This window comes from Poecilia formosa, unplaced genomic scaffold (assembly GCF_000485575.1).
Source record: "Poecilia formosa unplaced genomic scaffold, Poecilia_formosa-5.1.2 Scaffold114, whole genome shotgun sequence".
Classification (NCBI taxonomy): Eukaryota; Metazoa; Chordata; class Actinopteri; order Cyprinodontiformes; family Poeciliidae; genus Poecilia; species Poecilia formosa.
The window spans coordinates 1,557,979-1,611,948 of NW_006800053.1; the positions used below are offsets into that span (position 1 = coordinate 1,557,979).

A 53,970-nucleotide genomic window follows, 5' to 3' on the forward strand; every position below is an offset into this window, starting at 1 on the left:
TATATATATATATATATATATATATATAGTACATGTTCAATGAATTAACATTTGCCTATATGTATATCAGTTTGTGCCGTGATAAAACATAAAACTACATTTTAAGCTCCTAACCACAGATAAGATTTAACATTATTTCAGTTTTAATCTGCTGTAGTTCTCCAGTGTTGTCCTGATGACCACATAGTCTGACTTAGCCGTCACGGGAATTTTGAAAAGTATAGTGTTGCTATTGTTTACAGGAGCTTCATAGCTAAACTTTTAACAAAACTCTTTTACTTTATGTTGCTCAGCACAAATATCCATAATGGGCAGTGGACACTCTTCTCACTCTTCTTCTCTCTGTTAGGCACTAATCACAGTTTAACTATCACTACAGATCTCCAGTGGTGATTTTATTACCCTTCACTTGTCAATTAACTTCACAAGACATGGCCTAACAGCAAAGGGAGTCCATCAAAATGTAAAAGATTTATTCAACATGTCATAGAGCGTACCTGGAGTGTTGAATAAAATCTGGAAGGACAGTATTTTTATATAACTCCAACTTGCTTGTTACATGTCACATACTTTGTATAAAGGGTCTCTTTAAGTGAATATGAAATATGACTCGCGCTCCACTGTTTTCTATGGTATTTCTCTGACCACGCCCCCTTCAGCAGGCAGCTCTCATTGGTTTTCTCCGGTTTTCATGGCCCCGCGTGGAAGACGGCTGCTGGTGGAAATTTACCGAGGACTGGACTCTCTGCGCGCTTGAAAAGGCCTTATGATAGCAAACATGCTGCCGTTTCAACATATCTGATGTGGCGAGAGAGGCGCCGACTCATGTAGAAGGTGACGCTCTTTTCGTTAATCCTCCATCTTTGATTGATATGTCGCGCTAACAGCGGCGTTGCAGCAGCCTCCACATCCCCAGTTGAGGGACATAGCATCGGCTACGGGAGTGTTTCCCAACCCTGGTCCTCAAGGCACACTGCCCTGCTTGTTTTAGGCTTTCCCCTGCTTCAGCACACATTCATTAAACTGTTGGCTGATTAACAGGGTTTTGTTGAATTGAAAACATCTGAATGCGGTGTGTTGGAGCAGGGAACCATCTGAAAGATGCAGGTCAGTGTGCCTTGAGGACCAGGGTTGGGGGAAACAAGGAGTTCATGGGGAGCTGGGGGATCTTGTCCACAGAAAGCTGCCGTTTATTGAGCACTAAAAATATCACAGAAAACAAAACAAAACCAGCCCCACTTGTATGAAAGGGGTTTTCTATTGTCTGACTGTTTAGCCAGTGTCTAAAAAATACCCCACAAAATATGTCTAACATTTTAAAACATGTTAAGTATCAGCCTATACAGTCATATTGAATAAATCAGAATATTATTGAAAAGTTAAAAAAGTTCAATTTAGTTTAATTACATAGTTCCCTAATCGCATACTTTATAGATGAATTATCCACATCACTCATGTTTTCAAGTTTCATTATTTTTTGTGCATTCAGCTAGTAAAGATGATGAAATCTCTATTTCAAATCTGTGCACAACAAATGTCAGCAAACAAACAAAGAAAAATAAAGACAGGAATAGTATTATTCCTGTTTATTATTGATTATTTAATCAAATGTATGAAAACATGTGATTTAAGATTGGAATATTACATCATACTAATAAAACACGTTTTAAAAAATGTGAGCTTAATAAAAAAGCAGAGGCTCCCAAACTGTGGGGCGCGCCCACTAGGGGGGGCGCAGTGTCATTGCAGGGGGGACGTGCGAAGCCGTCTGGATGAAAAAACAAAACAAAACATGAACACTGTATGCGCTGGGTGTTTACCTTAGAATGGCCAACTCTCTGTTATCCCTCTGTCAATTTGATACAGTAGAGGCTTCCACACTTCCCATATTTGTGTCCTCTGTCACTTTTATCAGCAGTTAAAACTGTTTAATCCGTTGTTAACATGTTGTAACCTGTTTTTCCGAGCCGCCTGTAAACGCAACATGAGCGCAGAAGAAAAAGTTTGGGAACCACTGGTTTAAAGGTTGATATTTTTAAAAGGTGCTATTAATCCGACCGGATTTAGCATTTCTGTTCATTTTCTGGTTAGCATTTTTGCTAATTTTGAAAACATTTAGCTTCTCCTGAATTAATGTTTATGGACACATTTTTCTTTTATTTACCTGGCTGTTTTTGTTAACTCTCAATTGAATCAAGTCAAACGTGTGTTTTGAAGTTTTATCGACTGATTTCTTCAAGTAGCTACATGTTTATATTCATGCTCTTATTTTGAAGTGAAGAGCATTTACTCAGCATTTCCGTTTCCTCTTATGTTTGCTCTCTTTTCTTTTCTCATTGTCTTAAAACAAGAAGCATACAGGAACAAAATAAACACCTGACAGTAGTGAAAAATATATAAAATATAAAAGGGCAGAGTAGAATATGTAAATTATAATATCAAAGTTAAAATTGACGCTGAAGGGTTGTAGTCTTTCAAGGCCAGATATAATTTGAATTGAAGTTAGCGCCTTAGCATTAGCTTCCGCTTAATACGGTGTTGGTGTATTACTTTAGTGATAGCAGAACTAATGTTTATGATTAGTGCTTTAAGGTTAGCAGCATAGCTAACTTTTTAGTTAGGGTTAGGGTTCACAAATTAGTTTTTTGTATTTACTGCAGTTAAATGGAATTGCATTCAAGCCTTATCCTTTATCATAACCCACCCGCATCACACGTTTTCTCAATGCCACTGTTCTTTCTGTCCTATCAGGTTATGGAGGCAAACCTTCTGCGTTTCATCCTTTTTACCCTGGTTGGCCTTGTCCTAACCTCCTTCAACGATCATCTCCACAATGCCTCCAGCCACTACCAGTACTGTGTGCTCGGAGCCGGACCTGCTGGCCTGCAGATGGGGTTCTTCCTCTCCAAGGCAAAACGGGACTACATCATCCTGGAGAGGAACTCCGGTCCGGGCAGCTTCTTCAACAAGTGGGAAACCTTACGAGAACTCTTACTTTGAACCAATCCATGAGAACATGTCATATTCTAAAGCAAATCATTGTTTTTTAAAAAATTCTCTTTCTCTCTCTTGTTTTCTGTGTTTAAAGATATCCCAGGCACAGGAAGCTGATTAGCATTAACAAAATTCACACAGGAAGACACAACGCAGAGTTCAACCTGCGGCACGACTGGAACTCTCTGCTGAGCGACAAGCCGGACCTGCTGTTCAAAAGGGTGAGCGGGGAGTTCTACCCGCCGGCCGACGCCTTCCCTCTCTACCTGTCGGCGTTTGAGAGGGAGTTGGGGTTGAAGGTGAAATATGGTGTGGACGTCGGACGGATCAGGTTGGTGCGGTCAGCCACAGGAAGGAGCTACGTCCTCACCGATCAACATGCAGCGGATTACTCCTGCAGGTAACTTATAAGAAAAAGAGAAATTGAACTTTCTCGCATGTTGTCTCGCTAAAGCCAAGATGTAGGGAATGTATTTTCTAAAAAATGTTGATACTGGAACTCAGTTTTCTTCTCACATGAAAATCTTAAAGCCGTTCATTTCTGCTGCAGCATCCTCCTGGTGGCCACGGGCCTGTGGGTTCCTCAGGAGGTAGAGTTTGCCGGGTCGCACCTGGCCGAGGGCTATGAGTCCATCTCCACCAACCCTGACGACTACAAGGACCAGGCCGTGCTGATCCTGGGGAAAGGAAACTCCGCCTTCGAAACTGCCCAGAGCATCTTGGGGAGAGCGAGCCGGGTGCACATGCTCAGCTCCAGCACCGTCCGGCTGGCCTGGCAGACACATTACGTTGGAGATCTCAGGTAAAGAAAGGTGTAAACACAGGAAAGGAGGGCTGCACCGATAGATCTGCTCAGATTTACGGCGGGGGCGATGTGGCGCTAAAGTTTTATTGCAATACTTTGTGGTATTGTGGTGGCATCGATAAAAGTGACGACAAGCACTATTTACTATTGTGGTTGTTACATGACTGGGAAAAAACATACTTTTGCTTTGTTTAATCTTTCCAGGGCTGTAAATAACGAGGTATTAGACACATACCAGTTGAAATCCCTTGACGGTCTGGCAGAGGCTCGCTTGGAGGACGTGGTCATCACCAAACAGGAGGAAAGGGGCAGGAAGCGGTCAGCATTAAAGAATCCAGAGTCGAGGGACAAGCTCTATCTAAACTTAAGGCAGTTCAAGCAGAACGGTGATGAGGGGAAAGGATCCGACGAACCTTGGGTCGAGCTTCCGGACTACATTGACAACTTTTCCCTGCGCAAACCCTACGACCGGGTGATCCGCTGCCTCGGCTTCAGGTTCAACTTCAGCATTTTCGACAGGTATGGATCCGGAGAACCGAGCTTCTTGGAGTACCCGTCGATTTATTCCTAAACACCATCTTTTTTTCTTCTTTTTCTTCTCGTCAATCCCCTCAGCTCTGCACGGCTGCCGCCCAGCGAAAATGCGAAAGGGAGACTGCCGGGCGTGACGGCGTGGTACGAGGGGAAGAACACCCCCGGTTTGTTCCTGTTGGGAACTGCCTCTCACTCCAGAGACTACCGATCCTCCGCTGGGGGCTTCGTCCATGGATTCCGTTACACAGGTCAGAAAAAAGTTCAGAAACATTTTATCACAACCATTTGTGGTACTGTTGTTATAAGAAATTTCTTGGAATAAATGATAAACGATACAATAAAAGCCCAGTTCGGAACTTTTATTCCATTTTGTCGATGCGAGCGGTTGTGATTGGTAGCGCCCAGCTGCAACACTTCTGTCCCTTCACAACATTTAAATGTTCAAAGAAGGCTCTTGACCTCTCTGTCTCAGCCCGAGCCGTTCACCGTGTGCTGGAATACCGTCACCATGGCAACAAGTGGCCGTCGACCAGACTTATGACGACGCAGCTGATGTCCTGGATCCTGAAGCGGGTCGGGGAGGCCTCCGGACCGTACCAGATGTTCGAGACACTCGGGGATGTTATTCTTCTCCGAGGGTGAGGAGATGATTCCCTGATCGTTGTTTACTCGGCGGCCATTTTGCAGGTTAACCATGGAGCGGTTAACCTGCAAACATGGAAGAAGATGTCAGAATTGGCCAGAATAGACCAGTGAATTGTACAGTTTATGAGTTTATAGATACTTTTGCTTGTGTCTTGCTATTTGTGCTACTGGGGTTTGAAACGATTAATCTGATTAATCCTGATTAGTCGACTACAGAAATAATCGCTAACTAATTTAGTAACCGATCTATCGCTAACTGGAGTATACAGAGTCTAAAAAAGGCCATTTGCTGAAAGCAGAACCAAACTCAGGAAAGTAATTAAGCCAAAACTGTACAATGAATTTATATATTTTGCATTTAAGATTAAAAAAAAACATAATTGTCTGTAAATATGTTTCACCCAGAATTCCTCAAGTGGCAGTTTTAGTTCCACCAGGTTTGAAAATCTGTAAAAAATAAAAATAAATAAAGTAAAATAAAATTCTCCTACTAAGGATCTTTTGCTACCTAATTATTAATCAGTTAATCCAAAAATTAATCAGCTCCAAACTTTCTGCTTGTCACATGTTCACTTATGGAAAACTGCTATTGCATTTTAGGCAGCAAAATGTTTATTTGCTTATTTAAAAAAGGAATTGAGTTATTTATTTACACATTTTAATGTATTTCTAACATTAAAAAAGGTTCAATGAAAAATCAGCCAAATGTGGCAATTTTTTATCTGATTAATCGATTAATCTTCAGAAAAATTTACAGAATAATGTCACCTTCCTAACATAATGGCCTAAATGTTTTTTTTTTCTTTTGCCTAAATCATCTTTTAGTTAAAAAAAATGACTCGGGCCACTGTTATAAAGGTGACGATAATTAATAGCTAAAATAATCATTAGTTACAGTAATGCTTCCTAAATGTTCATACTCTTTATTTGTCAGACTAAAACGTATCGCGTGTCTTTTCCGTGGCTCCTTTCTGCACTGTTTGCATGTTGCCTTGTTTCCTCGCCTTTTAGCTCCCACTGTGAGTACGTGGAAGAGTTTCTGCTCCAGGCCTTGCCCCGGTTCTCCTCTCTCTCTGGCCATGACGTGTCCAGTCAGGGACTGATAGTTCTGGTCATGCAGTACGGGAAGAGGAAGATAGACAACCTGGGGCTCGGCAGGTCAGAAACCGACTGGACCCAGGCTTGGAAATCCAACTTCCTCCACCCAGTTTTATACTACTACGACTCGCTCCCTACGGGTATGGATCCTGCCGTCGTGATGAGGCATTGCAGTTTTAATTTGGGTTTATTTTTACTTATTTTTGTCTCTATTACAGCGCAGGACATGAAGACGCGTCCCCACGGCTGGCCTTTGCCGAGGCCGAAGGCGATTCATCACATGGTTGAGGACTTCCTCACAGAGTGGGACACTCCGCTGTCTCACATCCAGCCACTGCGGCGCTTCCTGGAGCACTGCGTCCACTCTGACCTGAGGGCCTTCAGCACAGGTAGGTCTGTTCTTTACACAGAGCGTATGATTTACTCCTAACTTTTCCTGGTGTGATCAAAATCAACATTCCTACTATTTATCCATCCATCCATTTTCTTTACACCCTTGTCCCTTAGTGGGTCGGGAGGGTTTCCCACTATTTAGTTGAATGAAAATATTAGGGCACACCGATTGTAGTTTTCCGGCCGATCGCCGATCTTTAAAAAGTCTACACAGATTTTTTTTTGGTGTAAAAAGTTGCTGGATGTAGCGACAAAGTTGCTAAGTTAGCAGCAGTGAGGTGACTATTGTGTATCGCACATGTGCAGACATGTCAGAAGATAAGATCGCTAGACGAGTCAGGTTCCACGTCTAAGCTTTGGCTGATCACCAAGCACCAAAAATTAAGGAAATCTTTTACAAACGGCTGAGCGATATTTAAACTATTTTGGTTTTCGTCCTCCTCGGGCTAAAATGATTAATCAATTATTGAATTAATCGTCAACTAATTTAATAACCGATTAATTCAGTGCACTCAAAAAAAGGCCATTTACTGAAAGAACAAGACACTCAGGAGTAATTAAGCCAGATATTTGCAAAAATAAAAAAATTATAGAAATTTTACATTTAAGATAAAAAAAAACATGTCAGTAAAAATGTTTTACCCAGAACTCCTCTCCCCTATAAAATATTAAGATCACAACTTGTGGTAGAATCACTCGAGTGGAAACCAAGATCTTTTCTATTAACTTAGAACAAAAATGTCCTCAAAATTCTGAGTTCTTAAAAATTTCTAAGTAGGAATCTGGAAGACAAGAAAAGCAGTAACTATAAAAAATGCACATATTTCAAGGCTCAAATGATGAAAAAGCAGAGCATGTATTGTTTCTTTATGTGCTTGTGTGCATTCAGTTTAATACAATTTAATGTAAGAGAGGATTCACAAAAAAATCTGAACTTAAGACTATGACAGCGTAGCAGGGCTGATGGGGGCAGAAAGAGGAGTACATTTCTACCAAAGAACTCTGAAAATTTGAGATTAATTTCAGAACCTTTCTAGAGAACACCGAAATGTTCTAGAAGTTTTGCGATAGTTATAATAGAAGATTGTCTCAGTTTTGGATGTCAACCAGTTAAGATTTTTTCCTCTAAGGAGCCTCAGCTGATCGCGGCAGCAACCCTTCATCCTGAAGAAGTGTTTAATACCTGAACTCCGCCACATCTTCCTGGTCTTGTGTAAACATTCAGTTAAGATTTCTGAACCACACCTTTCAAAGGCAAACTCCTCAGCTCAGTTTCTCTTTAATCCTCTTCATAAGTTCCTCACCTTTGTTTGTGTCTCCTCCTGCGTTCCAGAAAACTGTTTCCGCTCAGCTCTCACGCACCGTAAGCCGCCGCTGTTTTGTCAGCAGGGATATTTGGCTCGGTAGGGCGTCGCGCGGCGCAGCGCGCCGAGCCGCAGCGCTCACCAGGTGCCAGCCGGGCAAGTCACCGCCGGAACGTCGACGGGAGCAAACCCCACTTTTCCAAGCCACCCGGCATCAGCTGGAGCGTCCGTGTCCTCTGGACGCTTGACCTCTGATTGTATTACCCACAAAATAATGTTTTGTACATCGGCGTATTATAGCCATTGTAGATGGAATATAAAAAATCAAGCAAAGGGTAAATTTCTGCCAAAAAAAACTCTGAAATTATGGGAGTAATCTCAGAAATTTTCTAGAAAAAATATTTGGAAATGTGTGTTTGAAGTTAAAAACTTGCGAGAAAGCTGTTTGAAATTTACAACTTCTTCTAGAAAATTTGAGATTAAACTAAAAATGTCCAAGTTTTTTGGAGGAAATTAACTTTTCCCTTTTCTTTTCCATATCTACAACTGCTGGAATATGCCATAGCACTTTTGCCATTTTCTCAAGAAGATCAAATATTTTATCCTTATGCTAGAGAATTTATCTTTACTGCCATCATGGGCAATTTTTTCAACTCAAAACTTTGTTTTTCTTAATTTTTAGGCAATGTTGGACTAAAACAAAAGTGGTTTTCCATTGAATCCTTGCTTTTGCAAGTTTTTTTTATGTTATAACCTGCTGGTTGCAAAGATATTGCTGGTCACTGGAAGATGTTACTTGTTACTTGAAAGATTAATTATAATGTTAAAATATTAGTTTTTATACAATTGAGTTTCACAAATGTTGTTTTATTCATATTTTACCTGAGTTTAACAAACATAATACGGTATATAATGCCTTTTTCAGTATTGACAACCAGTCAGTGAGAGGCAGAATCACCTTACAAAAGCCAGTTACCATGTTTTTTTTTTTAGTTTTATAATATTAAGAGCTGTACATACACATGTACATGCATGTGTTTCTTTTCTATTATGGCGGTTGGCAAGCAACTTTCAGGTGCGTACCGCCACCTGCTGTACATGAGTGTGTAGCAACTTTACATTGATTAAATTCTATTTTTTCATTAAATTCTATTTTTCAGATAAATTATGCAAATAAATAATAATAGTAATTAATCTCCAAATATCCACTATGTTCCTTCAGTTCCCAGTATTCATTTAAGACTCCATTCCTGTCCTTCTTACTGTTTTTCTCAAGCTCTCCCTTTCAGGCTCACATGTTTTACAATTCATCATGTTCTACATTTCCTTTCTCCCACAACCTTCATATTAATCATGAAGTTTTCTCCCAATTAGACATAAAATGTCATTTAAAAATATATGACCTACTCTTAATCTCATCATTATTTATTTCCTTCTACTTTTGACTAACATTGAGTTTTGTATTTTATATAAACTCCCTTCTTTCTTATCTTCAATATACCTTTTTGTTGCCATAATTGTATTTCTTTACTCTTAATTTAACTCCCCTTTCCCCAAAAGGAATTGCAATTGCTATTGCCCGCTCTAAAACCTTTTTAACTAAATTTGTTTGCCTTTTTATTGCCCTTTTCACCTTCATCATGTGACGGTACCCGACAGAACCAACTATCAGTGCCACCTTTGTGTAACCTAAATAAACTGTGCTAAATTTCTAATACAAAATCTTTCCTATTATTTCCTTTTCCCTGAATAGTAAGACTGATTTTTTTCTTGCACGTTTCAACTAAAACATCACCCACAATATGGCGGCGACGTTGACGTACAGACTTTTATCTCGCTACCATATTTTCAGCTCCTATTGGACGCTGATTGGTCCCCCACTGGTACCTTCTGATTGGCTGCTTTTGTGGGTTGACGCTAGTGGAGAGTAGCGTATAAATATCATGAACTCTGATTGGTTGTTAGATCTTTGAAGCTAATCATTGTCCAATAGCTGTCTCTGTAACTACTTTGACACAACGACATATAAATTGTAAAATAGCTGACATCTTGGTTGAAAGGTTTTGTTTTAATAGTTGAACTTAAGATATGACGGGACTTCTCTGGTAAGAGAGATCATGACTATTCATGCAATGTCTCCCAGACTTATTAGTGACGGTACGTTAATGGCTGCCTCCAAATTCTATTGAGAGCCGTGTTTCCTCCCGAGCGCTGGCTGGTAGAACTTGTAAGGATACACTATTATAAACTGAGCTACCTATGTAACGGGGAAAAAAAAAAACATGGACGGATGGAGCTCTGTCGTTGTTTCGGAAAATGACCGAGCCATCTCCGACGGGGAATGCATGCTTGGATACGGAGCCGGAGGTGAGACCCGGGAAGCGGCGGGCGCGGAGCCGCGGAGCTCCGCAGAAAGGATGGAGGACTTGGGCGCAGAAGCGGCAGCAGCATCTGTGGGGTTCGGTATCAGTGGGATAGGGGAAGGCAAAATGGTGTTGGGTCGAGTCGGATCTAGAGACGACAAAGAGCTCAGGTACCTGCACCTTTTGTGGGAGCCGGGGCGAGGTGAGTTCGACACGGTCGCCGAATCGAGCAGGCTGGGGAAGATAGCGGGGAGCAGGGCCAGGAGACACCAGCGAGCCGTGCGGAACCTGGATCCCATTGGGAAAGACATTTACGGTAAGAGGGACCGTCCAGTCCGAAACGGACCTGAATTCAAAATTCTTAGCATCCACATAGCAAAAACCTATAAATCATGCAATAAATGCCAGACGACACTGAACAAATCTAATCATGTCTTCAGCTGTCACTTTGCAATATTCGTGTAAAGGGACAAAATAAATAAATAAATACAAAATTTTGTTCATCAAAAATATATTTAAAAAGAAGTAACAGAATAATAAATAATACTGGCAATAAGAAGGCACAATGTATAATTTAAGTATCAAAGTTGGTACTTAACTTTGGTACTTAAGTAAAAGTTAACCTTTACTTAAACTTAGAGGTTTAAGTACAAATGTTTTGTGTCGCTCCATTTAGAACAAAGGTTTTCTTAATCTTAAATTGTAACAGAATCTGGGCTTAGTGTTGAACTACTTAGTTTAAGTTTAACCAGTGTATATGTAAGATTTATGGATAAATACATTCAGAAACATTGAAATAGCCCTTTAATGCTGTGAATCAGACACTAACTTCAGCTCCCTGCAAGTCAGTAAAAGAAAACTTTGCCACAGTGTAAAATGACAGAAAACGTCTTATTCATTTTTATCATTGGCCCCTTTATACGTTGCCGCCTGGGGTAGAGAGCCACATTGACCATATCAAAAATGTACACTAGATATTGGTGTTAAAGCTGAGAAATATTACATTGGAGATTAAAGTAATTAGCATGTTATCGGTACAGAATACATTTTTAAAAAGTAAAATGTTGCTTGGAAATAATAATAATAAAAAAATTCAATGTGGTTATTATTGCATTAATTTACATGTATATCTACATAAATAACACTACATTTTGTAACTTAGGCTGTTGGTGAAATCATAATTCTGTCCATGTTTTTCCACAGCTGCTAAAAGACTGAGGGAAGCTGCCAACAGCAATGACATAGACACAGGTATGAGTGACCAGGTGACACAGTTCAAAGGTTCGGAATAAAAAAAAGATTATGTTTTTTTTTTTTTTCCTGTGTTTTATTTTTTTTTAAGTGCGAAAGCTCCTGCAGGATGACATCGACCCATGTGCTGCAGACGACAAGGGCCGGACGGCGCTTCACTTCTCATCCTGCAATGGCAACGACAGCATCGGTTCGTTACTGGCATCTGGTAACTATGACGACGTGTTAGGGCCGTTGTAGATAGAAAAAAAAGTTAAGAATTTACTAGGACAAAAACACATAAAGTTTTGATATTAATCTCAGGAATTTACTAAAACATTAACTGGACATTTTTGAGTTTGAAAAGTTGGAGATTTGCTAGAAAAAACACTGACATTTTTTTAATTTAATTTATTTTAAGGTTTTATTGGCTTTAGTGGCCTTTATTTGATAGTTAATTGATAGGAAAGTTGGGTAAAGATGGGTAAAGACCTGCGGCAAAGGTCGCCAGGCCGGGAATCGAACCTGCGACGGCCACGTTGAGGACTATGGCCTCCATACATGGGCTGTGCTTAACCCCTGCACACCCAAAACTCTGACATATTGAGATTAATCTAAAAAAAATCTTCTAGGAAAAAACTTGGAGATACGTGATTTTGAAAAGTCAAAAAATTGCTAAAAAAAAAACCCTAACTTTTTTTTTACCCAATAAATCTTAGAAATTTTCGAGAGAAAAAAACACGGGCTTTTCTGAGTTTACAAAGCCAGAAACTTGCACGAAACAAAAAGAAATTTAGAGGTTAATCTCAAAAATTTAATATAAAAAACCTGGAAGTTTTTGAGTTTGCAAAGTCAAAAACTTGCTATGAAAAACAAAAAAAAGCTGAGATCAAACTTAGAAATTAACAAAAAAAAAAGTGTGAAATACCGAGTTTCAAAAGTCAAAAATTTGTGAGTTTTCAAGCTCAGAAATTTTCTTCTTTTCCTCAAATACTTCTGAGATTAATCTCAAGTTTTTTGGTGGAAATTTTCTCTCCTTTATTTCCTATTTACATTAATCCTAACACGCCGTCCACCTTGCGAACATGACGTTTAATGTCAGATATTCTCGTCTTGCTTTAGTGCAGCTGTTGTTGAGTTATGGTGCCGACCCCAACCAGAGAGACAGCCTGGGAAATACCCCTCTGCACCTGGGTAAGACCAACACCGCCCTCCTGACCTGTGAAAACTGGAGATATTGTGGCTGAAAATGCCTGACTGTGGTTTTTACCAAGCTGCTTTTCTTAAAGGTCAACCTGCACCTAAAAGCCCAAAGCAATGCTTCAGTTATGTTCTTGTAAACCTTATGTATTTCGTAACTTTTTTTTAAATTTTTATTTTCAACTTCTGCCCATTTCATGGTGTGTCCCTGCAGCGGCCTGTACCAACCACGTGCCTGTAATCACCACCCTGCTGAGATCAGGTGAGACGTTTTGTAGAAAACTTGCATGTTTGAGTTTTGACTTTATTATTATCACTGCTCACTGTTGTGCAACAATGCGTTTGGTTATGAATAACTATTTATAAACGCCACAGGTAATTATTAACAAAGTTAGTAACTTGGATGAGTATTACTAAAGAATGAATACCTGCCTGATGAGGCTTAGGTATTAAATACAATAGATGAAGGATTCGAGTTCAGCACCGATGATTTTCAAACAGCGAGTTGTACGTGCAAAATATAAGAGCTTATTTTCAAAAATGATTCAACCTTCCAGTTAAAGTGCATTAATAAATAAACTCAGTAGGCTAGTAGCATTCAACTGAACTGCTAGCTAAAATGAAAACTATTAAACCGCCAAAAACTAAAACAGTAAAAATGAACAAACAAGAGAAGGCGATAATCAATAATCATTTTCACAAACTTGGAAAACTATATTTAGAGGGCCAGTGTTGTGTAAAATAAACTTTTTTTAGCTTTACATCAAGTTATTCCCTCATCAAAACCATACCTGGAATGTGGCCTTGACTTTTTTCTTTTTTTCATGAATGTTTAAGAAATCCTTTAATGTCTTGATGGATCTAGCCCCGCCTTCCAGAACAAAGCTCCTCCTCCAGTTTCCATCTTCTGCCTCACAGAGCAGCCCTCCTCTGCTCAGCTCCTTCAGACTAGTCTGCAGGAATTAGCCAACACCTGGTAGAACAGCACATCTGCTGAGCTCATTATACCAGCTAGTTAAACGATGTTAGAAGGTTAATAGAGGAGCCATATTGTGATAATTTCCTGAAGGCGGAGTTTCAGAAGGAGCAGGAGATCCTTAAAGAGATAGAGACCCAATTTCAAGGTGTTAAGTTATCAAGTGAAATTTATTTTACTTTACTTTATTTCATAATATATTGCATTTTTGTAACAACTGCAGTTACCACAGTTACCACAATCAAAACACATATGTTAAGTTTTGCTAAAGCTTGTTCTAAACTTTTTAAGTGTTTTTCTTCAAACATGTAATTTCATCCAGCTAAAATGATATTTTAGGTAATATAAAGACTGTAAAATGTTTGTCAGAATTTAGGTGGATTTTCAAAATAAGTTGATAAACTTCTTTTTATGCCTGAAATTAGAAGGTTTTTCTTTCTTTTTCGTTTCTCTTCAGGAGCTCGCGTGGACGCCCTCGACCGCGCAGGCCGGACCCCGCTGCACCTGGCCCGCTCCAAGCTCAACATTCTGCAGGAAGGAGAATCGCGCAGCTTGGAGACACTCCGAGGGGAAGTCACCCAGGTACGAAATCAGTCCAGGGCCTCGGCTCGCTCGCGTCGCTCCCAATGCGTCGTCGATAGCGACCGATGCGGTTTCACCTGCCGTTTTCCCCCCCTGCAGATTATCCAGATGCTCAGAGAGTACCTGAACCTAATGGGCCAAAGTGAGGCGAAGGAAAGACTGGAGCACATTTCAACACAGCTGCAGCACACACGCACCAGAGAGCAGGTGAACGAGACGGTCGTCAGGTGTTTTTCATTTAACTCTGTTCACAATGAAACTTTTAAACAGCTTTACTTTTCTGTTTTCTCTCTCAGGTGGACGAAGTGACTGATTTACTGGCCAGTTTTACATCGCTTAGTCTACAGAAGCAGAACCTGGATGCTAGGTAGAAGGTTAACTGCACACAGAGCCGACATGCAGCTCCTTTTTAAATATGCAGAGCCTCAAATTATCTGTATTCGGCTATGAGGCCACAGATCCAAACGTCGCACTGGGATTGGCTGTCAGTATTTATTGAAGGGACTGCTGCGGACATCAGCTTTTTATTTTAACCAGGACAAAAACAAAAGCTTTAACAACAATGTATCTTATGAAGTTTTCTAAATGGGGTTTGTCAAGTTGCTCACTTGATATAAAACCACTGATATTATGGGTAAAATACTCTGACCTTTAAATTCTAGAAAAAAAAGTATTGATAAGTATCAGAGATAAACGCATCAGATTTTTTCAAAGCTCTGGCCTACCTTTATAATATCTATTACTATCCAGTACTATATTTATTACAAGGTCTGAATAAATTAAAAATATATCTGTCCGTATAAAATGTTTATTCTAAAGTTAAAAAAAAAAACTCTGAATACAGCCGAATTCTTCTGCATATGTGATAACTCACTTTTTTTTGAGCACACTTCAAAATGTATGTCAAAGTTTGCCATGAAAGATATTATTTTGTCCGGCAAGGAATCTGCATTCAGTATAAATATCAACTGTTTCCAACGTAGTGTTTGAATGAGGGAGAAAAAAAAAACAAACTTTAATTAAATGCCAGATGTCAAATTATTAAATTATTCATACATTTCCTGTAACTAGTACAGGAATCTCAAGAAGTCACTCATTACGCAGTTCTGTTAGAACCAGAACCAACATCGCATCGGGTCTATGTGTGCAAGAGACGGAGAGAGCAGTGGTGTCACTCAGCTCCGCAGTTAAACAGTTGTTTAAAAAAGACGACGTTTTAAGCCGTTTTCATGTCCTTCACCAGTAGTTAGTGCTGTTAGTATTACTAACAGGATCAATCTCAGTGTGTATTTCTTGTGGATGATACTTGCTGTAAGATTTTCTGAAGACAACTAACATTTCTAAATGTCCGCGCTAGGCTCTTCAAAAGAGTAACTCCCAATCTTCTTTCAATAACAGCTGCTACACTGAAGAGAGTCGATAGCTTGACCTTTTGGCGTGGTCGGCTAATTGATTGGAAAAAAGGTTGGATTTTAAGTTTGGTCGTAATGCCTAGCTGGACACGTCTTGTCAGTTCTGGTCACCAGGTTTTGGTGCATCTCTGATAAAATGTCGTTCAACTTTTAAACAACGGGAGGGAAAAACTCTAAAGTCTGGTGGAACTATGACTTTACTGTGTGGACTGATTTACATGTTCTCTTTTTGCCTTCTACTCATTAAATATACTGTGATTATTACATAATACAGTGGGTTGACAGTTTAACTGGTGTATCTTATTTTTGTGTCAAAGTGTCTTTGTTTTATTGCCTTATTTCTTTTTTTTTAAACTGAGCATAATGATTCTGTGAACTGTGTTGTAAAGAATATTTGAAATTCATTATGTACCAATAAATCAGTACGTTGACTTTGATTGTTTCTATCTTTGACAGCTTTATTCAAACTAATATTCATATGAGAATATTTTGTTACCTGGGTAATAAACGAAACACTAGGTGTCATTCATTACTGTCAAAAAGTAGCAACGGAACATTAGCGGATGTAAATGTAAAAGTTTTACATTTCTCCCACGCTTATTGGCTGCGTCAGCAAAAGCCACGCCTCTTTCAGTTGAATTGTTTTGCCGACAATAAAGATGGCGAATGGACCCGCGTAAATTGGAGGTCTCTGTTGAGGTAGTAAAACTGAACAAACGCGGGTTTTTTCACGTTTCAGTGCTTGTGATATACATATGTTACTGAGCAATAGATGATAAAGGTATAAAAGGGGTGAATGCATGTCCAGCGCGTTTTGTAGTTCACTTTCCAGCGAGCGCGGCCTAGCTTTTAGGCAAAGCCTCAGTGTTTCCTGAGTCGCCGTCACCGGTCAGTTGGCTGCAAACTGGCGTAGAGAGACGCAAGACTGGAATGTGCTGGCTGTGGAGAGTCTAAGTGAAAAGGAAGGGGGTGTGTTTGTGTATCTTAACGAAAGGAGGCGGGAATTAGTTTAGCTTACAGTTTGTTACCGGCTTAATGAATGACGGACTTTTCATTTACAATCCCAATGCTAATATTTTTCCTGAGTTAGTCGCACTTTGAGTTTGTTCCTTGATCTTCCTGGTTGGAGTCTGTCTAGAATTCACGCAAGGTAATGACAGAACCTTTTCCACTCTGAACTGGTTTCACTCTTTAAGTTGACTTTAGGTTCCATCTTTTTTATTTGACAGGTCCTTATGCTAATTTCAGGGCTGCCTATATCCCAAAACAAGAAAAAGAGCTGACCAAGAGGAAGCCATGGCATATGAGGAGTTAAAGGGTAAAGAAATTATTGGTTATATTACTATTTCAGATGTGATGGCAGCAGCATCATGCTGTAGGAGAATGTCTTAAGCAATGATGGGAAAATTAATACAAGGCAATTCTGCCTTTTCTAAAGCATTTTTGGACAAATGTCATATTTTAGAGATGGGGGCAGACGGGGGCCTCGTTGCTGGGCGTAGTCAGAGGGAGAAGAGGAGATCCTACAAGGATCTGTTACGAGAGGAAGAAGAGATCGCTGCAGAAGTACGAAAGTCTTCCAAGAAACGACCAAAGGTAAGGGATTTGTCTTCACACACTGTAAGTTTATGCTAATGCTGATTACAGTAGTGTAAAATGTGTTGCATCTGTTCAAATTAGGACTCAGAGCTTTTCATGTTGGGAGGAGACCTGCACAAGAAGAAGAAGAAGCACAGTGACGACCACTATTACCGAGGTGAGAGGTTAAAACTTTGATGAATAAGGATTTAATTTGTTTTTTGCATTCTGGTTCGCAAAATGATACAAGTTCATGCAAAATGAATTGAAGGCCTCTTTGAACCTCACTTTTTATGTCTTGGTGTAGATTTTAATTGGATTTAGGGATTTAGGACTTTGACTGGGCCATTCCAGTCAAAGTGGAATGGCCCAGGAATGGGTGGTAATGATCCAAGATATGATCATTACCATCTAAATCCTCTCATTGTAGCTTTGGCTGTGTGTTTAGGGTGCTTGATAATTTCTACTATGCTATCTTAATTTTAATTAAAATTACAGTATTTTCTGGACTGTAAGTCACATCAGTTAAAAAATGACTCATGAAGAGAAAAAAATCATATAAGTCACAAGGTCAGCCAAACTGTGGAAAAAAATTGCGACTTACAGCCTGGAAAATACGGCATGTTTAGTTTTTCTTCTGACAGCGTCCAAAAGCGTCCCCACAGCATGCTTCTGCCACCACCGTAGTAACTTCAGAAGGGTGCAGCACTTTTTAAATTTTTATTGGTTAAAAAAATGAGAAGAAAGCTGTATGATTTCTATCAATCGCCACAATTATACACTATTTTGTGTCGATATATCTATATATGAAATTCACAGTGTAGTGTGATAATGTGACTTAAAGGGGCAGTATTGTGTAAATCCAACTTTTTTGAGCTTTACATCGTGTCATGATGTTATTCCCCCACAAAAACACACATTAGGGGGGTTACCTTGATTGAGAAATCCTTTCATTTTCCATGGCAACCATTCAACTGTGCAAAACACCTGGGTGGATCTTGCTCCGCCTTCTAGGACGAAGTTCCTCCTGCCCTTTCCAATCTTATAGGAGCCACTTCTTGGTCCAGGGCTGGTAAAAACGTTGTTAAAAGGTTAATAGAGGAGCCATGCTGTGATGATTTCCTGAAGGCGGAGTTTCAGAAAGAGCAGGAGCTTCTTAAAGAGACAGAGGCCCAATTTCAAGGCGTTTTAAATTACAAAGTCAAATTTCTTTTAGGTCATATTTGATAAGAAGTAGGATTTTTTTTTAACAACTGAAGTTACCATAGTTAATTGATTGTGCTGGAAAATGACACTATGTGGCTGGAAAATGCACAATAATGTTTCACTTTGGCAAATATCTTGAATAACTGTCATTTCTCCGTCAGATCATGACGGTTTAGGCCCGCCTCCTCATAAGAAGAAGCATAAGTCAGTAGAGCGCTCTCCGCCTCTGTCCTCCCCATCCTCGTCTCACCCGGCGGACACGGCGATGGGCCTCCTGCAGGCCATCAGCTCCCCCATGGCGACGGGCTCCGACCCCAGCCCCCACCTGCACAAGAAGCCCTCCTACCCAACGTTCTCCTCGCATTCCTCCAAGGACCGCAAACGTGAGGGCAGCGGCGGCGGAAGCAAAGGGAGCCACTCCTCGTCGCACTCCCGCCCCATGTCTCTGTCGTCGTCGTCGTCCTTCAAGAAGCACTCCTCTTCCTCCTCCTCGTCCAAGTCGTCCCTGTTTCATGGCGGCGCTCCCAAAGAGGAGCCGCTGACGCTACGCGAGGCTGATGGGCTGAAGATGAAGCTCATCATGTCGCCAGAGAAGGAGGAGCCCGAGAGCTTCCCAGTGACGCCGCACCTGTCCAAGGTCAGCGTGAAGAAGGAGAAGGACAGAGACAGGATGCAGCCGACCAAGTCGCCCAAGAAGAAGGCGGCACAGAGCAGAGAGCCGCTGCCCGTGGTGGGGAAGGAGGTGGAGGTGGAAGGTAAAAAAAACCCCCAAAACTTAAATGTTTCCAGATTCGAGACGCACCAATCCCAGAGTAACACCTGCATCGGTTCACATGTTGGGAACAAATTCCCCAATGAGCCTGGTCCAGGGGTAGCTCCATCCAGTGGAGGTGCAATAAAATAGATTTTATAAAGAATCTTGGAAATTCTGATTTAATTCAAAATGCTCCAGAATCGATTTTAAAATGTGTTTAAGCCGAACGTCTTTGCTGCTCGTATTGGAGGTCAGAACTTTATAGAATCGGTTTAAGTATGTAAACGTTCTGTACTATATACAAATTGGCTGATACCAAACCTCAGATATCCTCAGGTATCGGTAGTGAAAACAGCAGATCGGTGCGTCCCTGTTCCAGATATGATATTAAATTAGATCTGCTCCTTCTATTCTGCGGTTTGCAGACACTGCCATGTTTAATGTTAGTTTTCTTCTAAATGCTGATTCCTCTCCTCATCAGGTCATTATGGAGGAGGCGTGGGAGACGATAGCTCGTCATCCGGTGGAGAACTGGAGGCTGGGGAGCTGATCATAGACGATTCATATACACACATGTCCAAAAAGAAGAAGAAGAGCAAGAAAAGCAAGAAGAAGAAGGACAAGGAGAAGGACAGAGACAAGGACAAAAGTGGAAAGGACAAGAAGCACAGCAAAAGTTTTGGAGGTGAGTTCACTGTTCACTCCGTCTCTGTCTTTGTGATTCTATCTCACTTTTCTCATGCTGGAATGCCTCCATTCCACCAATAAAAACAGCCATTTGACGTCATGTACAGCATTCCTGGGTTAAATATTAACCTGCTATGATAAGGAATGACAGCTAAAAGGAAAACACTGACAGGTGAGCAAACACTCAGTGCTGTGAAGGCACTTCCTGTCCTGGGATATCTTCTCAGTTCTGATGTAAATGAATGCAGTAGAGCAGCAAACCACAACGCTTTCCTATCTGACTGCAGCCGCCTTGGTTACCGTTTGCTATGGAAACGCATGATAACCATTCATGCTTCACGGCTGACCAGAAGCAAAAACAGAGTGTGAGGTGTGCTCCGTCTAAAACCCTGTAATGTCTTCCTCTTTGTGCTATTTTCCCCAGAATCGTCGAGAAGCCACAGTCACTCCCATCCCACTGTCAGCCATAGTGCCGTCGGGCCGATGTACGCCATGAGCAAACCCATCACTCCCCACCACCAAGGCCATGATGGAACGACGGAGAAGAAGAAGAAGAAAGAGGATAAAGACAGAGACAAACACGAGAAGGATAAAGAAAAGGTTTCATTTCAGTTTTTGTTTCTTAGGTTTTTTTCTACTTCCTGTCCTCTTATTTGGTGCTTTTCTACTTCCTGTCCTCTTATTGGGTGCTTTTGTTCTTGTAGACCAAGAAGAAGACAACGACAGCGTATCAGGTGTTTTGTAAAGAGTACAGGGTAAACATAAATGCAGAGCATCCAGGTTTAGGTGGGTAAATGGACATTATTTCCTCATGTTGACCTGAAAACTCTCGTAGCAACGCTGTGTGTAATCTGCAGATTTTGGAGAGCTAAGCAAGAAGCTGGCAGAAGTGTGGAAGGCCATGCCCGAGAAAGACAAACTAGTGAGTTTTTGAACACATTATGAGGTAAACTGAAGTATTTTTCAGGTCTGGATAAATATTAATTTCCTATTCGGTTTAAATATTCAATCTGGGGTTGGATTTAATTTCCAAGTCTCATTTAGATGCCATAAATGAATAATGTCTGTTTTTTAAAACGGGATAGGGAGGAGTGAAATCTCTGAATGTGGGAAAGTTTTGAATTGTGATGAACTGTTTACGGATTCTGCTTTAATCTCAGGTGTGGAGGCAGAAGGCCCAGTATCTGCAACACAAACAGAACAAAGCCGAGGCCACCACTGTGAAGCAGAAGTCCTCCAGCGACGGCAAAACCAAAGGTACCTGGGAGCTTTGCCTCGTAGCTAACAGGGGTGCTACTAAATATTCTGTAGCTTCTGCCATTTTTGGGGCTGTTTTAACTATTCAAATAGTAAAACAAAGTGTCGGCACATCCTTAAAAACTCTTAAATTCACTCATCAAAGTTAAGGCCTTAAAATGTCTTAAATTCATTCAAGTTGGCCTTACGTATGTAATTACAGGTCTTAAATTTAGTCGTAGCTTAACTATTTAATCTCATGTTATTTTTTTCTCATGGGATTTTTCTGTCTGTGATGATCATGCGTAAAGATGATCATTCCTTTCTGTCACTCGAGGTAGTTGTGGCTACTGCTAACTAGCTGCTAATATACCCTTACTAGCTAGCTAGCTTTAGTCCGTCCGTCATGGGTAAAGTGTTAATTTATCATCAGCTGACTGGACAGCGTTCGTCTTCGATGTTGACTGCTATATAATGATATAGTTATCATTTATACTTTTCTGGCTTAAATTTCATTCTTAATGGTCTTATAAAGTCTTAACTTGTGTTGGTGAAACCTGCAGAAATCCTGTAAAAGACTCTTTCATCCAGCTTTCATTTCTGCTTTTTTCAACTTTTCTAATTTTGGAATATTTACCTATTTGTTCTTAAGTTTTTTTTTTCTGTTTTTGTTTCAGTTGGAAACGCTGACTTGGTGTTTCCAACATAAGACACCTGACTGTAAGACGTTACATTACTTTGGTCAGTGGAACAATGAGGAAAAAGTTGAAATGGGTCGAGAGACCTGGAACAGTCATGTTTGATGCTTTAGAACAAGAATGATGAAAACAAGAAGTTTCCTCTTTGAGCGTTCAAACATCTTGTGGACACACTTTTTAGTCAGTTTGATTAAAAAGTCTGCATTACTTTGTTGATATTTAAACCTGTAAAGCCAACCTACTTGTGCTGTTTCTCAAGCAGATGTTTGCTTTTCTAGTATTTATTCTTATTTTCAGCTCTTTAGCATTTTCAGAAGACATCCAGCCTGTAGCATTCCTGCTACATTTATGCAGGAAATGCATTTCCTTTTTTTCCTCCTCGCTGTGTGATCTAGTTGTTTTCGTGTTTAAATTGCGGTTTTCGCCATCAGTCGTAGGAACAGCGGCGGGGCTGGTGTCGCCAACCAGAACGCCCGGCACCATGTCGCTGTCCCCGGCCCGGGTGCCAGACGTCGACCCCATTGACGCGGCGGCTCACCTGCAGCTGCTGGGGGAGTCCCTGTCGCTCATCGGCCACCGGCTGCAAGAAACAGAAGTGAGCTTCTGCGTTACATTGTAAATTGTAACGCAATTTACAATGTTAAATTGCGTTACAATTTAACATTGTAACGCAGTTACAATGTTAAATAACTTGTAACTGCGTCACAAGTTATTTAACATTGAAGAAAAATCTAAACGTGTGATTGTAAATCAATAAAGCCTGTGAGTGACGGTGTGTTGTTTGTAGGGGATGGTGGCAGTGTCTGGGAGTTTGTCCGTTCTGCTGGACTCCATCTTGTGTGCGCTCGGCCCGTTGACGTGCCTCACAGCGCAGATACCGCAGCTAAACGGATGCCCTCGAAACGTCCTGGTAAGGATTTCTTTTTTAAAATAATGACTTTTTTTTCCAGATCACGTACTGAGATTAATAATTTGATGATTTTAGTGATGTGACGTTTACAAACGAGCCGATTCTTCTCAATGGCTCTTTACTATGAATGATGGGACTGGAGTCTCACTGAGAACTGTTCTTTGTTTTTTGTAATGTTCTGCATACACTGCAGTAGCTATTATTCTGTTTTATTAAAGATATACATTTATTTAATCGTTGAATAAACCTCTGGTTGAAGACTAGTGGTGTTGCGCTGTGTGTGCCTGTGTTACGCTGCAGCTGTTACGCTGAGTGTTGCAAACCTTTAAAAAATAAAACAGGATGCTCTTAGACAGAAAAGGCCTCTTGGCTTCAAGCGTCATGGAGTGTCAGCAGCAGGTTGAAATGGAGATGCAGAGGTTGCTTGGTGTGAAACAAGATTCTGCAACACAAAATAACTCGATTAGAAGCATCGGTACACAATGGTTGCAAACATCCGACTTAGCAAGGGTTATCTCCTAGCAAGCGATACCGCCCCCTATTGGCAACTATGTCAAACTGTGACTGGTGATGAATAATTTACTCCTTATTTTTTCTAACCAAAATTATCAAATTTTTCTGATTTAAGCCTCAAAACAGAACGAGTAAATAACACATAAAACACAAAACAATGTTAATTTATATATGTGCCACACCTGTCGGTTCTGTACTTTCTTGTGTTTGCATTACTGCTAATGTGTTTTTATGTATTGACATTATCATCAGATGATTCCTCAGTCAATATATTGACATTTTTCAATTCATACCTGTCATTTATGTTTCCTCCCTATCTCCCTACACTTTTACATGTTGGTTATAGTTCAACTTGGTGGGGTTCAGTTTTTCAGTCATACACTTTTCTTTCTGAACCTGTCATACTTGGGTCATGGAAAATTATATCGAAGGTCATGGAGAGTCATGGAACACTTTTCCTTTTTTTTTTTTATTATTATTAGTAAAAGGTTTGAAAATGAAATCATAATTTTGCTTCTTCTCCACAATCCTGAACTACTGTCTCTGCGTTCCCATAAATGTTCTGCTTCCTAAAATCTTTTCTTCTTTTCTTCCCCCCCCCGTCAGTCAAACACCTTGGACAACATCGCCTACATCATGCCTGGACTGTGAGGATCCGGAACTGGAGCAACCAAACTCCGATCCTTTTAGAAACCCTCAAAGTTTAACTTAAGCCACTGCTTGGCATCGGGAAATCTAGATATTTCTAGTTTCGACGTGTTTTTAAAGTGTATTTTTTTAGATAATGTCTCCTAATTTTGTAATTGCTGTTTTTAAATGAGACCTTTTTATTGTACATGTTTTGCTGTTTGTTTTGTGAGTGCTTGAGTGAAAGGGAGTGTTTTCTCATTATAATAGGATTCCAATTGTATGATTGTGGGTTTTTTTTCTTACTTATTCATGTAAAAATTCAATGTGTTTTATTCGCTCATCACTCTAGGAAATATTTCCCATGTGCGAATATTGACCGTGTTTAAAGTACTTGTTTTATACTGAAGTCATTTTAAAAGTGTGTGCAGCTTTTAGGTTTTCACTGTTTAGACATTGAGGAAATGTTGGACAAAAACGCAACTCTTGGTGCAACTTTATCCAAATGAAGAGCTCTTCTAGTGTTTTCAGTTCAAAACTGAGCAACAAGGCAACATTAAACTGTTTCAGAGAGGTGGGTGTGTTTTTGAGTCGCTTGCTTTTAAAATACTTTCCAGAGATCAAAATATGCAAAACATAAAAAAAAATATTTCTCAGAATATTCATATTTATTGTACAGAGTAATGCATATTGTTTATTGCTGTTCAGTTTGAGGATTATGGCCTACAGCTGACAAAAACCCAAACTTTGATTTCATAGAAAATTATTTATATTAAATAAAGACTAATGAAAAATGTAGCTTTTAATACAAATTTGACTATTTAAAAATAAGTTCATACACCATACATTCAGAAAAATATTTTTCTATAAAGCGATGTATTCATTTGTTTAGATGACACGATGTTTCTCAAAATCACAGTATCATGGTACGATTTCAATTCTGTATCTCAGTTCTGCGACTGATGTCCAATATATGCCATTTAAATATATAGCTTACTCAAAATATGTTTTGACTTTAATTTCTAAATTATTACAGGCATTAAAATAAAAAACATTTTTGTTCTTATGGTCTCGTATTTCTATGATGACATATTAGGGTCATTGTCAAAAGAGGAAAAAATAACTTACCTTTTATTAACACTAATCCCAGAAATGTTCTATAAAAAACAAGAATATTTCTGAGTTTGAAAAGTCCAAAATTTGTGAGAAGAAAACTAAAATTTTGAGATTAATCTGAGATCTCCTAGTAAACATTTCAGAAGTCAAAAATGTTGGACTTTCGAAACTCAAAAGTTTCTAAATGTCACAAATTCTGTCGTTTTGAATCTCACCAATTTACAAGTCTTTTCTAGGAATTTTCTGAGATTAATCTCAGGGGTTTTTTTTCAAGCAGTTTTTTCTTAAAAAAAAAACAACTTCTAGCTCAGAAATGTCCTTTTTTTCTTGAACATTTCTGAAATTAATTTCAAATTTTGAGGTTTTTTTTGGCAGAATTTTACATGTTGCCCTGATGTTTTATGGCTCCACTAGACCGTCATACATTTCTTATGTTTAAGTGATATTTTTCCCCGCCAATCTATCACAGATAATTAATCGCCAATTAAATCCTGAATCCTGTTAGCTAAAACCCTGTTAGTGTTGTTGGTGTTGCAGAAAAAAAGGGGACCCACCCAGATCAAATTCTGCTAGCTTTTTCAATGCCTGGATATAATACACATATAGTTTCACATTTTGAACTGGATCGCTAAAATAACCAAATTTTGCAGTCATATTCAGGTTTATTGGAGCAGAGCTCTGGCGTCTCCTCTGGATGGAGCTGCTGTTCACCTCTGGAGTCCAGCCTGAGTCAGCCGGCAGGAATTAGGAAGTGCGATCTAACGCTGACACAGCGGCGAGGAGGAGCAGAGATGGCAGCATCCGGAACACAGTCCGGTAAGGCAGAGCGCCCTGCTGTTTCAGACGGTGCTGCAGCAGTGAGATATATGAATGATAATAAACGGAAGAGTGGGGGGAGGGGGGGCTTGCTGTGGCTCCGCTGCGCGTTTTCGGTATTTTTGCGATACTTGAAGAGGCAAGATGGCAGTTTGCAAAGGGCGCAGCCACTTCTTGGAAAATTCAGCGTGATTCTGAGCAGACGAGTTGTTGACACCCGCGCACGCACACACACACACACACACACACACACAGACACACACACACACACACACACACACACACACTATAGAAACACACCGAGCGCAAAGATAAACAACAGATTGTCTTGCGTTATTGTCCGCCTGCATGTGGGAATTCGGTTAGTGAGTCAAGAGAAACTTGATAAGAGTTCATGCTCAGTTGGAGACATAAACAGCATTATAATAAAGCCTGGGTGTTGGCCGTTTCTTTGCAGAGCTCAGGCTGGTGGTTCTGGGCCCGATCAAGCCGGGGAACAGAACCGCAGTCTGCTCCATCCTGGGCCTGGAGGAGAGCCAGCGGGACGCCGAAGCTCAGGAATGTACCAAACACAGAGGAGAGGCTGCTGGCAGGCAGGTAGGACTGAATGGAGACAAATCTGATCATCACTGAAAGCAAAAGAGCATTTCATATTTTAAAGACTTATATGTAAATAGTTTTAGTGGAGGTGTGCAGTACTCCATATTTGGGAATCAATCCGACACCAAGTAGATAAAGGGCCAGTATCGCGCATACCGATACCAAGCAAATACAGAGCTGTTTTCGCCAATACTTATTATTTATGATCTATCATCAAATATTTGACCTGGTTTTTGTTGGTTTTTACTTGAATAATTTTGTATAAACCTACAACATAATTTAGATAAGGTTGATAGGTGTCTAGAAAATACCTTAATAACATATTTGCATTATAAACAGAGTTAATAGAGAAAAAAGAAGCAAATTTGTGAGCATTTTCTAAATAAAGTGCAAAAAAATATATATAAAATTTGAGGCCAAAACAAAGCAAAATTTTATTTATAGGAGTCGAGAAACTCTTACAAAAATAGCAAAATTTCATTAGGGAATGAAGCTAAAGTATTGATCTTATTAAGCTAGTATTGATCCGATACTGATACAGACTTGGTATCGATATTTTTGGCATAACCAGCTCTTTCACTTTTAGTGCAATATGGTCTACTTTTTGTAGACCTCTGTAGTGTAACCTTTTTTTAAATCTATATTCAAGAACTATTGACCTAAAACAAGTTCCTGTATCTTGCTGAAAAGTTACTTTTACATTATTTTTTGCCTAAAAAATATTTGCAGTAGAAACCAGACTGAAGATTCTTGGTAAAATATTGTTTTTGTAGTGTGTTCTCCATTTGTTTCCTAAAATCCCAATAAAACACTGCATATTTTACTGGGATATTTTAATGTCCTGGAAATTTAGCTTATTGCCAGGACATAACTATGGCTCCCATACAACTGCAAGGTGTGCAGCTCCAGAACCACCGTGCCGCCACTCTCTCTCTCTCTTTGCCTCCCTGTAGGTCGTTGTGGTCTCCAGTCCAGCCTGGTACGCTTCCGCCTGCAGCCCAGACGAGCGCAGGACCCACATTTCCTCCCTCATCGCCTCATCCAGCCCCGGGCCCCACGCCTTCCTGCTCTGCGTCCCGGTGAACGGGCCCGCTCGTGATGAGTCGATGGCGCTGGACGCCCTGGCGAAGCTGTTTGGCCCCGCTGCCGTCAGCCAACACACTGTAATTCTCTTCACGCACACGGAGGAGCTGGGAGAGGACGAGACCCTGGAGCAGTACGTCGTCACGTGGCGCAAAGACCTCCGGCAGCTGGTGGAGAGGTGCGGCGACCGCTACCACACGCTGGAGAGCGGCGGCGGCGGAGCGGCGGAGGAGGGCCGGGCCGTGGAGGAGCTGCTGGAGAAGGTGGAGCAGGCGGTGAAGGAGAGCGGAGGCAAACACCTGAGCTGCCCTCTGTACCGGGAGGCCGAGGACCGGGTGAGGCAGCTGCAGACGGAGATCATTCGGCAGCGGAGCGCCAACTCTTCGGCTTCCGACTCGCAACAGGAAGTGACGGAGCAAGAAATGGAAGCGGTCAGAGAAGAGGCGGAGAGGAGCACCGGCGATTTCGATTTGAATCTGGATGATATTTTCCCCTCTGATGATAAGAGCGTCTCGCCCTCCTCTGCCCCTCCGTCGCTTCTGCGGGGCTTATGGGAGAAGCTGGTGGGCTGGGTGAGGTGGCTGCCCAGTCTCGTGAGAGTGGAGGCTCTGTTCGGGGCCCTGGTGGGCCTGTTCGTTGGGGGGACCATGGGCGGCACAGTGGGGGCCACTGTGGGGTCTGTGGCTACCGAAGTGAGCCGAAGGAAAACGGAAAAAACTAAATGAGGGGAAATATTAAAACAAATATGCAAATTCACTGGTAACGGAGCTACAAATAGCTGAACTGCAAAAAGACAAAATCTTACTTGAAATAAAACAAAACTAACTTACAAGTAACTTTTTTTATCAAGATATAAAAGTTTGTTTTAAGTTAATAATTTCTTAATGGTGATAAAAACGTCTAGTTCCACTGGCACATTATTTCACAAAATTGTCTTATTAGTGAAATAATCTGCCAGTGGAACTAAAACTTTTCAACAATATTAAGAAACTATTGGCTTAAAACCAACCGTATCTTGCTGATAATGTTCTTGTAATTTAGTCTTCTCTTATTTTAAGTGTATTAAGATATTTGAACTAGAAACTAAACCAAACATACTTGGTTAGATTGATTCAGTTATTTGTAGCTCTGTTACTCAACTATGCGCTTACTGGGCAACGTGTGTTAAAAGACTCAGCTTCACAGTTGAAAAGGGGTTTCTGCATAAATATGATCTAAAATCTATAGTTTCACATCAGATTATGGTTGGAGTTGTCATGGTTTGGGTTTGGTGGCACAGGGGGCCTTTATGAATTAGTACCTGGACAGACGGGTGGCTTGGGGCTGGGAATCCAAACGGGGACAACTGTGTTAAGGAATGCAGCTGCAAATCAGAAAAAAAATCTCTAAATCTGGAGACACTACTCACTAGGACAGCCATTTTTTCAGCTTGATGACAGATCAGTAGAAAGTATAATTAATATCCTTAACTGTGGGTGATCAGTAGCGGTGCACTGATGGGAGTTTTCTTGCCGATCACTGATCTTTGGTCGTAACGTGACGACTTGGAAAAAGTTCTTGAGGTCTGAATACTTTCTATGAGGCGCCGTTTGCATCAATATCCTCAGAAAATACGTGAACCAAGTATCATCACTCTGGGTTATTTGTAACTCAGCTACTTTTGTGGAGATGTGATAAGATATTAGATCATATTTAAGAAATGTTGAAGTATTTTCAACCCCGATCACTGTTAACCTAGAGAACACTTTAGCTTTAAACAAATCCTGCTGGCTGGAGTTTATTGTTTAAAATAATGTCTTTGACATACTGCTGGTGTGTTTTGATTGGTTGGTTAACTTACTCCATATTAAACTGGGAAAAATTCTCATTTCTATCTATAAAGCTGCATTTCTCTGAGGGTTTTTCCCACTATGACGCAAAACCCTTCGACATACGCATCCTAAATTTATTTCTGTGGATACTGACTATCATAAATCAAATTTAAACAGAAGATATCTAGAAAAAGAACCTCTTCTCCTGATTCATTCTCAGCTACTAAAAGGTGTTTTTGAAGCTCAGGATGTTTGCATTTATTAGTGATGTCGTTTCATCTTTGCAGCTAAGCTCAGATGGGATAATATTTACTGTTTTGCCGTTAATTTAGGAATAATAAATACAAGCAGTGAAACTTGGCTGGACGAAAAGATCACATACTTGAAGATTTTTTTTTTAATTATTATTTTTTTGCCTATAATTTGCCCAAATATCACTAATTTTCCTTGACTGCTGTACCTTAACCTGCCTTGTTTACTACTGTTCAAACACTTTTTGTTTACTTGAGAAAAGTATTCACACCCCTGTATTATTAATAGTATTCTGACATTACTGCTTCAGCTTTGAGTATGTTTTGATATACTCAAAGCTGTATATCAAAACATACAGCTTTTGATATACTATTTATTCCTTCAGAGTGGAAGGAGTAAATAGAATGTTTTACATGCTTTTGTGTTAAGCTCCCCTATGTCAACTAGCCTAGTTGAACTTTAACTAGACCAGTCTAACACAAGAAAACCATTCCACTCAAGCTCTGGCAGATACCATTATCTTTCCTCTTTATAGTCTGAAAAAGTCGCTAATTATAGCGATAAAGTCGCAATCATACACCACTCTACAATGGTACAGTGGTTGAAGCATGAAAAAGTTCAAGGTAAATGAATACTTCGTAATACGACGGCACACTGGCGCTATTTTAGGGGGAAGTAGTAAATCTTCGCCAAAATAAGTCGAAAAATTTTAAATTGGTCTCAGAAATTTTCTAGAAAAATTTACATTTCTGAGCTCCAAAAGTCGACAAGCTGAAAATATTCCACATTTGGAGCTCAGAAATGTCCAAGGTTTTTTTTTTCTTTTCTCTCTCTTAAGGAAATTTCTGAGAGTGTCCTCCAAATTTCTGAATTTTCTGGCGGAAATTGACTCCTTTTTTTATCTACAGTGGCGCTAAGACGCCGTCGTACTTTTAGGGCACTTTAAAACCTCCTTTTGGAGGTAATACCGAGAATTATCCACAAGATGGCGGCGTTGATCTTTACGTGTGAGTTCACTGTGATTGTTTACTACTTACCAAGCAAATAAAAAGCTGCTGTTTTAACAACTCTTGACTATGACTCTGTGGTTACCTTTGATTTTTTTTTTATCAGGTTATATTTGTTAGGAAAAACCCATCATATATGTACAGACACCGCTAGCAGCGCCGAACTAAAAGTATCCCTGCTGCCTCCCAGACTCTCTCCCTCTTCCACCGCGATGACTTACAGCCTTGACACTGACGTAATTGATACTCTGCTAAAAACCCTCCGTCACAAGCCGTCCTTTACATCTTTCTTGTTCGCTCGGGGCCTCTGCGAGCTGCCGGGCGGCCTCCGCCTCAAGAACAGCTAGGCGTTTCCGAATGTGGGTGGTCCGGTCCGGGCGGGAGGGAGAGAATTAGCTCAGCTCTCATGTTTCCCCCCCAGAAAAGCGAGCGGAGGCAGAGGGAGGGGAGGGATGGGAGAAAGAGAGAGTGAGTGAGTGAATGGGAATACATCTGTCTTCCAGATGTGGCCTCCTCTTGTCTGCAGCAGGACTGGGTGGCGGGAGGGAGAAAAGAGAATGTCTTAAAAGTAAAGGAAAATTGGTGCTAAACAGTTTTTTATTGTCAGAGATTACACGTGCAGCAGAGTCCATACCCGTCAGGATCCGCTGCTTTGTTTTCCCCTGCAAGCGAACCAAACCAGAACCCCTTGAAAGTGAATGTATATGAGAGAACACCTGTCCAAATATTATTCAGTCTTAGTAGATGCACATCAGGAAGAAGAGAGAGAGAGAGAGAGAATCATTGGAGTTTTTTTTTTTTTTTTTTTAAAAAGGGGGGGACGTTTTGCCGGGGAAAGTAGCAGAAATGAAGGCCGGCTGCCAGTGGCACCTCTGGGACACAGGAACCCACCAGGGATGAAGGCTATGACTTAATTTGTGTTTGTGTACATAATCGGAGCCGAAATCTGCACAAACACTCGAGGGAGCGAGCATTAACTCACACCATATAACTTCCCCCCTCCTTTCCTTCCTCCTCTCACTCGCACCGCGGTTCCCCGCTGGTTCGGTTTTTCTGCGCGCGGGCTCGTCCGGCGGGAGATGCCGGACACCGCGGTATTTATTATTTTATTTTATTTTATTTTATTTATTACTATTATTATTATTATCGCACACTATGGGCTGGAAAAAGACAGCAACGCGTAGGAAAAACAAACAAGATGACACACTTTTTTCCTGCGGCGCACCAGGCGGTTCTCAATTACTGCCGGCCGGTTTCCACAGAAATGTTAAAGTTACTGTATCACTGCGACGGGGATGAGGGTGGGATGGAGGACGGCTGGAACACTTTTCTGATGTTTCTTCTTCTATTTGACTGAAATGTTGAGTTTGGATAGAGAAGCAACTAAAAACACACAAAAATTACGAGATTTTTTAAATAGAGGCACAAAAAATGCATTGAAAATATGAACAGCTGCAGAGAAATTTAAAGGGAACCAGAAAGTAGTGCCTTTAGATTAAGTGGGCTCAGCCCTCTTTACTTTAATGCCCCAAGATAAAATCCAGTACACACTTACACTCTGAAATAATCTATTTAATAACATTTTGTTATTGTTAAAGAAGCAACATTTGTAGCTAAGTTTGGGTTTTAGGGCAAAGAAAAATACTTTTACAAAGAGAGGTATGAATTTTCTTGTATGGAACATTAGATTAATGCAATATTGTTATGAAAAGAAAGCATATAGTTTGTGACTGAATGACAAGAACAAAAAATGACTGAACAATGTTTCGTCTTTAATACACAGAAAAGCTGCTGAAATTTGCCTATTTAATAACTGAAATCAAAAACCAACAGTTCTAGGCCTAAATTATTAATTATTGAATTTAAAAAAAATTTAAAAAGTCGGCCAAAAATTAAACATGGTGCCAGGAGGTTCATTTGTGTCCATGGATATAAAGGTTGAATTAGAATATAAAGTTACTACAACACAAGACAATATTGATTGAGAATCAAAGTAAGTATGTGGACAGACTATTGTATTTTTTTTTGTCGCAGATTGCAATGCGCAGGATCATATATCTCAATTTTCCCATCTACACACGTAAACACAAATACAGAATTTTCTCAAACCTCCACTGTGGTTGGGATCGTTTTTAGTGATAATAAATAAAGGTTTTATGTTTTCCCAGCTATCTGGCTACATTCCTCTGCCTCCATTCTTGTATGGACATTGCTGATAAGAACAATTTGCTACAGATAAAAAAATATATAGTCTCCAAGTGGTTGAACACAGATAGAAGTCATACTTTTCAGATTATCTTTAAAACTATGTGTCATTTTCTCCTCCATTTAAACATTCTAAACCACATTTATTGCACACATTTCCATTAAAATAACTCTTTTAAAAGACTGGAAGGAGTGATCACTTTTGCAAGACACCATAAGTGTAAATTTAGTCAAAGTATTATAAAAATCACACACATGAAAGAGGACAAAAATAAAACCGAGCATTGATAATAGACAGCTTTTGGGAAATTGTTGATCTGATCCTGGAGCTGTTGGTGTGAGCCGACATCGCTCTCCTCCTTCTCCTCCTCCTCTTCCTCCTCTCCTGGAGCGCTCGCTCCGATCCCTCTCATCTTTTTCCTATTAGTGCTGTTTTTAAGCGCCCTCCCAGTGTGAGCGGTGGTGTGTGTGTGTGTGTGTGTGTGTGTGTGTGTGTGTGTCTGTGCACAGTTGTTTATGAAGCAGCTTATTCCCCCATCCTGTGTATCCAGCTCATACTTTGCAACAGATTTACACAGGATGTGACATAAGATAAAGTCCGACATCTGAGAGTTTCCATTATTTCTGCTTTTCATGTGAACATTTCTAGCACGAAAAGGAGTGCAAAGTGTGTGCTAAAGTATCTAAATATTATGTTCAGAAACTTGGTGCAGCTGCAAACCGTATTTATCTCACATGTTGATGCTGATGGCTTCATGAATGCAGCATTTACCCGACGTCTACAGTTGAATAATTTCACTAGTTTATGCTTGTTTTTATACTTTTTACATGGAGTAAAAAGTATAAAACAGTTTCTAGACAGAAACTGTTCGCTGCGCATGTGTACAGACATTAATCAGCAAAGCTTTATCTGAAGAAAAACAAGCCACAAAAAAATAAAAAAATAAAAATAGCTCCACAAAACTAACATGGCTTTATGATTTGCTAATAAAATGCAAAGGAGAAGGAAAAGCTGTCATGATAAGATCCAAAGTATTAGATTGAGATCTAGAGCTTGGTGTTTTTAAATAATCAGTATCAGGAGTCAAAGAATCAAATACAACCTCTGGTTTTTCTGAGTTGCTTCACTGGTAAAATATGCAATTTGTGACTCCAATTTTTTTCATCATGCATAGTAATCAAGTCATTGACATGATCTTTTTATTATTATTATTAAAATCCTGTCTTTTCATGTGACCTGCCCATAGAGAGCAGCTGAAACACGGGTCATCATATTCTACAATGTTCAAAGCAGTTTCTTTGTCTATAAAGCAAGAGAGCAACTTTGTGAGTTTTATTGGCAGAACATGACCATTTGTATTGATTTCTGCTCTTTATCAGCAGATCGTATCAAAACAGAATTAACATCTTACGTTAGCTTAGCACCTCAGCTAGCAGTGCTGTTGAAGATGAAGAATTTATTGAAGACCGACACTAGATCTCAGATTTTGTGTTTTAGACTAGATAGGTTTTCCTAAATTTTTCCTGTTTGCTAAGTGTGAGAATATCAAGAGAAATTTTCTTTTTTCCTCATATATATTTCGGTTGCATTGCCTTTAAATTATCTGACTTTGGTCAAATGTTTTGCGCCTCCTTTCGCTAGTTTGTTCCAGAACTTTATGCCCAACATCATGTCTTAAAATGTAGCTTTCATAGTTCAACATTATGTTGGTTTCTTCTTAAGAACACCTGCTTTGTGAAGCGCACCAGTCCCTCCTCCAGTAAAACACCCACAGAATGATGTTCCCACCCCCGTACTTCACAGTTAGGATGGTGTTGCGCAGCTAAGTTTATGCTTTCAAATATAATGATAATCGTTTTGGAAACTTTAGTTTTAGTTTCATCAGACTTCAGGACATATAACCAAAAAATTACATCTTTGTATAAGTCATTTCAATTCAATCACATTTCCAGGAAATGTACTGTTTCCTGGCTAAGAAACAGTACATTAAATTCAATTTATTATTCAAATTAGTTTGAATAATTTTCTAACATCCACGGATTGCAATCTTTCTCTTGTCTTTGGAGTAATGGCTTCTTCCAAACTGACAAGTTAAGGTTGAACACAATGAGCTTTTTAGTAAAGACTGTTATCTGTTATTTTAACTCCTTCCATACGTAAATATATATTAATGAAGCGTCAGGCTGGGACTTGGTATTGGCAGGATTAGAGTCTTATCTCCACTGACAAGGTGTAAACATAAACAGGAAAGAGTTGAAAATCCCTCCAGACAATATGGATGTGAAAACCCACAGAGCTGCTGAGGTTGTTGCTGCCTCGGACGCGCTCGTCGTAAACACAGCGTCTTCTGTAACTGCAGCTGAAGAGCTTTAAGAAATGGGAGAGGCTCGACTCGAGCGCTGACCACGAACCTCCGTGACTTGCGCCTGAGGCAGATCCAGATGTTGGTGAGCACATCTCCTTCTGAACAGAGGCTGGCGAGAGAGAATAGGCTTTGGATGATGTTAGCAGTCTGGTTGTTGATGTTTGTACTCGCCGCCATCATATGTTTGTTTCAAAAGAAAGTATGGCCGCCACATCTTTGTCATTAATCTTCCCTTGAACGTACGTCCTGTCACTTGGATAATTGGGCTCCAATAATACACACATCATAGCAATATGCAAGGACTGGATGACAGTAAATAAATTCCAACTCTGACAAACAAGGAGGAGGACGAGGATTAGGTCACTAAATTATATGATGCTGTGGAAAAGTACTTGCCCACGTTATGGATTTCTTCTACTTTTTCGTTTTTGGCACATCTAAAAGTTTCAAACACATTTTAATAGCTTAATAGCTATAAAGAGAGGTTCAAATAATTATGTTTTTTATTTTTAAAAATTTTTTTATCATTGAACCTGATTCGATGTGAAAAGTCCTCTATGCCTAATAGCTGGTTCTGCCGCCCTTGGTGAAAATAACTTCCATCAATCATTTGACGTAACCTGACAGAGTCTTCTACATCACTGAGGAGGAACTCAGCTCCACTCTCTGCAGAACAGTTTTCATTCGTCCATAGCAACGGCCTGTTAAAGGTCATGCCAGAGCGTCTTAATATGATTTTTCTATAGGCCGGCTGTAACACCTTGTTTTTTTTTAATATTGAGCTATAGTACCAGAATCACTTTATTGCCATTAACACCAAATGTATTGCCGTCAGCTGCCACTGAAGCCATGGCGGCCACTGGAAACTTCCACTTTCCATCAAGTAAATGCAGTCAAAATATTACAGGTCTTAAATTGATTAAATAATCAATGTCATCATTTCAAAAATAGTTATTTACTAACAGGCAATATCACTGACGCGTTTACGCAAACCAGCATTGGCATACCCCAAACAGCAGCAGCTGCTGGAAGTGAGCTTCTTGTCTCTCCGATTTTCTGTGCTGTTTTAGTCTGCCTTTTTAGCAATGGCCGCGGAGGACGTCAACAAAATCATTCTGACCGTGATGGCCACATTAACACGTTGCAGGTTCAGAAGCAGGTTCAGCTGAACATTTCTCTCTTTACAGTGGAAGATGGTTGTTCCCAGTGCGGCAATTTCCGGTGAGCTACATGGCATCGAAATGGTGCATTACATATTGTAGCACAGTAAATAACAGACCAGTGTCATTTTGCGGGTTTCTTTACTGAAGACAACTGTCTGCAGACAGTTATGAGAGCAACAATGACCATCTCCATTGATCAATACTGAATACACGCTGAATTGCTGAGTCAGGACTACTCACTTTGTTCGATGGCAAACTGTTACAACTACATGCTTACTGCCACCCTCAGTCTCAATGTTAGAAATGCAGCTTGATGAATAATTTTCATATAACACACAACAGTCTTCAACTGAAATTAAATAAATTAAGAAAGGGAGTTGTAATTATGTCTAATGTCTATTCTGTCACACATATGTCATGACCAAACGTTAGTGACTTGGTAAAATTTAAAACTTCAGCAGAGTGCACGGCTTCAGGAAGCAATCATTTCTCAATAGCCGAGAGTCCAGACACTCTGGATGAAGCAAATAGCATAGATCAAGAAGTTGGTTTTTACCAGGTTACTTCAAAGTAATGGCATGGAAAAGTAGAGGGATGTGCATGATGCGCATAAGGGATGACAATCACATTAAGAGGGGATAAAGTGCACCATCATGCTGCTTAATGCTCTCTGCAGGAGGCTATATTTAAAAAGAGGCCCAATCTTTTCTGAGTTGCGGTGAGATAACGCAGCATGAAAGAAGCAGCCAAAGCTTGAGCTCTATTACTGTGTCAGCTCATAGGAGTTAGTTGCCTCATGGTGCACCTCCTGCGACAGATGGGCTTTGAGGTCTCCTGGAGAGGGGACGGAGGGGGCGGGGGGCTTCAGTCAGAGTAGGAGACAACTCTCTCCTTGTGGAGCTGCGGTACAGGCACTGGACGGGGCCCTGAGCTCACCATAATTGATGAATAGCGTGGTCCACATTAAGTGACATGCGCCGTTGGCTGTAAGTGGGTGCGATGATTGGGGGCGCCTTTTGAAGCTGGGGGCCCTGAGCTATGTTTGAACCATCAACAGAGACCCCTGCATCTCTGTAAAGGACACCAGACTGGTGGTTTGGTTTCGCAAACAAACACACACATGCAGACACACTGCCCTCGGTAGATTTATAGGGTTTTTTTGGGGAGGGGGAGGTGGCTGTATTATTCCTGCTGCAACACGGGGCTTAACTCAAGACAGACCTGACCCGGGTCCCGCTCCTCGGCTGGATCAAGTCTTAATCCCACCCTCGCCACATGAATGAGAGAGACAAAGAGGAGTTCCACATACATCAGACGTCACTCAGGTCCATACGCCGTCACGCAGCTTCTGATGCGGATCAGCGTGCTTCTAATAGAGGCCCGTACCAGACCAGAGGCGGAGACAGACACGCGGGAAGATTAGAGAAACATCTTGCACAAGAATACGGCGAACTTGCGCGCATGCAGTCAACCTGGAACTGATCTTCTGCTACGCTTGCTTGTTTTCACGGATTCGCAGTGCCGACACATCTTCTGCCAAGAGAGCTGGCGGAGCTGACCCGTGACACCACTTCTAAAAGTGACGGCGCACAAAAGCAGTTTCTAAATAGGAGCTAGACTTAGGGAGCCCTTTACGGTAAGCGGTGACTAACAAACCCCAAACAATGCTGGGAAGCAGCCAACACTCCATCCCTGCAACACGAGCTCCCACTCTCACCCAAGCACATAATAACTCCTGCTCAAGAGCCTGTTATTGTAGTATCTTTTTTAAGCGGTGCCAAACCCAAAACACTCTCCACTCGCACAAAACCTTGAGCAAACAGGGGGTGCGGGCGATTCTTTCCAAAGGCTGCGCCCACCATGCAGGCGAGAGGAACTCTCACTGGGTTCGCCTCAAGGTCCAGCTCCCACTGTAACAATCCTGGTGTGCCTACTAGGCCCTGTTGATCCCTCTCTGGCGCCTCCCTCGAGTGGACACCCAGCTCAGTCTCCAACTAAAACCGGAGTAAAGGCCTTCACCGAGCAGGGATGGGCCTCTGGTTTCTTTGAAAACATGCAGAAAGGCGGAGAAAAACATCCACTAACCATGACTTGCAGGATGAAGGCAAAAAACAATTTAGGCGTAGGATGTGCAGTGGCGGTGTCACTTAAATTCTTTCCAGAGATGGCAGTGGCCTCAGTTTGCAGATCATAAGATGGTGTGGTAAAGAAAACAACTCTTTACATGTGGCTAGTTTGGGTGCTAGCTCTCTTTGCCACAGAAGACCTGCTGCAACTTTTTACATTGCCATGCAAAGCTGTTGATATCTCTTGAGCTTAGCCACATTGTGTCACTTTACGACTAGAGGTTGGGATTTTATGCAACAAGTGCATAATTGTGAAATGGAGGGAAAACACTGTACCATTTATAAATCTGTTCACCGAATATGAAAAGTGTGTCATGTGTCTTAACTACCTTTCGTTGTAATTACAGCTGCAGATGTGCCTTTAAATACTTGTGCCTATGTGTTACTGAACTCTGCAGTGACTGACCTACAGCAAAAAGCAGTTTGGGGAGTACTTCTACTTACACATGATCCGAGAATATATAATGTGAATATGTGTAACATGTCCACATGTGACACTTCATGAGGCATTAAGTGTCATGTTATTAGCAGAATTTGGATCAGAACTGGGAGGGCTTGCTAGCCTGATGGCATCAGGAAATTATCTGTAAGCCTGGAGTTGGAAAGACGGACGGATGGATGGATGGATGAGAGCCCGTCCAATCATCCATGAATGGATGGATAAATTTCAATAGTTGAAATTTATGCATTCTTTTCCTTCCTCTTGGTGTTGGTCTATCTCATAACGTACAAATGGAATGCACTGAAGTCTGTGGCTGTACTTTATCAAATGTTAAAACCTTCAAGAGGTACGAATACTTTAACAAGGTACAGTGTGTAAGGTCATCAATGTCAAAAATTGAATCTGTTGTCCTCTCTTGAGAGGGATTTGTTTTCCCTGATCAAAGAATGTGCTGAAGGCTTTTCCACAGCACACTTTCCACATTATTGTGTTTAAGTTTGTGTTCAGGCATGGGCCAAAGCAAGGGGAGTGTGTGAGAGACAAATTCTGAGAGAAACAGACAGATTGCGGTAGCTTTGATGTGCACTCACAGCTCCATCCTCAGAAAAGATTCAAGGAAGAGGGGAAAGCTGAATCCCGGCACAAACCACAACAGTGAAAGAGTGTGTGGGAATGTGTCGGAGCGTGCCGTCGCAGGAAAGAGGCTCACATACATCCATGCCTGTGTGCGGACTATCAGGATGTCAGTCAAGAGGAGTGATGAAGCAGAAAGAATTTTTTCACCCCCCTCACTCTTCTCTCTCAAATAACCCTGGAGTGAAGGAGACAACTGAAACGCCTTTAAAGGGAGACAAACCAGCTCACACCACATCTGAACCTCGCTGTGTTCTCCTGCTCTCCAACACCAATGTGCTCCCCACATGTCTGACTTCCTGCTTACGGTTGTTGGGGGAGTTTGGCTGTGAGCGTGTCCTGGATATTAGGAGAGGGCTGTCTCTGGGTGAGTGCTGACAGCCCGTCACTTAGCGCTGTAATGATGACTTGCTCCATCAAAAGCTTGCACAGCTGCGTTAGGAAAATAGGCATAAATCAGTGATTCGCAACCCATGTTCCCTGATTCACCCTCACACCCTGCTGCATCACCACCTGTCATGTTGGAAACGTCTTTATTTAGGTAGACGTCATTCATCAATGATTACTCAGTCTGTTGGTGTTTGACACCCGATTCATGATATTTTGTTGCATCTCTAAGTTTTAGTCTGGAACATTAGCTAAATGTTGGGTTGTTTTAACCCTGACCACATCCATCTGTCTGTCTGTCCATCACTTTGTCCTGTCATTCATCCATCGGTCCATCTCTCTGTCCGTCCATCCATCCATCCTCCATTCATCCATCCATCTGTCCATCCGTTTATCCTGCTATTCATCCAATCTGTACCAATCTGTTTGTCCATCCATCACCCATTCTGTCCATCCATTCACCATCCATCTGTTCATCCATCCATTTGTCCACCCGTCCATCTCTCTGTCCATCCCGTTTGTCCTGTAATTCATCCGTCTGTCCATGTGATCATCCACCCATCCATCCACTAACAATTTCAATCATCCATTAATATGTTCGTCCATCTGCCCATCAAGCCACGGATGGATGGTCCAGCCATTCATCCATTAATATGAATTGCGTCACCTCTGGCTTGAATGGGTGCAAAAACTCACAGCTCTCTTAGTGCAAACAGATCATGCAGATATGGAGCAACATCAATGTTTTTCCAATCTAAATTCCAAGATTACTTCATGTTTCAGCACAACGCCAGACCCCAGTCACAGCCAACATCTGAATACACCATCACTCACTGCAGTGCGGCCGATCGACGGCACGCACCCAGCAGCCGGGGCCCTCGAAATGAAAAACTACAGCCTGCATCGTTCACGTGGCCCACCTAATAATTAACGGATGCCATGACTCAAGTCGGTCATGGCGCTGTAATTATCCAAGGAGGTTGTCATATTTATTTAACCAGGAAGCTAAGACGGCTGAAGTCCATCCAGGTCGTGTGTTAGACGGTGTCAGATTAAAGCCATGACACAGTGAGCCGATTCTCCTCCCGCATCAGGAGCAGGGTGGTCTTTGCTGTGTGTTTGGCTTGTTTGTGAGGGTGTCACAACAGCATGACCTGGGGAAAATTTCTTAACATCCACACTAATTCTGCTGAGACGTCCTGCGGGTCCAACATAAGTGAGAACAGAGCCAACAAGGCTGCCATTGACGCCGACCCCTACCTCCGTCGCTTCTCTTCACCCTCCCACGTCGCTACGTCCCAGCAGTGGTGCTTCAGGTGCAGGGGCTCTGCTGTTTCCAATTAGCCGGGTATAAATTAGCATCGCTCTGCCTTGTCCTCTATCCAAACATTGCCGTCTCTTCATCCCTGTCGACCCCCGCACACTTCGCTCTGCCTCTGACCTCCCGCCTGTTTTCGCTCATGACATAAATTTCCTCCTCCTTTATGGCTCTTGTCTTCAACCTCTTGCACCCCACTAACTCACACTGTGTCGCCGTTGATATGCAGTGCCTTCGGTGTAAAGAGCCTCCATTTTCCAGTCAATGAGAGCATAAATCCTGCTTCATATATCAAAACGTGAAGGGAAAATAACTTCTGGTTTTTACAGTACAGTCTGGTTAGCCATGATATTTCATAGCAGACAAGGACACAACCTGGCACGTGCACTCTGATAAGGTTACACGGAGTTTCAATTACGCCAGAGGTGAGAAGACATGGCCGTATTCCTCGACTTACGGCCCATTTTTTGCGAGCCTTCTTCTCCTCCACAGGTCAGTCTGTTAAAGCCAGTGTTATTTTTTCCAGGGCGGAGAGATCAGCTGCGAGCAGGACCCGGGGTCAACGTGGCACAGAGGGTTCACATCTGTTCAAATAAATTCTCCGCTGTGCCATCAGCAGTAAAAACATACACACGTACTGTTCACAAGGAATCCACGCGCTGACGGAATGTGAGGCAGTGTGTTTACTCTGACTTTGTACATCCAGGGGCAATATCCCAAATGTTTCCTAGAATTCCTTCACAAGGACATTTAGATAATTAAGAATTATGCTTTAGAGCAACGTTGCATAAACAGAAGATATAAACAGATTTTGTGATGTAAATTAGTTTCTGTCACATATTTTATGGCACTGAATCCGTACAACAAAACACAAACAACTTTGTTAAAAGGAAAACACTAAAAATGAAAAAAAGTGAAACAATGCAGTTGTTCAAAATGTTTGACCCAAGTCATATAGTTTAAAAACAATTATCCCTTATTGCTATGTTTTCTGTCTTTTAACAAATAAAAATAATTTTAGTAATTCTTGCTCATCTAAAACGAGAATTTTGGTCTAACGTAACTTCAGACAGTGAGAAAAAAATGTGCAGGCCTCTTTTTATTCAGAGAATCTGGATTCAACTGAAAGTGTGAACATTTGCGACTTACTAACTTTACAAGTAACTTTTCATCAAGACATGGGAGTTTGTTTTCAGTCAATAGTTTCTTAATGTTGGGTAAAAACTACTGGATCCACAGGCAGATTATTTAACTTTTGAAACATGAACAATGTCTTGTCATAAGTGAAGTAATCTTCCAGTGGAACTAGTATTTTTTACCAGAAGCTACACCAAAATTACTTAGTAAGATTTTTGTGTTTTTGCAGTGCAGTCCTGCTCCAGGTACCACCAGACATGACTAAACGACTCCAGTTTCTTTTTTAATTGATAGATCAAACGTTTTACAATTAACATAATTTGCGCTTTAATGTATAAAACGGTTTAATGCACCACATCAATGTGGGTTTTTTTTGTGACACTGCAACGTAATAATATGTGGTGTTCTTAATTTGCAATTGTGCTTTCAGACTTAAAAACAGACTCTTTCACAGAAAGGGTTACAACACCAAGCAGAAAAATCAAAACAAAAAAAAAAACCTAAAAGCAAGCAGCATAAAAATATCACATAATTAACCTTTCTCTGATTTTGGGCACCTGTCATGTGTGGGTTTTATTCTCCTCTCTCTTTTTTGTGTGTCTTTTTTTTACAACCTCACACTCCTGTCACAGAAAACATTGGAGGGAGGGAAATACGCTGCGCGTCCTCTATGGGATGTCCATGCTTCTAAGGTGTAGGGCGTATACGTATGTGTGTGTGTGTGTGTGTGTACTCCAACCTCTCTGCCGCTACCAAGTCTTTTTTACGGAGCACAGGACCTCCGTGTGCCCTCTGAGCATTTATTTATTTATTTTTTTTATGAGCTCCAGCTTATCCCATGAATTGCAGAGCAAACAGGAGTTGGCCGGGTTTTTACGGGACTCCTGGGGGAAACAACAAGAGTGAGGAAAACAAGAGAGCAAAAATAAATCGTAGCAGTCAGCTGGCGGTGGGAGGGGGGTTCTGGTCTCTGGTGAAGGTGGGTGGGGGTTGGGAGGTTTAATTGTTTGAAGGATTAGAAAGAAAAATAACATATTGGAACGAGGTGACGACTGCGAGTTGAGTAGTAACTAGTTACTTTTATTCAGTTACTTTTACTATTAGGAGTATCTTTAACTTTTACTTGAGTAATATGATATATTATGAAGCATCGCTACTCTTACACAGGTAAAATTTCTGGATGGATACCGTGAGTAACTTCACCAATTGAAGAACAATATCTCCTTCTTAAAATAAAGGCCTGAGTCATTTTTTACCAAAATGATTTAGGCAAAAAATAAAAAATACAAATAATAAATAAATAAATAATAAAACACTATCTCTTTCTTTTCAAAAGATGATTTATGCAAAAACAAAAGAAATCACTTTTTACAAAAAAACACACAAAAAAAACAGTTTATTATTTTAGAAAGGTGACAGCAAGTTCACGACACACCCCACATATACCTGGAGTTTTTCTCTCAGTTTCACGTTTTATATCAAAAGTAATTGATCTGTAAAAAAAAAAAAGTCTTGATTTTGTTATTTTCCAATTGTTAATCATTTTCATTTTAGTCTTTAAGATACCAAAATTTCCACATACCTTTATATTTTGGTCCATCTGATGATGTAGTTTTTAACTATCAAATGATTGATGCTTTGATCAGTTACTCAGTGCTTGAGTCGCCATTTTGCCAAATTCTTTTTCTACTCCAACTAGTTTCTTTGACGGCTACTTTTCACTTTTACTCGAGTAAAAATATGTTAAAGTAGAGCTACTCTTACTTTGAGTATGATTTTTGGCTGCTCCACCCACCTCTGATGAAGACAAAGCGGTGAGCGTGAACTCTCATCCAGCGATACCGGCTCCCTCCTCCACAAGAGTCTCCAAGATAAACATGGCTGCTTTCTTCCTCCTGACCTCACCTCATCCCTCCTTTTTTCACCCACTCTTGTCTTCTCTTCTCCTCTTTGTTACTTCCTTTCCCTCTCGCCGTCCAGATGTTTGGCCCCGCAGCAGCAGCAGCAATATGGCGCTCTGCTCCTGAGAACGAGGAGAACCACGAAGCTGAACGATGGGAATCTCCAGCCTGGATCGGAATGCTTCTCTACCCCCCCACCATCCATCTCCATCAGGGGAGACGCATTTGTTTGACTTGAGATGTGATTGTGTTTTCCCTTCCTCACACCTGCAGCTTCCTCTGACCCGTGTTTTCCCGCCCACCCGTTCGCCTGGTCCTTCGGACTCTCTCTGATCAATCGCTTTGACTTGGAAAAACAGCCATCCAGCAGCTACTCTTTCCTTTTGTTTGATATTTCTCCCTCCCAGCAGATGCTGGTTCTCAAACTGTTTTAATCCTGGGCGGTCGTACGATGAATAAGGAAATCCGCAGTGTAAGAATTCATCCAGAAAAAATTTGATCTCTTTTAATCATAGATAAAACACTGATCGTTTTCAGTGTTTCTACCTTGAAAAATGATGACAAACAGGTGATCCAACTGTTTTTAAAAATTGAGTTGTTACAAGTAATCAAATTAGGTTTGTCCAAGATATATCAAGTTTATGAAGTTGTCATAAACTTGCATAAATAAATTAAATTTGACAAACTTGATTTAATTACAATTTTTTTAGTTGGGTCACCATTTTTTGTCAGTGTAAGCAGAAAATGTTTTTAAAATGTAGTTACCCAACTCAGCTTTTATTAATATTCATTTAATATGATAAATTAGTCAAGTTCTAATTGTGCTTTATATTGATTAAAGTGCAAAACACATACATAATCTGCAGTTTATAAACTGGATTTTGCATTGATTATTACATTTTCAGACAGCAATCATCTTACTCAATTTTTAAATTTATTCTCAAAAGGTGGAACACAAGCTATTCTCTTGACAGGCACAAGCTAAGAGTAGTTGTTCATTTCCAAAAATAAGCTTCACTTAGCTTTAGCACTGTCCCTAAGCTAGCTCAAGCTGAGGATACCAACTTAAATTGTCGCTCAAACAGTTAAGAAATTTTCCCATCAATAAATCTTATGCTACTTCATAATTTTCACTGAGTTGATAGATTCACATAAACACGTCCGCCTTCGTTCCCTGCTCCACGCCACACAGGATGAATGAGTCAACAGCTAACTGAACCAACATTTCTGTTTCATTCCAACCCAAAATTTGTATTTGTTGGCAAAATATAGCCGGCATGTGGTTAGAATTGAACGTCTATGCTGAATTATTTAATTCGTTATAAACTTTTTAACTCTATGAACAGTGGAATGTAAACTTTTCCCTTGTTAGCTAGTTTGACGTTAACATTAGTGTGGTGGCTAAGCTACTTAAAGCTGGATACAAATTAAAATTCTTACTTCAGCACAGAAACTTTCTCAACCACAAGTGTGATGACAGTTTTTTTTGAACCCATATAAACTTATTAGCCTTACTGGTCTCTGCCAGGTACCACAAATGACGAATGAGAATAGCTAATTGCTAACTAAGCTAACTAACTTTTGTGTTCAGAATAAAGTGGCTACATCTAAAATGTAGCCATTGTTGAACATTACATTTCCAAACTACAATGCTCTATTTAAACGTGAGTAATTTTAATAGCCCATAATTAATACCCTCTGACATTCCTTTTCACAGCGCAGCGTTTCTTGTCAGTCTTATGCACTGCTGTAAAAGGAGACCCATGCGGGAGTAGCATCTTAGTCAGACATAGCTCATGTGGGATCAGCGTAAAAATAATAAACTTAATCTGTTGTGAGGGGAGCCAAACGAGCGTTGTGACTTTCAACAAACTGTGGTTCAGTGCAGATCAAACATTCCTCTTGTTTTTGAATTTATCACGGTGCAAACCCACCCTCATTAGTCAAAGCCTTCTCAGCGAGTTGTAGCTGCTAATTCTTCCAAACTTATCGCCCCCCTCGGTCCCTCCCGCCGCTCCTTCTCGTCTCAATGCTACGGCTGCCCTCGTTGCTGAAACCCTCTCAAGCTGTTCCAGACGTCTGACAGCAGCCACATTTATTTATTGACTTCATTTCACTCTCAGGGCAGCTTTTACTGCTCCCCCGAGTGATACACAGTTAATGTGGAGCTGTTCATTGCTCGTGAGTGTTTTTTCGCTCCTCCTTTTTAAACTGTTCCTAAGTGTTTAAACACTCGGGTAATGACGCGCTGTTGTGGAAATGAAAGAGCGTGTGGGATAAAAAAAAAAAAAAAGGGAAAACATCCATGTGGGTTTCCACCACCAAGGAGAGCGCGGGCCACCAAGGAGCGAAGACGGACCTGTTTGTCGAAATAACGGAGCACGTTTGGTCTGCGTAAAGAAAAACAAAAACTCACCTCCTCTTTGTTCTTCTTTATGTGACTACCAGGAGGTCACAAAATGCAGGTTAATTTCATACTTCCGTTAAATAAGAAACACAATTAATATACCTGAATAAGTTTCTTCACTGAAAGAGTCGTTAAAAAAAACATGCTGCGCCATTATCGTCCTGTCACTTCCTGTCACTTTCATGGTTTGCGCCAGCAGCAACATCCGGTTGTAGATCAAGTGACTCGTGAGAGGTGAAAAAAGTAGTTTTCATTGCAGTTTGGCGAAATAAACCGATTTTTATTTGGCGCTAACATCCTACCGTACCAAAAGACATTCTATAATTCTTTTTTTCAAAATTGGTGCATTTCCAATAAGCAAATTTATTTTCAAAATGTCAAATTGAGCAATTCTACAGTCAATGGAAACACAGATAATGTGTTTGTGAAAACAAAACTTTTCCCTAAACACCTAGGACCAATTTGGGGCACTGCTACTACATCTACTACAGATAATAATAATAATAATAATAATAATAATAATAATAATAATAATAATAGTTAAAATTTGTTGGAACTGGTCCTAACTCACTAATTTGCTTTTTATCTTCCGCGGAAGAGCCAAGATAGTTTCCACTGCGTGTATTAATATTTATTAAAGTGTTTCTGGTGTTTGAATTATTAAAATATGAAGTTGTCAATGTTCTCAAAGGGGATCCACTGTAATATTTTCATACCAACTCACTCTCATTTGCTGTTCAATTACTTTAAGGAGCCGTTACATCTTTAAAATATGACAACATTTTACATACGAGACTCTGGTGGAAATGTTCTTTAAGCAAATTTTACAGATTATTTCAGAAATATAAAGATTAAAGAACTCCACTTGTAAATTAAATCATCATTAATGATTGCTTTGATTTATATTGGTGGCCGCATCATGATTTGGGGAATTGCTTTCCCCACCCCATCAAGACGAGGAACGTCTGTCAGTGTTGATGGGATCCAACTGTGGCAAAACTTGAAAGCTTGAAAAAAAATTTAACTTTAAAAAGTCTGATATCAGCTTTACACATATATATATATATATATATATATATATATATATATATATATATATATATGCAAAGCTGATATCATAGTTTTCCTTCCATTTTACAACTACGCACAACTTTTCATGAGTCCGACACAACGCCTAGCCTGAATGCACCATATACAGTGTGAAACAAAGTGGTGGCAGCATTATGGTGCGCGGATATTTTTGTTGTGAACACATAATTGCAGCAAAAGATGGCTCCACAAAGAATTAACTTATAGTGGCAAATTCATCTGTTCTGGCTTTGATATTTGCTCAGCAGTGAATCCAGTTGCATTTTTCTCCAGGGATGCACTGCTCCACTTTTTTCACTTCCAGTATCAATATGTGATGTTTAGCTTTAGCATCAGACCAATATTTTCACCATCTTGGTCAAATATGTAAAAGCAACGCAACTTTACTTCATTCAGTCAGTGGAATTAGCTGTACGACAGCCAATAAAAAATTAATAATAAAGAAACAAACTTACAAAAACAACAGCTTGACTACTTTGGTCAAAAAATTTAAAAATAAATTGCAACAAACTTTCTCTCAAATGCTTCACAAAGTTAAACTAGGAGTTATAAATATAATGTAAAATAAAATAAAAATGAAGTCGCATGAAGTCTCAAAGCACAAAGCAGAACTAGACTGAATAGATCTGCTCTTACGGATTGGAAAAAGTGTCACTGATACCGGATCTAGATTTTATTTTATTTTTTTAAATATCGGGACATACAGATATTATCGGATTGGTGCATCGCCACTTTTCCTCCAAGCAAATTCCCAGACCGACTCAGAAACATGAGTAAAAACGAACTCATTTGATCCGACATGTAGTCGGATCCAAACGCGGCGTCTTTATAGGCTAAACTGGGATCCAATTGACTTCAAGAGAGCGGCGCATTATCTCCATCATTTCATTAAAAGAGCCATAATTATTGGTGGCTTTGGCTCAGTCTCCCCACCACCAGTTATTATTGCATCGCAGTCCTCAGCCTTTAGAGGCTTATCATGTTTTTGTGTTTTTTCCTCCGCAGTCAGATGAATGAATTCAGGCCCCTCTCCCTGCATGCGTGCATGCTGCTCCGACTGCGCCTCACAGAGCGCCTTCAAGCTCGGCAGCTTTTTCAAATTTGGGGCTTGCAACACTCAGCCAAAAGCCGCAAATTACCCCCCTCTAGCAGCAGCGAATTAGGAACAATTTTGTGTTAGCTCTATAAAAAAAAGAAGAAGAAAAAAAAGCAAAGGAGAGAAGCAAAAAAAAAGGAGAGAGGGAGGGGGAGAAAATATAGCTTACAACACCAGGGACCACCAACAGAGGCAGCATGGGATGATGAGCGGGGCTCGACGGTCGACGGTTTGGGTGGCAGGGCGGTGCTAAAAAGTAAAAAAAAAAGAAGAAAAAAAACTTCTTCGGAGCAATCAATCCTATCATATCACATCTACACGAAGCGGCATAACATCCATTAGCAGACACAAAAGCCTGAATTAGCGGATTTGTGTTGCTGTCGCAGGATGTTGAGCGAACGCAGGACCTGCAGCCATGACGCTGACAGAGCTCCAGCACCTTGCGCCATTAAGTCACTCCAAACTTGGAAGATGAGGTGACAATCCTGGAATTTTCATACTTTCTTTCTTTCTTTTTTTGTTTTACATCCCTTTCACGATGCGGTTGGTCTTTAACTCAGAGCATTAGTATAATAATAAAAATTTTAAAGAAGAAAAAGAAAGTGGAGAGAGAAGGGGTCATTTTCTAGTTTCTTGCAAAGCGTGAGGTTTGGCACGCACGCTTAATCTGCTTCCCTTGAGCCAATCCATGTTTTTCCCATTCTGGCACCCCTCGTCTCTACTCCCTTTTAAAATCAGTTTCCAAGTAGTAATATGCCACTGCAGACGTTGCTGTGGTGGTGGTGGTGGTGGAAGGAGCGAGGGAGGGAAGAAGAAGAAGAAGAAGAAGAAGAAGAAGAAGAAGAAGAAGAAGAAGAAGTAGTAAGGTTAGAAAGTGCAGACAGAGGCGGGAGAGGTGCAGGGGAAGGCAGACCACTTTGTCTTCCTCGGAGATCAGACGAGGCGTTTGGGCCAGAGCCGGGCTGAGGTTACCGACTCTCATCAGGCTCCTGCGCCAATCGCCAAGGCCTTCGGGTTTGTGCAACTGTAACCAGAGCCCGCTCTCAACTTAAGTCTGACGATTTCTGACACAGTTTGGCCCAGGAGTTAATTGTGTTTCCTGCTCCAGCTTTTTTCATTAAGCACCATCGAATTTGAAGCCTTTGTTTGCGCGGCTAATGGCTCTCATTTAGAGCAATAAGCGGTTCGGGGGCTGCTCCGGGTGATGTCACACACTTGCTGTTTGATCTAGTTTTTTTTCTTTTTTTTTTCGTATTCTGGTGGTTGGAGAACTTCTACCTGCAGTGCATACCGCACACTGACATTTATGCAAGTCTGCGCTTCCACTCAAAAACTCATTGAGGACAGATATTTGGAGGAGAGCCATCCTTCAAATACACAGCTGGCAAGTCGGAAAGCTGAAAAACTGGGTTTTTTGAGAGAGGGTTTAACAATTTTTCGTTGTATTTAGTGCTAATTTGGCTGTAGAACCCGTCAACCCGTGTCTCTAATATAGACACGTAATCCTGCAGCTGCCATATTCCAGATGCACCCATGTTTTTCTCATTCATTTTCATTGGCTTTATTAATTTTCTATGAGTAAAACCACCATACTCACCGTTCTGGCCCTGCACAATCAGCGTTTTTAGCAATTTCAGCATTGCTTTGGGCTTATAAATGTAAAATAAATAATATTAATAAAAAAACATACAGTTCCCTCATCAAAACAGACTTTTAAACCTTTTAAACCTGCTATGAGGGATCAGGCTGCTTCACTTCCGGGCATAATCCACTGTACTTTAAATATCTCACTTCTTAAGGGGAAACAGCCCAATTTTCAAATCAGAAGTTTCCATTTTCACAGTTCCTAGAGTTAAATGGCGATGCAGAAACATTTCCTCAATGCTGTTTAAAAAACAAGAATTAGGTGCCCAGGTTTGAAATTATGGCGGATTTGCTCTAATCCACGGAGGGTCCAAATTATACATACAAACTGGAATATATACACACACGCCCCCACTAATATTTGGCTTAATGTCTCGTAGCAGGTGGCAGCTGCTTAGCCATCAACATAAGTCTGGCGTAACTATGGACAGATATTTAGCCGTTCTTCATGGGAGAATTGAATTGACTTTGATATAAACTTTATTTTAAATGCAGTTTTGGTGTGACTTAAATTTTTAGCCATCTAGCTGGTAGACCACCATTTTGGAGGGGGTTGTCCTTCTTCCTTGAGTCATCCACTTTGCATTGTACCAATGCCACTCACAGAAAACCTGCCTCCGTTGTACTTAACAGTTGCTATGGCGTTCCAGAAAACAATGAAAATATTGGTTTCCGCATTGTTTTCGGTCAGTCATTGGTGATGTAAAACTGTGGACAGAGACTCTGGAGCTCCAGCATCTGAGGGGGATAGTTTGGTTCAGGAAGATTCAACTTGGACACAATGGGGTGTTTTAACAAGATCAGAGTCCTAAACACACTCAAAAAGTGTTTTCTGGATGGACTAAGGGCGTTTTCACAACTGATAAGTCAGGTAGACTCGGTTTAATTGGGGGTACAGAATTATATATGTTATATTGTCAACTGGTGCAGTTTGCTTTCAAACCAAAGCCTTTGAAAAACCAGTTCACCTCTTCACCTGTGGTGGCGCTGCATCAAGAACCACCAAAGGAAGCAACACAGAAACCTTTCTAGAAGACACAAGTTCAACTTCCATTTTCAAAAAAAAAAAAAAAAGTAAACAAAAATGGAGTATGATTAGATTTCAGTTGTTGTAAGATTTCCCTTTTGTTGTTGGGAAAAGACCATAATCCATTTCTCGAGCTAATGCTACACTCTCACATTTGTTTTGGTTGTATTTACCCAGAGTGCCTTACGCTATAGTTCGTGCTTCGTGCTTTTGGAGCGGTCTCCGTTAAACATTTGCATTCAAACAGCACCAGAGTTCACTTCAACCAAACTGAGATCTAGGTTTTTAAGAAGAACCAGAGTTTGCTTACACATTTATTTCTCAAAAGAACCAAGCTTTCTAGGGAGACAAACTATTGTTTGATTAAAACGGACTAAACAGGGCTGCTGTGAACACACCCTAAAGCGGGCAACAATCAAATTTTGAAAGCACTGCTCTGCTGGAAAGCTGGTTTCTAGCCAAAAAAGTATCAATGACGTACAGAACGTATGAATATGACCTGGCCGTACAGACTCAGGTCACATATGAAAAGGTTAGATAGGTATCAGATTTAGGACAACATGTCCAAGTGGTCTGGGTTGCATTTGTAAAAAATTTGATCTGTGATGTTCGGATTGTCATGAATAGATCTGACACAGGAAAAAAAAAAAATCAGTCTAGGGTCATTTCAGGCTCCAGTGTGAATGTATCCTTAGATGGCTGCAAAACTGTATGGTTATGGTGCAACACAGTAAAGGACAATAAACTACATTTTAGTGCAAGTAGACATATAAATGGTACTACAATGTGTCACCTCTATGAGGAGCTACAATCTGCTTTATGAGTGTATATGTATGTATTTGAGCCTGAACTTGGCCCTTGTGCAAACATGTGCATGTCATTCCGCCCTGGAAAAGGATTGTTTCATCCATAAAAACCCTTTCTGCTGCTCATGATGGGTGTTCATAAACTTCAGACAGGCGATAGGTCGGCCTCATGTCACAGCAGCTTGCAAGAGCCAAGACTCCAATGTTCTTAGCCAGCTGTATTAGTTTTTGCAATTTCACTATAATTATGTTGATAATCTCATTAGCTCACTAAAATGAGTGCAAAGGCAGTTTTAATCTGGCTTTCTCACAGTTAGTAATGCCTCGGTGGTATTCTGATTTCAATGTTTCTTTGATTTATTCAACTACTCCACAATAAGACACACCGAAGAAGTCCCACAGTGTGATACCTCCAACATGTTTCATTTTACGTTAGAAGTGCTTACGTAATTTTAAAAAATTGATAATTTAATATAAGTTTTAATGCTGTTTGCTACAAAGTAGTTTTATAGAGGGTAGAATTTTCTTCTTTTGGTTTAACATCATGTTATGTTGTTCCCTCATCAAAAACATACAGGGAGTGTTGCTTTGATTCTTTCATGCATGTTTGAAAAATCCTTTAATCTTCTTGGCAACCATTCAGCTGTGCAAAACACGTGGGTGGACCTAGCTCCGCCTTCAAGGACGAAGCTCCTCCTCAGAGCTGCAGCTTCTGGGCTTCCTAGCCTCAGCTTCACAGAATCTCCTTCAGACTAGCCAGCATTAATTAGCAAACACCTGGTGGAACTGTGTGTCTGCTGAGCTCATTATAGGAGCTACTTCTCAGTGCAATTCTGGTAAAAACATTGTTAAAGGGTTAATAAAGGAGCCATATTGTCATGACTTCCTGAAGGCGGAGTTTCAGAAAGTGCAGGTGTTTCTTAAAGAGACACAGACGCAATTTCAAGTCACTAAATTACGAAGTCAAATTTCTTTTAAGCTACATTTGATATATATACAGCATTTTTTTTAAAAAACTGAAGTTAACATAGTTATTTGATTATACTATGAAATAGTACCAGGTTCCTGGTAAACACATAATACTGCTCCATTAAGGCTTCTCTTGTTCTGCGCCACAATCTAACTCAACCTCTAGACTTGTATCACTATGGTTTCTTTCAGCAACATGGTTTGGTGTCAAAGTGATGACATCACTAAAAACGTCTCTTCATTGATTAACTGTTTTAAAAGTTTAACGTTGGAAGTACCTTTAAATAAGTTGGTATTTTGTTCCACGGTGGCATTTCTCATTTTGTGAATGACCTAAAAAAAATCCTCCTTTTCTCTATAATGAAATTTTATTTTATTGCTTCAAAATACCTGAGGAGTGATTTAAAATTTATCATATAGTGTCAGTAGTTGCAATATGAAAGCCTATGTGTTGTTTTTATGATGACTGTACAAATCACTGAATATTTTAAAGTTGTTCAAAATCTTTTAGCTCATTTCAGAAAGTGTTTAGTATATTCAAAAATAATAAAGAAAAACAATCAAGTCTGAAGAATTGTTTTTGTACTTTTGAGACGGGAACATTTCACTTTAATTTTGTGTGTGGCTCCAAATCCAGGCCTCCATTGGTTAATAAATTTGATTTCCATTGATGATTTTTGTGTGATTTTGTTGTCAACACATTCAACTTTGTACAGAACAAAGTATTCAATGAGAATATTTCATTCATTCAGATCTAGGATGTGTTATTTGAGTGTTCCCTTTATGTTTTTGAGCAGTGTATAATGTATTATTGTATAAAATAA

The 53,970-nt window shown here is 40.4% G+C and overlaps 4 protein-coding genes across 9 annotated transcripts; all 4 read left to right on the top strand.

Moving 5' to 3' along the window:
* The first annotated feature begins 648 nt into the window (after window positions 1-648).
* Window positions 649-9,495, top strand: foxred2 (FAD-dependent oxidoreductase domain containing 2). Of its 2 annotated transcripts, none has more exons than XM_007560323.2 (10): window positions 649-834; window positions 2,752-2,969; window positions 3,089-3,394; window positions 3,545-3,796; window positions 4,004-4,318; window positions 4,415-4,581; window positions 4,806-4,971; window positions 5,990-6,216; window positions 6,295-6,465; window positions 7,803-9,495. In XM_007560323.2, the coding sequence occupies exons 2-10, from the start codon at window positions 2,755-2,757 to the stop codon at window positions 7,874-7,876; spliced, it is 1,893 nt and encodes a 630-aa protein (XP_007560385.1). In that variant the 5' UTR covers window positions 649-834; window positions 2,752-2,754; the 3' UTR covers window positions 7,877-9,495. The 2 variants fall into 2 exon arrangements, with proteins under 2 accessions (XP_007560385.1, XP_016530951.1); XM_016675465.1 differs by lacking the exon at window positions 7,803-9,495 and adding an exon at window positions 7,600-7,796.
* A 255-nt stretch (window positions 9,496-9,750) lies between these two features.
* Window positions 9,751-15,973, top strand: ankrd54 (ankyrin repeat domain 54). 2 transcript variants are annotated; one of them, XR_001663101.1, is made up of 8 exons: window positions 9,751-10,452; window positions 11,340-11,387; window positions 11,479-11,577; window positions 12,494-12,560; window positions 12,781-12,828; window positions 14,000-14,124; window positions 14,224-14,331; window positions 14,421-14,513. XR_001663101.1 is itself a non-coding variant. In XM_007560324.2 (8 exons), exons 1-8 carry the CDS (start codon window positions 10,056-10,058, stop codon window positions 14,493-14,495), a joined length of 972 nt encoding a protein of 323 aa, XP_007560386.1. In that variant the 5' UTR covers window positions 9,759-10,055; the 3' UTR covers window positions 14,496-15,973. The 2 variants fall into 2 exon arrangements, 1 of the variants encoding a protein (XP_007560386.1); XM_007560324.2 differs by having other exon boundaries at window positions 9,759-10,452; window positions 12,489-12,560; window positions 14,421-15,973.
* Window positions 15,974-16,088: 115 nt separating this feature from the next.
* Window positions 16,089-24,320, top strand: hmgxb4a (HMG box domain containing 4a). 3 transcript variants are annotated; one of them, XM_007560325.2, is made up of 13 exons: window positions 16,089-16,235; window positions 16,785-16,854; window positions 17,002-17,132; window positions 17,217-17,292; window positions 18,482-19,075; window positions 19,556-19,759; window positions 20,186-20,361; window positions 20,466-20,547; window positions 20,619-20,683; window positions 20,922-21,018; window positions 22,127-22,290; window positions 22,483-22,605; window positions 23,725-24,320. In XM_007560325.2, the coding sequence occupies exons 1-13, from the start codon at window positions 16,203-16,205 to the stop codon at window positions 23,767-23,769; spliced, it is 1,860 nt and encodes a 619-aa protein (XP_007560387.1). In that variant the 5' UTR covers window positions 16,089-16,202; the 3' UTR covers window positions 23,770-24,320. The 3 variants fall into 3 exon arrangements, with proteins under 3 accessions (XP_007560387.1, XP_007560389.1, XP_007560388.1); XM_007560327.2 differs by having other exon boundaries at window positions 16,134-16,686; XM_007560326.2 differs by having other exon boundaries at window positions 16,136-16,686; window positions 16,766-16,854.
* A 1,047-nt stretch (window positions 24,321-25,367) lies between these two features.
* Window positions 25,368-28,189, top strand: LOC103143691 (GTPase IMAP family member 1). 2 transcript variants are annotated; one of them, XM_007560328.2, is made up of 3 exons: window positions 25,368-25,677; window positions 26,135-26,274; window positions 27,231-28,189. In XM_007560328.2, exons 1-3 carry the CDS (start codon window positions 25,653-25,655, stop codon window positions 28,083-28,085), a joined length of 1,020 nt encoding a protein of 339 aa, XP_007560390.1. In that variant the 5' UTR covers window positions 25,368-25,652; the 3' UTR covers window positions 28,086-28,189. The 2 variants fall into 2 exon arrangements, with proteins under 2 accessions (XP_007560390.1, XP_016530923.1); XM_016675437.1 differs by lacking the exon at window positions 25,368-25,677 and adding an exon at window positions 25,728-26,038.
* The last annotated feature ends 25,781 nt before the right edge of the window (window positions 28,190-53,970 follow it).

Coding starts and splice junctions, on each gene's coding strand:
- LOC103143691 (XM_007560328.2), top strand. CDS start 25,653: ATGGCAGCATCCGGAACACAGTCCG. Junction 25,678..26,134: donor AGCATCCGGAACACAGTCCG/GTAAGGCAGAGC, acceptor GTTTCTTTGCAG/AGCTCAGGCTGGTGGTTCTG. Junction 26,275..27,230: donor GAGAGGCTGCTGGCAGGCAG/GTAGGACTGAAT, acceptor GCCTCCCTGTAG/GTCGTTGTGGTCTCCAGTCC.
- ankrd54 (XM_007560324.2), top strand. CDS start 10,056: ATGGACGGATGGAGCTCTGTCGTTGTTTCGGAAAATGACCGAGCCATC. Junction 11,388..11,478: donor CAGCAATGACATAGACACAG/GTATGAGTGACC, acceptor TTTTTTTTTAAG/TGCGAAAGCTCCTGCAGGAT. Junction 14,125..14,223: donor TCCGAGGGGAAGTCACCCAG/GTACGAAATCAG, acceptor CCCCCCCTGCAG/ATTATCCAGATGCTCAGAGA.
- foxred2 (XM_007560323.2), top strand. CDS start 2,755: ATGGAGGCAAACCTTCTGCGTTTCATCCTTTTTACCCTGGTTGGCCTT. Junction 2,970..3,088: donor CCGGGCAGCTTCTTCAACAA/GTGGGAAACCTT, acceptor CTGTGTTTAAAG/ATATCCCAGGCACAGGAAGC. Junction 4,972..5,989: donor GATGTTATTCTTCTCCGAGG/GTGAGGAGATGA, acceptor CTCGCCTTTTAG/CTCCCACTGTGAGTACGTGG.
- hmgxb4a (XM_007560325.2), top strand. CDS start 16,203: ATGGACCCGCGTAAATTGGAGGTCTCTGTTGAG. Junction 20,362..20,465: donor ACGAGAAGGATAAAGAAAAG/GTTTCATTTCAG, acceptor TTGTTCTTGTAG/ACCAAGAAGAAGACAACGAC. Junction 20,684..20,921: donor TGCCCGAGAAAGACAAACTA/GTGAGTTTTTGA, acceptor CTTTAATCTCAG/GTGTGGAGGCAGAAGGCCCA.